The 72,089-nt window shown below is 42.0% G+C and overlaps 1 protein-coding gene across 1 annotated transcript; it reads left to right on the top strand.

Moving 5' to 3' along the window:
• Positions 1–20,385: 20,385 nt before the first annotated feature.
• Positions 20,386–53,646, top strand: TRIO (trio Rho guanine nucleotide exchange factor; the record flags this gene model as incomplete). Its single annotated transcript, XM_010153737.1, has 23 exons — positions 20,386–20,678; positions 22,405–22,575; positions 26,428–26,523; positions 28,621–28,769; positions 29,498–29,564; positions 31,026–31,129; positions 31,754–31,823; positions 33,889–33,978; positions 34,583–34,675; positions 35,311–35,361; positions 35,582–35,659; positions 36,512–36,703; positions 37,622–37,799; positions 38,654–39,423; positions 43,592–43,839; positions 44,584–44,722; positions 45,070–45,097; positions 46,045–46,207; positions 47,375–47,496; positions 49,826–49,904; positions 50,536–50,736; positions 51,153–51,291; positions 52,790–53,646. Coding segments are annotated over 23 exons (4,064 nt in total), but the record flags the coding sequence as incomplete, so codon positions are not given.
• Between the last annotated feature and the right edge of the window lie 18,443 nt (positions 53,647–72,089).

Here is a 72,089-nt window from a genome sequence, read left to right as displayed (position 1 = left end):
GGGCCTTACAAAGATTAGGTTGGAATGCTATTTATCCTTGTTCTAATATACGTTAGGTCGTTACTTATATTGCCATGCAAATATCTCGGATTACAAGAAATTAACTTCAGTTGTCATCTTAAACAAGAAAAGGGATGAATGTTTCCATTCTTAGTGCAAGGCTAGCAGTACCCACTGATGAGGTAGCACTTCATAAGGAGGATAATACAGTGGCAAATGCTGGTTGCAGGTGCTGCAGGAGCTGGTAGTTGTAAGAAGCTGAAGCCATAGCAAGCTGATTTCTTAGAATCATAGAATAGTTTGGATTGGAAGGGACCTTAAAGACCATCTAGTTCCAACCCCCCTGCCATGGGCAGGGACACCTTCCACTAGACCAGGTTGCTCAAAGCCTCATCCAGCCTGGCCTTGAACACTTCCAGGGATGGGGCATCCACAGCTTCTCTGGGCAACCTGTTCCAGTGCCTCACCACCCTCTCCGGGAAGAACTTCTTCCTGATGTCCAATCTAAACCTCCCCACTTTCAATTTAACCCCATTACCCCTTGTCCTGTCACTACAGGCTCTTGTAAAAAGTCCCCCCCAGCTTCCTTGTAGCCCCTTCAGGTACTGGAAGGCTGCAATAAGGTCTCCCCGGAGCCTTCTCTTCTCCAGGCTGAACCAGCCCAACTCTCTCAGCCTGTCCCCATAGCAGAGGTGCTCCAGCCCTCTGAGCATCTCTGTGGCCTCCTCTGGGCGTGCTCCAACCGGTCTATATCCTTCTGATGTTGAGGGCTCCACAGCTGGACACAGTACTCCAGGTGGGGTCTCTTGTCTATGGGTGGCAGAGAGTGATGAGCTGTTAATACGTTCAGACGTTTTTGGCAGTCAGACATTGTCCATCAGTGAGCCCCAAGATTAATGGCAGAAAGCTGGTCCCATTCCTTCACTGTAGTAAAAGACAGAGGCGTGTGATGCTTCATTTACATCATCATACAAAGTATGTGCTACCTTATCTACTGAGGATACACAGAGCTCTTCTAATTGGAGTTTTTTTAGTTTCTTTGTTTACTTACTGGGATGTAGTCTTTCTTACAAAATGCCATCCTACAAGTGAGAGGCCTCTTTTGCCTAGAATTTTAAAATCTTCATAGCCATTTAAAAAAAATTCACCTGGACACTTACTTTGTCAGATGTTTAAGTAACTGAGAAATGTCTTAAATTGCTAGAGGTCTGAAGGGCTTTTCATCAGGATTTTGCTTTCAGCAATGAGGTTGTACTTTTTTAAAGGGAATTGTATAAGATATATAGCCAAGAAGACTCATTTCGACATTACCCAGGTAAGTGAAAAAAACTGTTAAATATTTCTTAAAAAAAAAAAATATTTCAGGTGCTGTCAAAAGGCATGGGTCAATATATGAGCTTTTTTTTATTGCTAATTTGATCAAAGTTTGTTGTCCCATTGGGCTGGGGTCTACAAATACGGAAACAAAGGATGAGGGTGGAGGCAGCTCTGTGCCGCTGTGCAACATGCCGTGCAATCCAACCTCTTCTGCACTGATCTTGTGCTCCGCGCCCAACCTCGGTTTTGCCTGAAGGTGTTCTCCACCTGGATGTATTCCTGCCTGCAGGATTAAGATTACCTGACTGGTTTGTTATTACCGATGATGATTTCCTACGAAAAATGATGCGAGGAACTGTAGGAAGAGCTGTCTAGCAGGCAGGGAGAGCTAATGCAGGATAAGGCAATGGAATACAGAAAACCTGATGGAGCTGAAGGACAAAGACACCTTTGTGGTAGAGCTTGAAGTAAACTGTAGGAAGGCATTAATAGGCTGCTTGTTTGGGCTCAAATTTACATATATTGATACAGGTCACTGTTCCAGATGGAAATTGAGAATTTTGATACATCTGCAGATGTTTAAGCCTGATCTAAGAGGATAGTGGTACTAAATAATGGTCCCTGCATGTTAAGAGACGTTGGGTTTGTGAAGTAGAATCCACTTCCCTTATACTTATACTTCAGTAGAAGTTACGGGTCTGAGCTTTCTGCCTTGGACCGTAAGAAAGTTGTAGCTGTTGTTTCGGTATAGGCACTGAGTTGTTTTTCAATCCAATTCTTACCTAATACCCACAGTCACCCTGCAGCACGTTCATGTGGAGTCAGCCGTCTCCGCTCCAGTGTTGCTGTGGAGCAATTGCTTTTTACAACAGTTGTGTACATCAAAGGCAACTCTGTGTGTCTGTGATCCTTCCTTCTTAAGCATGTAACCTGTGAAGTAGCTTTCTGTAGTGGTTCACGTGGTCATTCTCTCTCCCCCACGCACCTTTTATTCATTTTATTCACTTGACAGATTTGTCTTCTGAGAAGATGGAGGGGGAAAGCAAAAAACTAAAAAACGGTGTTTGATTTGGGTAGGAACAGAAGAGCTTTCTGCAATAGCAAGCTGCAAATGATGTGGTTCCCAGAGCATTTAAAATAACTTTCTGCATGTATCATTGATTTTATAAGGTCAGTCAGTCTACATGCAATTAAAAAGCAAAACAAAAGCAACCCGAAAAAAACCACTTTTATGTATAAATTTTGCTATGTTTCAGTCAGAAAGCTTTCTTGCATATGGAAATCACTATTTCAAAGCTATATGGATAACTTCACTAACTTTTCCGAAGAGTTAACAATGAGAGAGCTTAACTGCAGTAAGAATCACTGGATATTCTTTAGTCTGCTCGATGTGCGTGGGAACTGTTGGGGAGCAGAGGAAAGGGATTGTTTCATTTATTTTTTTTCTTACTCGACCAGCAACTAGAATCATTTTCAGATGTTCTATAATTTAGTGAAGAATAAACTAGCCTTGTGGAAGTCTCACCGTAGGTGGCAAACTATAAAGATCACTTACCCTGAAGAAAGAGGGTATTTTTCTTCTGCTACTTCTCCCCCTCGCCCCCAACTTAGGAATTCAGTGTCATTTGAAAGTCATCTTGGGTCAGAAGAAAAATGTTAAGGAATCAGAATTAATGGTTTTGGCGCAGGAGGCTATGAAGGAGAAACTAATCCAGAATTTAGGGTGGCTTTCCATAGGAATGTGGAAAAAAAAAAGAAGCAAAACTTTAGTCTCAGGTGGAGGGTGAGCACAGCTCTTTAATAATATAGACAGGGTAACGTGTGTGTGCCCAGCTTGTGTTAAGTGTGAATGATAAACGGTCTTTGAATCAGAATCCATATGCTATCAGCTCTGCAGAAAATCCCTATTTATCCTTGCATTACATGCATTTGTTTTGTGCTATTATCTTTGGCAACTCTCTCGCTGCTTTATTTTTCTTCCTTCTCACTACATGCTTATGTATTTTACAGTACTATTTGTTCAGTCCAGGGCTTTTAGGGCTTTTTTTTATGACAATATGATGAAAGCATTTCATTTCTGTTTTTACAAAAATTTAATCCTTTCTTTGGTTTTATAGCTGTTTATCTATCTAGTGAATGTAGCTTTTTGTATGTCCTTTAAAATTAGATGATGAGGTGTTCGGGGGAAGCAAGCAAACCTCTTTTCTAGGTTTCTGGTGTTTAGCTAAAAAAAAGAAACAAACCATAAATGAATATTTATGGACAAATGCTTGTGTGACATGATAGGTGAAGAATGCTTAGATAAAAAGAATAAAATACGTGCGGTTTCAGTGTAGTGAACAGGAAGACAGCTTGATGAAATGGAAATTTATCTTGCAGACTATGAGCTTAGAGGTGAAAAGATCTGAAATGCAGTTTAAACCAGGGCAAGATCTTAAATGAATTTATCAAAAAGTGTTGATTTTCTAGCATTTGGAGCTTTTTATTTTCCACCTGCAAGGCTCAAGAGAAGTAAGGTAAGGGCAGAATCGGTTGTTTGGTACAGATTTTGTCAAGTAAAATGGAAGTTTCAGGGCAAGTGCTGTGTGGTTTAGCTGACCGGAAAATGTCTGTCTTTTTTTGTATTTATGGCTTTAGCTAAAGCACTAAAAACTAGCTGTGCACTTTAAAATAAAAAGAGGTGCTAAAGGTTGGTTTTGTGCATTCCAGTTACTAGAAAGCTTTGTAAAGGTACTAGAATGCATCTTTTCTGAAGGCTGAGAGGAAAAATAGCTGGTTTGCTGTATTTTTTAAGATCATCTTGAGCCTCAATTAGGGTAGTTACGGTAGAGTGTAATCTGCTGCATCTGGCTATTCCCACATGTGAATTTAAAGACTGGAACTGTGCTCAGTGAGTCAGAGGAGAGCATCCCTAGAAGAGAGGAGCTGCTCTGACTGCAGGGCAGGGGGCTAGACCATACAGAGAAGACAGCAGCGACTTCCTCGATCTGATGGCATTGCTGGCAGCGTTACCTGGGTGAACATCTCCAGGAGAAGCTGCAGCACATCCCTGGGCTGTGGGCGAGTAGGTTATCTGTAAGCTGTGGGTATCGGAACAGCTGACTCTTCACCATGCCAAACAGGATTAAACAAATTGACACTCTGGGATCGCTTCACTCAGTAAATCCTACCTGCTGCGGCAACGGGCAGCCGAGTGGCTGTAAATACTGGATCCTGGATTTAGGTACAAATATGTGCAATAGGGATATAACGGGCTGGGGGAGGAGGATTGGTTGGTTGTTAGAGGGATGTTTTCAAATCATAGGAGTGTAGTAGGATGCTTTCTTTTCTGCTCTCTCTACTCTCGTCTCACTCTGACCCCAGTCAAAAACTGCAGAGTGTGACAGGAAGGACCTGTAACGGAATCAATCTGCTCTGTAAGCTACTGTGATGCTGTACAGTAAGATCTTTCAGAAAAAGCATGTAAAATGCATGTGCTACCCTGTTTTTGGTTTTTTTGTTTTTTTTTTTTTTTTTTTTCAGTTCAGCTCTGGAAATGAGAAATGATAACTCTTGTTCTGTGAAATGTTATTAATGGTAGCAATTTGTTTTAAGAGCTTAGCAGAAATCTTCTCAGAATGTTGCTACTAAACCAAAAAATCCTAGATTGTTTAATATCATCTATCACTTCTGTTAAATCATTGTTGAGAAGTTATGTTTTTGGGCACAGACTTTGAAAAGAAAGGGCGGTTGGGAAATAAATTGGTCTGTGTGAAATGTGTTTAGAGACATGATTGATTCTGAAGTGTAATATGGAGGAAAGCCACACTGTTTCAGTCTCAGTTGGAGGAGCACAAGGGTAAGGGTAGGGATGTTCACGTTAAACTCCTTTGCTGTTGGGTCTTCTCCCCTTCCTCCTTTGTAGTTTTAACAGGAAACAATAATTGTCCTTGGCGTTTGGGCTGTTGCTGCAGAACAAGTTTGATTCCCATGTGTAACAGTCTGAAATGCCTGCAGGACAAAGCAGTGCTAACCTTCAGCATCTGGTGCTGATGCAGCTGTCGGGATGCTTCCTTCACAGATGCTAGGTTCAAGTCCTACATACCTGTTGCTGTCTGCTGCGTGCGTACACGTAAAATAAGCAGCAAAAGGCAAGTTAAAAGCTGTGTTATCTGATAGTATCCAAACTGCTGTTACAGATGGGGTGAGAGGAGGGAGAGGATGTTAGGAGGGTTGCAAACATGAAATCAAGGATGTAATGGAAAGTAATCTTACAGGGGACGTCTGAAGATAGGGTCGCATGTCCGTGGGATGGTATTAACTCTCAGTAGTTCCCTGAAAGATAACGGGGCATCCAAGTACCAGCCAGAGGGAGTTCATGTTAGCAGGCTGTCGGCTCTGAACCCAGCAGTAGAGCCGGGTTCTCAGAAAGCTGCTCCCTAGCCCCCACTGCTGCATAGTCACTTCCTAAAACATCGATTCCAGTAGTATCTTGGAGGAAGGTGGGGGCTAAGGACGTCAATGACAAATAATAATTGGTAGGCAGAGTGCTTTACAGCAAAGTATTTTACAGCAAGTGCTCGCCAAGAGCTGTGACTACCTAGTCAGCTGGAGGTCTGTTAATGGCACGGCACGAGTCTTTTCTCCTTTCTGTTGGTTTGCATCCTGCTGTCTTCATTGGAGCTCATTTGCTTCATTTTTGAACTTTTGTTGCCGCAGTGGTTGGTCAGGCTCAGATCTATCTGTTTTTTTGCTTTTCCAAAGAATTTTTAGAAAACATGTTTTATAAAGTGCTGGGTATAGTCACTCCCAATCAGCAAGATGCTTTCTATTATTGCCATAAATTAAGATCATAGACATGTATGAAGTCTTGTTTGGCAAGCATACATGGTTTCACAAACATTCTTCATTGTTCTCTTTCTGTGTCTTAAAAACAGATGTCCATGTGTACAGACTATATTGTAAGGAGGCTCAGTAGCCTTTCATAATAGGGGAACAAAGCTTACTTGCGTGTCCCAGTATAACTGTAGCCATGCCATCTCTTGAACTGGAAGGAGTAAAAATTGTGTCTGTAGTATTTCTGGCCACTGCAAACTGGCAATTTGGGATTTAGGCTGAATATTCAGAATGTACTCTGGTGCATGATTTTATTCACCAAAGGCTAACTGAGGTTTCAACTTGGCCTAAAGAATTTTTAAAGAATTAAAGACTTTGGTTTATTCTTCATTAAAATGTTGGTGTATGTGTGCAATTAATGATTATGTACTCCTGAGTAATTAAATGATCTGAGTTTGTTTGGGTTTTTTTCCCCACTTATTCATGAAGTCTGAAGGAAGAAAAATGCATTCAGATTTAGGGAGAACGAAAATAAGGCTTTGAGTAATGAATTGGCAAGGAACTATTGCAACTAATAAATAAGTATTGTATTTTGCCTTTATCTGACATGAGTTGGAAAAAGCAGCAGTGATGGTAGGAGGAAACCAATTCTCATGGTAATTCCACCCATTCCTGTAACTTAAAAATGTTCTGCATTTGGGACAAGTATGGATAAGTATCAAACTTGTTTATGGTTATCTGGCTGGAGAATGTTGAGTAGTTTCAGCCTGGAACTGAATATTGGAAATAACATATTTTTTCAGTTACCTTACGAGATGGAGACTGAAACACATACATCCTATTGTTTCTTGTAAGTGGATCATGTGAGTCGGTATTTCACTTGGGAAATCTGAGAGGCAAATCTCATGGATAAAATCCAGAGAATAAATCTACAAAACCAAAATTTATCCTGAAGTTATTAACCCTCAGGGGGCTGGGTTTTGGAGGAGGAAAGGTGGTTGTAGGAGTAGAGAGAGTTCTCATTTGACTTTGAAGAAATAAATTTATTGTAAGTGTAATAGATTGCTTAAAAGAATGTATATGAATCAGATGCTTTCTTTTTCCTCTTTCATAACATTTTATGGTATATCAAGCCTCAGAAATAATTCATCCATAAAACAGGATGCTTTCACTATAGAGTAATTGTTAGCAAATGGTGTCCAAGAGAGGATAAGAGGTCTCTGAGGACCAGGCTCAGAGGATGCAGTGGGAGAGTCCAGTATTACTAATGGGTTGGTGTAATTCTTGGCGTACATCCACCTCTACACTTTGAAAGTCTATTCTTTAGAATACAGATGGAAGCTGTTAAGTCTGTGGTGTGTGTGCTTTTCCCTCTCCATGAAGAGCATGCAACAAAAATCCTTCTGAAACTGAGCTCATGTATCAGCTTATACGGTTACATATGCAAAGGTACTACTTTCCTGACCTCACTGTTCTTGCACCATGGCTTTTTCGAATCCTTAGGGTGCAGGACTTGCGAGAGAGTCAGCCGAAGGTGCTGTTTCGTGGTTAGTAAAAACTGAACTACGTGTCGGGTACTGCCAGCTTATTTACCCTGTGATTGCACATGTGATCCAGCTGCTTCTCTTGCGTCAACGCTAGCAGTCACGCAGGCAGCCAGACCAGGGAGTTGATGCAGCATGAAATGCTGGACCCCTTCCTTCCCCACACACACCCCCAAAAAAAAAAATGTTTTCAGGTGTAGGGGCTTATGCAAAACAGATGCTGATGTCCTTTCATAACTACCATCCCTACTCATGAACCTGAAGATCTGAGGCTCAGTTTTTTTGCTCTCAGGCAGGTTACCTGCTTTGTGAAATAAGCCAAGACTGAGCAGCAGTGCGGATCAGATGTGTGTGTGGAGTTAGCCCCAGGCAGCCTTCTGCCTCTGATCCTTGGAAGTTTGCTCCCTCCATTGCAGTGCTCTCTGCTCTGACCTTGTATAAGTACTGCATGAAAACAGAGTAATTTAAAATGAGTCTGTTAGTCCCAGCTCCTTCTCAAACCAGCTACTTGGCTCCTAGTTTTAAAGATTTTTTGTAAGATATAAAAGGAAAATGTAGTTAGAGTTGTAATGCAAACTTTGTGTAATAAGTACTTGTAACTCCATCTGTGTAATAAGAGAAGTGCATTTATATATAAGCATTTCTTGATTTTGATTAGATGACTGTATCCTTGTGTAATGCTAGTGAAGCATCTTCACTACTTAACACTTTGTCTTTTTGAAGCTAAATCTAGAAGTTATTAAATGGGGAAATGAGTAGTCAATACCAAGAAGGCTTCCCAGAGAGGGAGACCAGAAAGGAATATTGATAAAACTTTGAAAAGAGAGATGGAGTTTGATTTGATTTTTTTTTTTTTTAAATACTAGGAAAAATGTGGCTGCCTCGTTACTTCCTAGCCACATCTCTAAGTATATCTGTAACTAAAGACCTGATGCATCCGGTTTTGTATCATGGTCAAAAGTCTGTATTGAATGGATGGGCTTAAACTGCGCAAAGCAGAACTGCTTCAACTCCTCTTTCAACTTAATTTCCCTCGTGCTGCACTACAGCTCTGTTTTAAACTAATTACTTCAGTGAGGCAGCAGCAGAAGAATGAGCTATCTCCTTACATAATGCAAGTTCCCTCTAGGTGCTCATGCAGTGCTAGAACAATGTATTCATAATCTGTCTTTGAGCGTGGCTACAAGCAGCTGTAACAGTCAGTTGAATTTGCTCATCTGGGCTTGTGCTGTCTCTCTCCTTTAGTAATGAGAAGAACAGAATTTGGGTGGTGTAAGTATATTCCATCCTGCTTTGAAAAGATGACATCAGTCATGTTAACAGTCCTTCCCCCTAAATGTTGGTTTTCCTCACAGAAAATAGTAAAGGATGTATATTAGACCACTTGTTTGTTTGTTTGCATTTGAACATAGGATTGGAGACCTCCAGTCTTCCTGAATGAGTAGTTAAAAAAAAATAAATAAACAGCACCCAACATAACACCTACGTGGGGTAGTTTGCCCTAAGAAGAAAGCTGCATAGAGCTAAGTTGCCTTGATGCGTTGTGTGAAATGCTGGGGACTTGATGAAAAGAAGCAATGTTTTTTCAATAGAAAAATTAATAGAAGCTAATTAAATTCCTTATCTTGTTTCCTCCAGATAACTTATACTGTGCCTAATTTTAGGCTTATAGTTTAGTCTATAACTTAAAAACGGTGATTTACTGTAACTGCAATTATTGCGTAGAAGTTGTTACTGATACAGATTCCCTCCCTGTGCACCCCCACCCCCCATTTCGTGTCTAATTAAAGCACATAATAATTCTATTGTATTGCTTTTTAAAAGAAGTTTGTTTGCTTTTTTTCTTTGCCTTTTGATTCCTACTTTCAAACCACTTTTGGACAGCTTTCCAGTGATCTTATCACATAATTTTCCTGTGGCCACTTAGCTACTATTAGGTGGGTAGGAGCTGGGGAATGGTTTGAGGAGTCAAGATTTGGAAGACCAGGTGGACAAAGTTCACAACATTACCTTCCTCCTGAGCCTTTATTGGGAATAATTGAAGGGGGAGCGGGGAAAAAAAAAATACAAGAAACCGACAACAGAAAAGTTGCATGGCAAAATATAGCTTTTTGTGTATGTAATGTGAGTTTGATCATGCCAAAGAAAATTCAGCAGTGCATATGTTATTCCTGAAGAGACTCTAATCAAGTTAACAAACATGGCAATGTTGGATTCTGGTTTTAGTATTCAGTGTATTTTAATTGTACATTGAGATAAAATGTCACATCTTCCATTAATTTATAGTTTACTTGTTTTAAAATACCTCTATACCAAGGATTTATCTTTCCCCTTTTAACTCAATCTTTATCAAGATTGAATTTGTGGAGGAGTATCTTTCCCTTTCCTAATCCCTCCCTTCACCCTGAAAAGGCATCTCTGCAGCAGTTTGGCATTACGGCTTTCGATAGCTATCTGCTAGTCAATCTTGACTGTGAGACTGTTTAAAAAAAAAAAAAAACCCAAACCCTTAGATTTCCATTGTGACTGACCTTTATTAAAATCATGTGTGCTCTGGCTGCGTTGCTCAGGTTACACCTCCATCTGAACAAAATGTTTAAAACCAGTTCAGTTTCTCATCGCCGTCATCTAAGTCTGCTGTTGATAATGTCGTTACTGAGGTGGGACTGAACTTGGAGGAAGTTGTCTGTCATCACCTACAGTCATCTTGTTATGTGGCGTGGGGGCTGGTGGCAGCGGCATGGCTGCAAGGGCCTGACTCTGCTCATTAGTACCTCAGGTAGTGTGTGCACTGAAAAGGTCAAGATTTTACATTGCAATGTTAGTACAATTAATTTCTATCACTAATATCAATTAATTGGATAAGGAGGAAACAACATCTTTAGATGTAGGAATTTTGGAAGATCTATTTTGTCACTGTCTTAGCCATTTCCTCTTTCCTCCCAATTCCTTTAATTACTTTCTCAATTTATTTTTTGAGGGCTACAACAGTGTAACATTTGGAAAGAGAAAATGACCAAAGTTATTGTAATAGCCCCAAAGCTAAACCATATGAGTATATTATTATTAAGCTTGAGGCAGAGTTCCTAACTTGAGATTGATGTGTTTGTACAGCTGTTGCTAAAGCTGGGGCTCCAAACAATCGCTGGTTGTTCTAATGAGTTTTTCGGCTTTGAATCAAGAGGATGGGGGAAAAGGGAAAAAAGACTTAAAATTGCTGTTGGATTAGTATGTGTATTTAGGTTAATGTCTAACTGCAGTAGGTGAAGAGGAAACAAGTGGGGGTTTTTAGTACAAGTAATCTAATAAATAGGGTTTTTTAAACAAATAAAATTGGATAAAGTCATTATTCCTTTTGTATCAGTTGTTCTTGTAAATATTAACACTGTGTACTGTCTCTTTAGGAACTTGACTAATACACTTGAAGATCTGCTCAGCAATTATTAGTATCCATCCTTCATGTATCAAAATATGTTTATTGACCTGTTATACACTCATTTTAATAGAGAATTATTGGAAGTTTTGTCATGTGTTGGAACTTTTTCAGGCATTTGGAAAAGAGAGAGAATAAAATATATCTACATTAATCTTCTCCTAGGTTCTTCTCCACTCATTTGTGAATAAATGGCAGAGGTTATACTTGCTCAATTTAAAAAAAAAAAAAAAAAAGGAAAAAACAATAATGCTGGCTCAGCATTTTATGCTGATTTTTATGAGGTTTTTTTTGTCTTCATAATTGTGAAGCTTGTTTTTATCACTTACATAAAGTGGTGGAAGCTAATTTCCTCCTTTGTGTGTGTATGTTCTCAATTTCTAATACGCAGCCTTTTTGTTGGAGTAGTCGAGGATATCTGCACAGGATAAATTCCTTCCATGGGGATGCTTTGCGTCGCCATGCTGTTGCGCAGGGAGGCATGGCATGTGTTGCTTTAAATAACGTCTGAGGTCGTGATTCCTCCCAGTGCAATTTCTGCAGACTCGCTCTTCTTCCTCTCTCTCCCCCCCACCCCAGCTTTCTCTGCTCTCAGTAGAGCCGAGGACTTGCTGAATGCAGCTTTTTCCCCTCTTTGGCTGGTCTGTTATCTATACTGACGTGGATGGGTTTGTTTCGTATCTGTTCATAATCTTCCTCTTCTGGACTGATGCACACAGCGTATCAGATAAGCTGCTCTGCTGCTTCAGAGCTGTATTTCTAGGACTGGAGTTTATTTTTATCTAATTCCGAGGGAAAAATTATTTTGCAGCAAAAATTAAAAGTAGCAGATGATGAAACCCTACAGCTCACAGTAACAGATGAGCAGAAATTAATTGTGCAGCTGCCCCAATTAAAATCTGAAACTGCTGATCGCAAATCCTGTCAGTAGCGGTTCCCGCTTGTCGCGTGCGACGTGCCGCTCTCCGCCAAGAGCAGAGCCACGTCTTTGCCACTCGCATCACGCAGCGTGGCCCTTCCCAAGTAGGTTGCACGCAGCGTGCGCCAGACAAATAGCTTGTCAGCAGTCCGCAAAACTCTGTCTAGTGTCTTAAGCGCCAGCGCTGCCTACGAGGCCCAGGCCCAAAGCTTCTGCCTTCACTCTTTTCCTTCTTTGGCTCAGGCTTCGCTTCTCCGCACCAGCTAGCTGCTTGGTTCGTGCAAGGCGGCAGTGCTGTAACTTGGAGCGGTTGGAAGGAAGCTAACGTTGCCAGCTCCCACTGCTTCAGGAGCTGTATGGTGCCCGCAACCAGCTTCTTGAGCTGAGACTAAGGAGCAGCAGCAGCAGTGGGGAGCATGCTAGAGGCAAGGGCTGTGTGCACCTCTCCTACGACATAACCTAGCCTGGAAGCAATGGCCCTGGGTCAGGAACACAGTCCTTCCTGGCATTCACTGCTCCTGCTGCATCCCTTCCTCTGGAGGGAGGAGCAGATGGACTGAGCCTTCATCTGGTCTTCTGCTTCGGTCATCCTGAAGTAGTTGGATATTGCTGATGCTAGGCACCTGGCAAAAATAGCATGTGAAGACTTTTTAAAACACACATGGCTTCGTAGTAAAGCTCCAAAACACCCATACGTTGAAAATGGGTGATGTAGTTGAGACTTTGTCAAACATCTCAGTCAGAAATTGATCCTAAAAGCTACTGGGAAACAGGAAAATTACATTGGCTCTGCGGGAAAACTTGCTTTCTAATATAGAAAAGCAGTATTTCTCTTTCTCTGTTTGCATGGAAGAACTTACACAACTATTTAATGAAAGAAGAGTGTCACCTTAATTTTATTAATGGTATGTGTCAACCCCTACGAGGGAGTTAACAGTATGTAACTTAAATCTGGCAGTGAAGACGTTGCCTTTGTAGGTTGGCAGAACAAAGAGTGTTACATGCTCCTTCAGGTGGTGTAAAATGATGTCATGTATCAGGAGGCACAGGTGAAGTGCAAGAGAGAAGTAACTATCTGGTGGCCCCAGCTGGCCCAAAGGAACGCACTGGAGATTGTGTATGAAAGGGAGAAAAGTTTGCCTGAAAACTGCAATATGGGCTTCTTTCTGTTCATATACTCTGATAGAAAAGCATGCAAACCCCTGTGCAGTTAAATGGTTAGTAGAAATACACCCACCCCCCCACCCCCTTTCCAGGGGGTGGTGATAATGTTAAAATGATGGGGGCACTCGCTTTGATCTGTAGAGAGGTAAGAGGGTGTCTTGGTTCACTCACACAGGGTGAGAACTTGACTGAGGGACAATGCTGAATGACATAAATCTGTCCGTGGCGTGTCCTGGCAGGCCATGTGGATGTATAGCTGTCCTCAACCCTGAGCAAACAGGTGGTCAGAAGAGTGGAGCTGACACCAAGACGTTGCCTGTTAAAATATAAGCTGCATACAGGGAGGCTGAGATTTAATCTATTAAAAGCTTGTGGTTTTCACAAACTGTGAAACTAAACTTCAGCAGTGCAAGTAATTTTTAATACTTCCTACTTGTGACACAAATATATTTCTCTCCAGAAATAGGAGAGAATAACAGCTTAATGCAAAGATCGAAATGCCCCACAATGTCTAATCTCCCCTTCTGTAGTGCTGCCTTGCGCTTGTGCTAATATGCAAGATTTAAGTTTGGGGGTTTGTATCCCTGTGGTTTGAATTCCAGGGAGCACAAACAGAACTACTTCTGTTAACCTGGGAAAGTTTTTTCTGGCACAGTACCATGCCTTCTTCCTGCTTTAAAAAAAAAAAAAAAGGGGGGGGGGAGTGGGGGATGGGAAGGGGACGCGACACACAAGTGTGGATGCAAAACTGTCCAGCAGTTCTAAGAGGAGGATTTCTTTCCATCTAAATCTTGTTGGTGTTTAACTCCTAGATAGAGAGCTGTAATCACATCAACTGCTGTGTAAGCTATACCGCACATGAAATTATTTAAAAGTTTAAATGTCAAACCTTGGTTTTACATTTACAGGGTAGGGGAAGGCAGGAGAGGATATTAAAAATAAATAATTATTAAATAGTAATAACATGTGCTAAACCCTTCAGGCATATGCCACTAATTTTTTAACTTAAATGGACAGGATATTCTTTTTGTCTTTAATCAGAGATTTTCCTCATGCCTTTCTCTAGTGCTGCTGCAAATACGTCTTTTGGATGACTTTTTCTCAATTTCAGAAAGCTCTTTGGAAGTTATTAAGATGACAGTGTCTGTCTTGGGGGAGATTTTTTTTTCTTCTAATTGCAAACATGCTTGTGGGGCAGCTTAGTATCTGATTAAAAGAAGCTGAAGAGTATCTAGCCTCAAGCTTAGAATTCCAGTCTATCTGATATTAACACGATCAGCTTTTGATGACTTGGAAGACTTAATCATTGAATACATTTAAATCCAAGTGCTCCGGACTAACGTCTGTATCAGTCATAATTAATACAGATAACTCATTAATTGGGAAAGATATACTAAGAAGTTGAACTTTTTGTCTTTTTGCACACTAAAAATACTACAAATTTTATATCATCATAGTGTGTGACTTGAAATAAAAGGCAGGAGGGGTTTGCTGACCAGAGATGAAGAGTGAGTGTGTTCCACTCCGAACAGTGATTGAAGGATTTGATTTTATGTATGGAGTGCTAGCTTTCTGCATTTTGTGAATTTGTTTTTAAGAAACCAGTTTCAGGAGAATTATTGCACTATCCCTGTATCATAAGCGAAACTCATGCTTCCCAAAGGTCACGGTGAAAATTCCCCATTTGTAAGCCTGATAACACCCAAGCTGTATCGTCTTTAAATGGTAACTGCTTTTATGGTGGCTTGTTAAAGTTGACACACGTTTAATGCCTTCTGAAGTATATTCCAGTATTAGTTTACAAAAAACACGCAGCGAGGGTAGTCTGAAGAGGATACCCAGCAGGAGCAAAGTAAAATTCCTGACACTTACGGAAGTATCTGTAAGGTCTTGTACATAGCAGATTGATAACCTCCTACTTCAAAAGCCATTCCCAGGCAGAAATTGTGCCTGTGTACGTCCATGAATAAAATAAACATTTTTTGCGCCCTATTTTCAAGCTTTCCACATCTCAGCTAGTGACAAATGATGGCTGTGTCTACCAGCAGGGTTTTATGGGCTTTTGTCATTAGGTGCTTGTAAACACTTTGTGCTTCCTCTGATGGTACGTTGACTTGTCTCAGATTTGGGCATATTTGTAGGTAGATGCAGGCTTGGGAGATGGCTGAACTTGAGCTGTTCCCAGTTTGCATATTAAACTTGCAAGCGTATCCGTGTAGATGGTACTCTCAGGGCTTTGAACCAACAAACAGCTCTTGACCCCAAATATTTGTAATGTACGTGCCTGAAATCTTACTGATCGGCTGGTAAATTGCTCTGTGTGATGGGTTCTCTGGGCTTCTTGGTCCTAAACTCCACGGTGGATGGCAGGTCTCCAGTGGCAGTGTGACACACCAGTCAGGGTTACTAGGTTTGCTTTGCTCCATTTTTTACTCCTTGCCCTATCCCTGTTTCATAGTCCAGAGATGGTGAAATGTTCTTATTTTGGGGTTTGGAACATTTTGGGTTTAGAGGTGCAGAACAGGTATCAAACAGACTGAGTTTGGTTCCCTAGGTAAAGGATTCAGGTTTTTATAGCCCCTTGCACTCCTTGTAAATAACTAAAACTGTAAAGAAGGCAATATGGAAATAGGTAATATGAAGCAGAGTCTTTCCAGTCATCAGCTAGCTTAACATGGCTGATTTATTTTTTTAGGGGAAAAAAAGGTTTATTAATCACAGATGTGCATGTTTCTGGTGTTAAGAAAGCTGGGACTAGAATGAGAATTCCCATTTCCCTTTCAATTTCAAAAAATTGCCTGTTTGTTGGCGGTAACTGTATCTTCTAGTTCAAGGGGGTCAGAACCCATGCTGCCTGCCCTTTTTCTTTAGCTTCAAGAATATATTTATGGACTCTCCGTGAACTCTCTGACCTCACCGCCAGAGCAACATATGTGGGTTTTACTTTGGGAGAAATGGCAGTTAAATGCCTTCTTTTCTTATTGTGACTACAAATTATAAAACAAACTCCATCCATTAGGTTTTTAAAAATACTTTATTGAATTACAAAGCTGTCTCTACTTCAGCAGATAGGGATTTTATTAAATTCAATGGTTTCTTGTTGGGTTGGTGTTGCTGTGTGTGATCATCATATGTGTGTTGGGTTTTTTTCTCTCCAAGATGGCCATCTGTTGCATTTATCTTTTTCTAAATGGGAATCTGAAACTCGCTAGAAAGTTTACTGTACTAGAAACACAGTTGGGGTTAGCATACCTCAAATTTATTCCATCTGTTTTGATTTTAAAAGTCCATGTTGTTCTTGGTTTAATGTTGAATACTCCCTTTTCCTCTTAGTACGTTTTAGTGATAAAATATTCTTGAGCAACCCTAGAAAAACAATTTGCTATGTAGTCACAAAGGAAACAAAGCCAATTCAGTGTAAACATTCCCAAGCATGGTAATCAATCAAACCAAGTCTGTAGCCCTAATTATGTAGGTGGAAGGGGTATGTAGTGATGGGGCAGGGGGAAATAAGACATACCCTTGTGGCTGTTCTCATACTGAAGGTGAAAGGTCTTTCTGTGCTCTTGAAAATGCCAGTAATGGATACTGATATTCCCTAATACTCGGATCTGGCAATGCCTCTACATAAGTATGTGAACTTGAGCACCTGGGTCTTTTCATGACTGTGCTCTAGTATTGTAACTGGTCTCCTGATGAAGCGGATGGGAGTAAGACTGGAAGAATCTGGATTCCTGTCAGCTGGGATGGGATGGGAAAATGGAAGGTAAAGGGTCTCACTGGGAAAATACTGGCATGGAATATTTGTAGTGAGTATTAACATGGACCCATGAGGCTGTAGGGATGTTTTCTGCAAATTTAAGGAGGGGTGAAAAATCATGTCTGATCTTTGAAGAGGCTGGTGGGTTGATACTCCATTCAGGTTAACACTGGTGATGTTAAACCTTTTTTTTTAACAGCTTTTTAAGTAAAACTTAATATTTAAGCTGATGCTTTTCTGGCAATGCAACATTTTTATTCATTTTAAGCTTTTCCTTCTCCCATAGAACTTTCATGCTTTAAAGGGTAAAGTGGAACAGTGCTATCATTTTGGTGTACTGCTTACACTTCGTCCACTTTTATGATTCCCTGAAGCCCTAATAATACTTCAATAAGTACTTCATATTAAATCATGCAGAAGAGGAGATGAGAAACAGTTACATGCTGCTCGCCAAATGAAAAGTAATACTGTGTGGGAGGATATGGCTAAACTATGTGCTGCGAAACAAGCCTGGCTAACATTGTTTTGTCCCTCAGATCCTCTCCACTTGAGTGGAGTGTATGTATTTCTTCCTGCTCTCTTCCTTCCTCCTGCCCACAAACTCTTGGACGATTCGGGTAAGAGTAGGAGTGGTACAGCAAATGTGCAGTCAGACAAAAATGTCTGCCACAGTGTCAGGGGCTCTGCATTGTACTGCTTGTTTTTTTCCAAGAAATTCAGTAGTTAAGTGTTGATTGTCAAAAGGATGGGTGAGAATTTGAGGAGGTGGAACACAGGTTTTATAAAAAAGAAAAATAAGTTTAACTGCAGGGATGTTACATGCTTAGGGATAGGCATGTTCATGTAAAAGTAAATCTTACGCAATCAGTTACTGCACCACGACGTTGCCTTTTTCTTAGAAAGGAGTAGTTGTAAGGGGAAAGAAATGCAACAGATACAAAAATGCGAAACAGTACATGGTGAACTTCTGTGAAGGCTTCATTGGTTTGGGTATTTTTTTTTAATAAACAAGTGAATGTGCTCTATTATATGTGTATGGAAGGAACTTGCATGAACCATTATTTGGAGGAAAAATATATAAAAATGAAAGAAAAACTTGGCAGAGTGATTATAACAACTTCAAGCATGGGAGTCTTGAAAACAAAGCATTTAGTTTGTGCCTTAAGAAACTCATTTGCAAGAATACCATCTCCGTTTTCTCCTCTTCTGTGTTCTACTAGCAGTGTGGCAGAAGGTTGTTTATTGAAATACCCATCACTTGATGTTTGCTATTGGTTTCTGAAACAAGGCATCTGATAAAAATTAAAAGAGAAATAAAGGTTAAAAGAAAGGATACAATAAAGGTAAAGTTGGGTTTGGTGAAAGAGCGATAAAACTAACTTCCTACAGAGGTTTAACAGGAGATTGTTTGGATTCCTGTGGAGAGCTTGCAGATGGTTGCAAGTTTTGTTTGGAATTTTTTTAATAAGCAGACGACCTTTTTTTAAATAAAGTAAAAAAAAAAAATCTGTCATGATGTAGATGCTGATGGCTAGTAGACTTGCTTTTCTTACGTATGTTCTGAGGACCCTTAAGCAGCAATCCAGGGGCCTTGAGGGATACTCAGATTGCAAGTTGAAAACCACTATTACACATAATTAATTTCTTCCTTATGTTTCCTGCTTCAACAAGAAAATGATGTGGTAATTCTAAAGCACTGCTATCCCAGGATTTAGCAAAAAAAAAACCGCTAGTGTAACTCTGCGTCTGCTTTTTGGTAGTACCCATTACTTAAAGCCTTGAAACCAGGTTAATGGCATCATAGGAAGGCTCCTTGTGCATATGCAGCTGAGCTAGAGCTGTGGCTAGAAGATAATTCCGTAGATGAATCCCGATTCTGGATGACTTACTTTAAAGTGTTAGCAACTAGCATTTTGGACTCCAAGTATGTTTTATGAATTTATTTTTTTTACTTTCTCTTTTATGGAAACGGGATGAAAGTGGAGGTTCATTGCAATTATTATGTGTGTGTTCTTAGCGTATGACCTACAGGAGTTCGTGGCATTAGAGCTGATGTATCTTAATGGTCACGTGTTACTTGGGTTTTGTTAGAACAGAGGAAAATCTTCAAAATACATCACTTTTTTGCATTCCAAGGAAAGGATGCCCTTTTTGGAACGGCTTGAACAGTGAAGGAAAAAATAAAAATACCTAACTTACTACATTCAAATTTTATGTCTCCCCATCTCAGTTCAAAACCATAATTTGCACCTAATACTCTATGGAAGCATCGGAGGCTCCATACTTGTGTGCAGATCCAAGGCATTTGGGTGTTTACAGTGAAGTGTATTGCTACATCAGTGTGACTGTATTATGCTACAAAATTTAAACTACCTCTAGCCAGACTGGCATTATGCCTCTTATGGAAAAGCTGCCAGAAGAGGTGACCTGAACATCTGTGTCAAGCTTCAAGAAGGAGCACAAGTGCTGCATTTAATTCCCAGCAGTAGAAAAATTCAACAAAACATCATTTATGTCATCCTTATATAAACTCTCTATCTACAAAAGTACACACACAGGGGAAAAACACCCATATTTGACAACCTAGGGAAGTCTTGTTAATACCCTAGTGGTACATAATATTCATAGGAGCAGTGTTACGAAAATACGTCCCCAAACAAAGTATGTTTTTAGGAAAAGAGAGTTTCTGGGTGGAAAAGCATTGTGCTGCATGTGGAAAAAAGAAACGTAGCTTAACAGTAGCTATCCAGTGGGTGTTTATCGTAAGTATACAGTCCAGTTCAAGTGACAGGGGCATTGGTGGGAAAACAGCGTTGACCTTGTGTACATATAACTATGGTTTGACTATAGAGCTTCAGGATTGTCATGCTGAGAAATACTGCTGATCCTGAGATTTGAGCAAAAGGGCTTTTAAACATTGATATCCTGTGCCTTTTTAAAAAAAAAACAAGCAAAGCAACAGCCAAAACTTTGAGAAGGTTTAGGCAAAAGACAGACATTTAGCTGTTTTCTGGATTCTTCTTCCCCTTGTCCCAAGGGTAGGCAATTATTCTTACTCTTCATGTCCATGCTCAAAGCAGTATACGTTACAAGATAAAACAAGCATATCCTTCCATAAAGTTAGATGACATATGGAAAGCATAATCTACTCTCAAATAAGTATCAGCAGTGGTAGGTATAAATTATAGTTGAGACAGAAACAACTTAATTAAGCTTGATTGCTGTAAGCGTATAAATGGTGCTGAGGTGTGGGTAGCCATGTGTAGCATGAACACTGATAGTTGTGGTGCTGTCAAAGGCCAGGTTACTTCAGAATCATCTGGTCAATGCGTCCATAAATCCAGTCTGATATCCATTATTACATCTGTCATTTGCCTGGTATCTCACTTACCAGTGTTTCAGCTTTAAAATGCTCCCCTCATTCTTTTTCCAGACTCCCTTTCGGTCTCCAGCAATGATGCCAGTCCTCCTGCTTCAGTAACATCACTTCAGCCCCACATGATCGGTGCCCAAAGCTCCCCAGGTCCCAAGCGCCCTGGCAACACGTTGAGAAAGTGGCTTACCAGTCCCGTGAGACGTCTCAGCAGTGGAAAAGCAGACGGGCATGTCAAAAAACTGGCCCACAAGCATAAGAAGAGTAGAGAGGTTCGTAAAAGTGCCGATGCGGGCTCTCAGAAGGACTCTGATGATAGTGCAGCAACCCCACAAGATGAAACTGTTGAGGAGGTAAGCGTTCAGAGCAGCTTCCTGAGACTCGTTTTTGTTTTTCAAAGAACTAAATGTCGGGTGAAGGTTGTCTCTTCAGTTGACTGTCCAGCAGTTGAGCCGAAGTTCCATGTGCCTGTTGTTGGTGACCACTCTATTCTGCTTAAGTACTGTGCCAGGCGCAGTTTGTGCCCTTCTGCATTGAGAGTGTTAGTAAAGCTTTGTGGAGAAGGATCTCTAGTTGAAAGAGAGAAAAGGGACAGTAAAAAGTTGTTCTTTGGCATTGCTCTCTTATCTTGCTCAGGAAAGCAGCTTCGTGAGTAAAGGTGCTTCATGTTCTGGGAATAATTGGGTCATTTTGTATTGCCTTTCTTTTTCTTGTTGATGGATCAGGGAAAATATAGGGAGATCTGCTTGACCGCTTAAAGCTGTATTTACGCCTTGAGCAAGAGTTAGAACACAGAAAAATTACTGACCTGTCAAATAAGAAGATAGTTGCCATCAGTCACATAATAAAACATAGCAGTTTTCATTGGAGGGAAAGAAACAGAATTCTTCCAGATTTTTTCCACCAAGGACGTCTACTGAAGGTTTCCCTTCCTCCCACAAACATGTGCCCATCCTTCTAAACCTGGAACTCACGTATGAGCAAAGCTTGCCTCCACTAAGGTGCAGACAGAGAGAAATTCATTCTGTTACAAACCTGTGGTTCAGGCTGAAACTAATGGCATCTTACTGGTTCCAAGGGCACAGCCACTTGCATGCTGTACAGTTTTTTACCAGGCTTGAACCCAACTAGCGGTTTTAGTAGTGATCATACATAAAAGTGGTCTTAGATGCCCAATTAATTACTCAGTACTTTTTTTTTTTCCTTGCTTCCAACATATTTTGCTGCAAGCTTGGAGCATCAGTGAAGTTATGTAGTAAATGTTGGAAAGAAAAGACTAAGGACTTGGCAGCATGATGGGTTGGGAGATGTGGTTTAGGAAGGAATATTGGCCTCTATCCTTGAATGTCAGGCTATAGAAAGAGACCCTCTGTGATGCAGTTGTAGCGTTGTTTTGGAAGTACCTGTTATTCTGCAGTTCTGTGAGTGAGGGGAAAACCTAAGGCCTGTGCCTTTAATTCAGGAAAAACCAGTAACCATCTATACTGCTTTCCTTTAGACACAGTTAAACTATCCTGTGAGGTCAGTTACATTAAACTTTGGCTAACTGAAATCATAATTCCTTGTGTAACTGGAAGGGTTGTCTTTCAACACAGCTGTAAAAATTATACAAGCAGTCTGCTTTCACTGCTTTAAGGGGGAGGGGGCAGAAAGGATAATTGACAAAATACTTCATGTTGTAATAGGGTTTTTTATGTCCTTTAACAGTCTTGCTATGAAGGTTGTTACTTCAGATACAAAGTTCTTGAGTTTATAAGTTAGAGGAACGTGGCTCTTCACAGAACTGAACTTGGAAAGCAAGCATGGCTTGGGTAACACTTTCCTATAGTTAATTCCAAGCTGAATGTCTTGTTCTCGGTATCTCAATCCATCTGCTTTTACCAAACACTGAAAACTCTCTGAAAACTGGCATCTGCTTTTTCCTTCCTCTTTTGAGGAGTTGCACTGTGTTCGTAGGATCACCTTGACTTGTTGGAGGAGGGGTCAGTCTACAGAACAGACTTTAGGACAGGCTTGTGGCAACAAGCTTTGTGCTGTTGAGGACGTAAAAGAGCTTGAATGTCTTGATTTTATTTACAGAGAGGTCGGAATGAGGGGCTGAGCAGTGGCACTCTCTCCAAGTCATCCTCTTCAGGCATGCAGAGCTGCGGAGAGGAGGAAGGCGAAGAGGGAGCGGATGCTGTACCACTTCCTCCTCCAATGGCAATTCAGCAACACAGTCTTCTCCAGCCCGACTCGCAGGATGACAAGGTAGGAGGAGGAAGCTGGGAAGGCTTCACATGTTGAGATAACTTCTTGTTGGCACAGACCTTTCTTCTGTTTCCATGTGTCTCTGTACTGTGTGTAGTACACCTTTATGGTAGACAGAAGTAATCGCTGTGCCGCTTTAGGTGATATTAATGAGTGAATTAAATGCTTCTCTATTCTAAAAGCACAAGTGCAGAAATTTTTCTACTAGTGCTTTAAATGTGGAAATGGGCTGCTTTGTGTGTTTGCAGGCCTATTTACGTCTGTTTGACTGATGCCATGTTTAGTGATTAGAATGTAATTGTTTCATAATCATACATCTGGGTACTGAGGTTAAAATACTATCTCCAAATAAAGTTTATCTGTAGGCATTAACAGTTTCACATAAACTTTTGAGATCATAGGTTGTTCACCAAGCCCTTCTATTTTAGATAGCCTCAGTTCCGGACGGGGGGGTGGGGAAATTTCTACATACATGCCCTAGCAGAAGGAGCTGTTTACATCAACTCTAAGGTGGTTGGGTTTTTTTCTTGTGTTTTTCCCACTTTTTTTGGGGTGGGGGCATGTGCCTAAGAAAAAGGTGTACTGAGAAGTTAATATCCAAATAAAAGTGGTAATCAGCTGGTTCTTACAAAAAATGGCACGTTAAAATTGAGGGTAAAATTAAATTCTGGATGTAAGCAGTAAATGCATGAAGACGATCTTACTTGCATATAATCTGTTTTTCTTGAATGTTATGTTTGTACATTGAGAGGGCTTATTTCAATTTTGAACCTGGATCAAATGTTTAGGGGACAAGTATCAAGCCTGGAAATAGAGGTTTTTATAGTGGAAACAGTCTGGACTTGGGCAGCAAATATGCATGTTACTGCTTTCTTCCCATTTTGCTGCTTTAAATTTTTAACCTTTGTAATTTTGTGGCTGACAGTTTGTAGGATCAAAATGTCTGGCTCTGATGCTCTATGTGTATTTAATTCCTACATGTTTCCTGAATTGAAAAAGTGTGATGTATGAGTTGGGGAGTTAATATATTGGGAAATATTCCTGAAACAAAACAAGCAGAAATGGGCCACCTTTAGGCCTGAGAGAATATTTTATTGTTAGAAAATACTTGTTTTGAGGCCTAGAAATAAAGACAACTTCAGTTTACCTTCCCTGCTGATAAGCTGCCATATTTGCATGTCCCTTCAGCGATAGAAAAAAATCAATATGCAAGTCTTGTAAAGAGTTCTCCAGATAAAAATGGATTTTGCTGGTATAGTTCTCTTGTCACAGCAAGAAGAGTTATGTGAAGGGATATGTTTGTCAGTGGGTGACCGCTTGCTTTAGTATTCCTGGTGCAAAGTGGGACCCTTACCACAGCAGAGTAAGAGGCTTTAAATAGCTTTCAATCACCAGTAAATTTTACTTCTGCTTCTCAAGAGGTTAACATGCACCCGTTAAAAACATCTTGGGGACAGTTTTTAATGTATCTTTAATTGCATTCTGGAGAAGACTTCTGAGAAGTCAAAATTTGGTAAAGTTGATATTGTACCCTAATTTTTCAAAACATGTAAATACTGATTCTCCTGTGGTGCACTGGTTTTCATAGAATCACAGAATGGTTAGGGTTGGAAGTGACCTTAAAGATCATCTAGTTCCAACCCCCAGTATCTGTCCTACTGCATGGCGGGAGGCAGAAAGTCCTCTCACGTTGCAGCCTGGGAGGTTGCGTGTGCCTCCCTGAGGTCCACACATCAAGGCATACCACCAGTTTCCAGTACCTAAAGCACATGCTTTATTGGAACGCAGAAGTGAGAAGCCAGAGCAAAGTTTTACCCAGCAGAAGTCAGTTGGCTCCGTTGATGGAGTTACTGATTAATAAAAGGCTTGCAAACAAATTCCCAGTTGTCTGCCTTTTGGGTGGAGTCCTCCTTCACATTCCTGCCACACTCAGTGGTTTCTTGGGCTCCTCTGGATCCCAAGGAATGTCTCCTCCTTTCCGTGACCTCAGAAGCTTGGCTTTCATCTTTGTCTCACTGTGAGCATTTCTTCCTCTCCAGGGCTCCTCCATACTGGAAGGTCTCTGGGTTTCTCCCTCCCTCTCCAGCCTGTTGGGGGCTCCAGCAGCATCTCACACCTGTGCATGCTCAGTCGCTCCCTCCACCTTTCCTTGTTGTCTGTGCGAGGGGTGTATTCTGCTCTCGGAGTACACCATCGGGAATGTCAGCAGGCAGACTTCATTTATGTAGCTCCTTCTTTTTCAGATAACGTGGTACAACCATGTGAACTGGCAACCAGCCAGCTCTGAAGTTTTACCAGCAGTCACATCCCATATACTCCCACAGACCAGTAAGGGAGGGAAGGGACCTTCACCAGAGTCTGATTCCAACACTGCCAGTGTTGTGTAAGGCTAAACTGAGCTCCACATCCAAAGTGAAAACCCACATACAAGCACAGCTTTGGAAAACCTGGTCAGCAGTCAAATGACAGGAGCATACAGCTGCCTGAAAGATACGTTAGCTGTCGGATTGCGCATGCAAACACCATGTGCTAGGCCACGCTGATTTGTCCAGTATCACTAAATAACACGACCCTTTTCTCCCCCGAGAGCTCATCTGCACCATATGCGTTGTTCTGTTCAGCAGAATCGTTGCACACTTCACGGATTTATATTTGATGGCAGTTTACAAGTTGTTTTGCATTTAATTTTTGGATAAGCAGTATTAAAGTTTCAAGATCAGTTATGTCAATATGCAACTAATTATTTTTGCCTTTTTTTTTTCTCTTTTTGTAAACTCTGGTGCAGCATTATGTTGACTTGTGTTCTGTCTCTGCTTTGGCTCAGTTCCCTTATCTTTCCATTTAAAGTTGTCTGTATTTCCTTTGCTTACCCAATCCCCGTTTTCCTTTCCGTATAAGGCAAATACAAGGCAAACTACCTAAAATCTGTATATTCTTCTATTTTTTTACTGACTCAGGGGAAGCCTTGTTACACCCATTCTTGATTTGAGCAGAACCTCTTGTGTTAAGTCATTATACGTGCCATTTCTTTGTCCAGTTTGTTGGAAACATTTGCAGGGCAGCTTGCCCTGTGCTACATGACGTTCACTGTGCTGTTCGTAATATGAACTGAGATTCATATTACACCTTGTTTCCACTTTCCAGTTATTTAATGATACATGTAATATGCAAACAAAACTGTTTGCAAATTACTGAGGCTGAATTTAATGGCCCCCTCCCAGAATCCTTTACTGTGACCACCTTTTACCTTCAGTTGTATCTATAAACTGGCATTTTATAGCTTATGAGGCCAGAGATCATCTGTGCTCTACACATACCACTGGGGAAAATGGATGGCACAAGGAATGGTGAGCTCAATTTCCCCTCTGAATCTGGGCAGTAAACCCCAGCTCCTTTAGAAAAGTAAATGCCCTGAGTTACTGTTGTATTTTTTACATAGCTTAGTGATGCTTCCTCCTTTATTTCAAATCTTCTTGGTTCTCGTTACTGTTCTGCAGTTGTTGCTTTGTTTAACCAGCAATAAAATAAGTTAACAAACGGTTTGTCCACTGAGTTGATTCAGGTGATTTTTATAGCTGTTTATCAGGCATTATCATAGTCGGCAAGATGAAGGATATTTCCTTGGCTTCTGTTGCATGTAGGTATAGGAATTTTTATGCCAGGATTTAACTGCTGTGGGCATTACTTAAATTTTCCAATTCCAGTTTCCTAAGTTGGAAGGGATGATCGTAGTGTTATATTACACTGACAGTTATTGTTGGGTACCTTTGTTTGACAGAGAAGGACGTCTCTTGGTCCTTGAGCAAGTGCCAGGCTAACTCTGAGACTCTCTTCCTTTGTGTCATTGCACAGGCATCTTCTCGTTTACTGGTACGGCCGACCAGCTCCGAGACCCCCAGTGCTGCAGAACTAGTCAGTGCAATTGAAGAGCTCGTCAAAAGCAAAATGGTGAGGCTGACTGGCAGATGCACGTGTTCAAAGTAGTTGTGTCGTCAAGTCCCGACTTGCTATTCACAGAAAAGCTGCATGCGTTCGACTTGTAAAACTTGATGCTTGTTTCAAAAGGCACTTTCTGGGTTGGTGCATGGGGTTTTTTTGTAAAAGCACTTAATGAGTAAGTAAATGGCTATGTAGAGGAGCAGAAAGCAATAAATCAGAGGAAAACGTGATGGCAGAAAATGTACTTCCTATTAGTAAAAAAGAAAAGTCCTATTAGTAAATTGAATGCAAAGACCCAGGGTCTTAGCCTGATAGACTTTTATGAGAAGAATCCCTGAGAATTTATAGCAAGTCTTGCAGTGTTCAGCAGTAAAGCAGATAACCCTCATGCAGAAACATTTATGCAATCTAGCTGCTCTTTATGTAACATAATGAATAAAGAAGTAAAAGAGTAAAGGGATCAGTTGGCATGTTAGTGCCTCCTTTCTTGCTTTTTAGTGTTTGCTAACAAATTAGGTAGGAGGAATTTGTGTCAGCTCTTCTAAGTTTCTATGTTTTAAAGTTTCTGTTTTTCTGAAGGTACCCATTGACAAAAAATAGTGTTTATGGATAATTCCAGGAAGGCTGTCCTTCATATTCAAAATCCATCTTCTCCCAATCCTAGAAAAAAAATGCTCTAGCTGACCCTGGAAATTGGACTACATGGTCTCAGGAGGTCCATCAGCAGTTCTGTGATTTGTCCTCCAAAACCTCCAAATGTCCTCCAAACCTTTAAGTCTGTCTTTTGCAACATAGACACTGTTGGGCTTAGTAGGAGTGCCTCTGAAAACGAGAGAATGGCGGCATGACAATCCTGTGTTACCAGAGATTGGCATTTCCCAGGCTCTTTTTAATTCAAGCAGCTTTGAATTTCAGAATGAGAAATTTTGATTTCTATTTTACATTTCCTCATTCAGAAAGACTTATACTTCACTTACTGCATGAAATACTAACTGCACTCTCTTAGAGTATTAACTTTGCTTTTTACTTCTCTTGCACTGGAACGGTCAGTAAGAAGTAATCTAGGGGAAAATTCAACACAGACTTCGTAAAAATTAGATGGTCCATGTGTCTCTTAGGCAGCCTGTCAGTGGATATAGCTTAATGATCCATGCATATTGTCCCGGGTGGAGATGTTCTCATTTCACAGTTCTAGCCAAGGGTCAGCTTCCCCTGGTTTTTGGGCCAGTTGTGTCATTGTTGGGTTTTTACGTTTTTGTAGAGAAAGAAAAAAAGATTACAGCTGAACCCCACCCTGGTGAAGTAAACGTGTCTTGCATTAAAGGCTGTATCACATGCAAGGAAAATGTGATACATAACTGTAGCTTGATCCAAGATCATGGGCTTGCATTAAAGAAGTCCAATAAATACTTCGTAGAAGCTTGTTCATATTACTTTTCCCATGCCTTCTCCATCCTTTATACAAACAGTCGGCTGTGGAGTCCGTGCAAGGGAGGTAGTGTATCTGGCAGAAAAGACAGGGGCTCTTTCCTAGGATCTGAACTGTCATGAAGCTCAAAGGCAACACTGACAGTGTAGAAGTAATTATTTTCTTCAATGAGTCAATATTTTGGCTAGTTAATAATAAACAAAATGTCTATCAAAGAATGCCACTTCTGTTGTGTTAAAAAATTTAACATCCAGAGAAACTCCTTTCAAGATGTCCTATTTATTATTGAAAGGAACTTGCATATGCCAGAACTAAAGTAAAGCCAAACATACTTTAATCCCTGGCAATAAGCACACATCTGTGTAACTTCCACCCCAGAAGTACTTACATCCGGAGCAGGATAGTCTGACTTCTAGCCCTCGCTGCTCAAACCAACTGAAATCCTTTCTTTTCCTGTGAAGGAAAGCCTGATATATGTCAAATGTCCTTCTCTAAGGTTAGGTTATCTGGAAAGCAAAGCTGTTGGCTGGTTTCCTGGAAGCATGAGACCTTCTTTGCCAAGATACATTACAATAATTGATCTCCCATAGGTTCCCATATACAGCTGCTTGTAAATGTGTCTTCTGAATAAGGGGGAAATAAATCATTGTTGCTGTGTGTCTTGAACACCTTCTCAGGCCCTGGAGGATCGTCCAAGTTCCTTGTTGGTGGATCAAGGTGACAGCAGCAGTCCATCCTTCAATCCTTCGGATAACTCCCTTCTCTCCTCCTCATCACCCATAGATGAGATGGAAGAAAGGAAATCCAGCTCCTTAAAAAGACGACAGTAAGACCACGTTTTTGCTCTGTTTTTTACACTGCTTTGAAGAGAGAAGTGAAATGTTTAAAAAAATGTCCGTTTTGAATGGGCAGCAGAAGCTGTTAGTCTGAAAGGGGGAGGACTTGTGTTAGGTGTCCAGCATGTAGTCACATTATGCCAAGAAATTTTTTTTAGTTGCAGTTCAATTTCCTGTGATTTTTAATTTTAGCCATACCTGTGGTTGACTTCTGTCACAAGTCAGTCTTGGTTATTCAGGAAGATGCTGATCTTTAAATGTTCAGATGGCTATTAGGCTTCCTAAAAATTGTCATTCTCTTTTTTTCTGTTCCTCTGCACTCCTAATTTCTTTATGTAGTAGTAAACTGTTACCATGGTAGAACAAAACCATGACTGATTTCAAAATTATTTACATCTGTGAGTAGAAATAACAGTTCATATACTTAAAAGTCTCCAGACCAGACACATAATAGCATTTTATTTTAAACAGTAATTAACTGTTTAATTTTAATGACACGTGTAAGAAAACATCTGACTTTAGATAAACAGAAGCAAGCCTGCGTCGGTTCCAAAATCAAAGTAGCATCTTGCTTAGAGAGAATGTAGAGTCTATTTCGGCGCTGCTTATCAAACATATGTGACTGCAGATGTGTAAGAAGTTCTATGACATTAATACTCCGTAAGAATCTGTTTCAATTTTTTAATGCAATGTGTTCACCGTTATCTTTCCATTGTAGCTATGTCTTACAGGAGTTAGTGGAGACGGAACGAGATTATGTACGAGATCTGGGCTACGTAGTTGAGGTATGATGTTTTTCATTCTCTTGATTTGTCCTTTTTTTTTTTTTTTTCTCTTTTAATGTGGTACTGACCAGCTCTGTAGCTGGAACCTGACCATTTCTTTCAAAACAAAATAAAGGAACAAACTGAAAAAGTGAGTGTTTCCATTCTGAGTTTTCCCTTCTGCCGGGTTTTAACATAGCAGAAATACTGCATCAAATCTTGTTCCCTTCTTTCTTCCTGTTACTGTGTGCACCTTGTTCATCTGAGGAGTGCAGTTCTGTGTCATTTTTTAACATCACTAGCTCTGGCCTACTGACATCTTAGGCTAGAAGGTTTTATTTAGCCCAAATAAATTAAAGAAATAAAAAGAAATTTAGCTCAGCATATAGAGCAACAATCCTGGATTTAAAAGACTTGCTTCCTCTCCTACTGCTATGCTTCTCTTAGACTTCCTAATTTCCCCCATCACCTCATGTGATGTTAAAATGAGGTAACATCACACATCTCCCTTCAGTCTTCAGCTGCCAACAAAAATGCATTTGGAGAAGTAAAGAGAATGAGCACGATAGTGAATTTCAGCCTAACGAGGTTCAGTCCTTAAAGTCTCTTTTAAAGGGAAGGGGGGAAAGAAAGATCAGCATTGTGATAATTTTTTTACAGTATTTAAAGGGTGCGTTAGATTGCTATGAACAGATGTATTTTTTTCTGAAAATGCTAAACAACAAAACATAAACTTTGCAAACTAAAATCAGACCTGGCTAATTAGGAATAGAAGTACTAGGAAAAAATTGAAGTAATATAGTTGCATGAATATTACAAAATTTAAAAGCACTCCCAGCTCTAACGGCAGGATAGAATCACGCCATGAGACGACTATTGTACACTAAAAAAGAGAAAGCAGGACCGTGGGAAAATGCAAAAGGAACTTTATTGCAGCCAGAATGCTAATAGAGTTGGGTGTTCAGCTTGCTCATACCACAAGTAGTAGTCTGTGCTGTGCAGTCCTGTGTGCTGTGCAGCTGCTTTCTTCCGCAGCGCACCTTGGCATAGGGTTAGCGGGGGTGTCTGAAATAAGAAACGCTGAGCAAAGGAGCGCAGAAGCCCGTTCAGCGGCGCTGACATGTACTCGGTAACAGCCCTACCTGCAGCAGCATTGCAGCTGCTTCAGACGAGTAGGGCTGAAGAAGTGTCCTGTGGATTTTGAGCCTGTTCACACAGGCTAAATTGTCTGGAGTGTATTTGTCTTCCTAGCACCGGGCAGTGATGTGTAGGCAACCTCAAGCCACTCTGTGTTGTTTTGTGTCAATGCCCTACGTTATGCTATGTTACAGAAGCAGTTGTCTTTTTGGTTTGCTTTTGTATCCCAAGCCAAGCTGTTGTCATGGGCAGTTGGGAAAGCTTCTGGGAAAAATGGGGATTCCAAGACAACTCACTTTTTTTTAAGTTAAAATGTTCACAGTGAATTTCCCTGGTCTGTTGCAGGGTTATATGGCACTTATGAAGGAAGATGGTGTACCTGACGACATGAAAGGCAAAGACAAGATTGTATTTGGAAACATTCACCAGATTTATGATTGGCACAGAGAGTACGTATTAACTAGAAAACCATCGCTGAACAATTCTACCTAAAAAATACTAGACTGACCTTAAGAATTATTTTTTTTCTGAAATATTTAGATACAAAGTAAATACAGTTGGTCTTACGCTTTCAGTTGTAGATACTGTAGATCCAGCTTACAGATGTTGGTGTGAAGATTTGTTTTAAACAGGGATGCTTATATATAGCAAGTGCTTCAACTAAGAATCTATAGTATAGATAGTATTAGTTACAGGAAGTCTGTATATTGTTTGAGGCTTTGTTTTCAAAACTGATTTCTCTAAGAATACAGTCTAAAGAATTTGTTAGGGGTTGGCAAGGCAATATGAGCACCTCAGGCATTCAGACTAGAAGAAAAAAGGTTTCAGTCAATATATGGAATTAAAGAATTTTATTAATGAACGCCGATACTTTTTCATGGTGTCATGGATTTACTGTGTCCTTTTGTAAATCTATATTAAAATATTACACTGTTAATGTTGTAATTTTGGACATAGATTTTATGCAAAGTTGCTGACAAGGGACACAAAGTGGACCTTGCAGTAAGACTTGCAATTACCTGTTGTTATAGTGTGTGCTGTCACCAAAAAGTACTTACTCTGTTTATTTTCAGCTTCTTTTTAGGAGAGCTGGAGAAGTGCCTTGAAGATCCAGAAAAGCTGGGGTCCCTGTTTGTTAAGCATGTAAGCACAAACATCTTCGTTGGCAAATCCCTATTGCTGCTACTAACTGTGTTTGATTATTAATGATTTATCCATGATACGACTTGGTTAAGCAAGTGCTGTAAAATATTCTTCACTGTAAGAGGTGGAGAGGTAGCTCATAAAAGCTTATAAGTAGGCCGAGTAAATGCTGTAGTTTTTGTCCTCAGTATATTAGGGACAAATATGAGTGAGAGCCCCATTTCTCAATTCAGTTGCAGTTCTGAGCAAGGGAATTGTAATTTCACATGACACCTGCCTTCTAATCCCTAGTATCCGTGCACTACCATGGAACATAGGAAACAAAATAAGGAAAGGGGTTCATTCTTCTTTCCAGTTTCAGTGCATTGTTGTTCTGTATCCTTCCCCCTTCTGAGAATCACAGGACTGGTTGAGATTCCTCCCTTCTCACTTGTGTTAGGAACTGAGAGTGCCAGAAGCTCACGATGTTTAATTTTAGTCCAACAAGCTTTATACAAGTCCCTGTTTTTTCCATTTTCATTTATTTATTAAAAGGAATGACCATGTTAGACATATGGATATTATAACACTTTGGAAGGAAATCAGATGAGCTAGTTATCTAGAAACTAGATATCAAAATTCTGGACACATCAGACATGCCACTAATCAGTCATTTTGGTGTCTCTTTTTGTAGATATATAGTTTGTGTAGAAATACAATCTGTTTGATATGAGGTCTTAAGGTACTCCAAAACACACGGGACAGCAGAATGAAAGCCTGCCTGCTAGACAGGATCGTTTGCACAAGTGAGCAAAGACTGAAGATAGGCTGGATTAAAGCTGATTTAATGGGTTTCGGATTTTCCCTGCAGTCTGTTTGAAGTCAGTGTCAGGGTAGCAAAAGAGCACAAGAACCAAACATTATTGGGATGGTAACACTGGAAGCCAGGCCTGATTTGTAGACTAATGATGAGGAATGAGCTGTTTCATTTCTGAGGGACTGTTTAAAAAAGGAAAAAAAGCACGAGGAGAGGGGAGAATTCTGGCAGTGTTAAAATGGGAAACCTGGAGGAAGTAACTCCCTGTTTCTGATTGCTGTTTTACTTTCTTCTGGTATACTTGTAACTGATTTGTCTTTGAAAAGGCACCCTTACCACTCCAGATGGAAAGGCAAGCTGTGATGCTATTACAGCATCCTCTAGCACAACCCTGACTGTCCACTGGAACATGACGATTCAGTTCCTGTTCTTAATATGTTCTGTGTCCTTTTAAATCTCCAACCTATTTCTTACTTTTTTGCTTTCCATTTGTCTTCACTGGTCAGTACTCAGTATCTGATCAGCAAAGCCTCTAACAGCCAACGAAAAGGAGCAAAATGATAAGAAAGATTTTTGAGTAGGTAGTAGACACATATGGTATGCCTGTGTTTCTTAGCCATCAAGATCAGTCATCAAGAATGAATCTTAAAGGCTGAAGTTATGCACTCTCTGTCTTTCTTTGTTGCCTTGGTGTTAAAACCATGTGCACAAAATACAGAATCAGAGTTTAAAAATACTAGTGCCACCATTTCCAGGCTACATCACCTATGTCCCCACTCAAACTCCAATAGGACAGCTAATACTAAATAGAAGACTTAAGAGGTTTCTTCAAATTCCTCTGTACACCTAAAAAGGAGGAGGTCATTATTCTAATATATTAGAATAATAATTAGATTATTAAATTTAAAAATATGGTATTTCAGAGGCTCCATCCATTGCTCTTGCTACAAGAAAAAGATGGCAACTTTCATACTTCATTTGATTGTGGACCTGCTGAGCTATCTCCTCTAAACACCTGTTGTTCAGGAGTATTTATAACTCTGGAAATGTTTTTACTTGTGCTGCCTTTATAAAATCATCATGATATTCTCAAGTCAAATGCATTTTCAGATCTGTAATTTCTGCATATATAGCCGCTTCTTTTCCTCGAAGGGACCTTTTTAAGCTCATACTTCTGAACAGCTGTACTTCTTAAAATAATACTCCATTTCAGTCTGGCATGTTTTTTTCTTGATGATGATGTATGATTCTGTATCTTTCTTCTTCTAGGAGAGAAGGTTGCACATGTACATAGTTTACTGCCAAAACAAACCAAAGTCTGAGCACATTGTCTCAGAATATATTGATACGTTCTTTGAGGTGAGTTCCTGAGGGAGGATATATGCAAGGTGAAGGGTGCGTACATCATAAGCATTATCAGATCTGTTGACCCAAACAAAACAAAAGGCACACATCGTTGTTACTGTTTAAATTATAATTTCTTGCCATTCCTGTTCTGATTTTTCAAGTGTGATACAGGCTTCTAGAGATGTATTAATCTCTAGGGGAAGAAAACTGAAGTTTAGGTATAAGATATATAAATTAATTAGTAGTCTCTCATTCTTACCAGCCCTAGTCCAGGCAGTTAACAGTGTATATTATATGAAGTGGCAGCTTTGGATGAGAGAAGATCACTGTTAAATATAGACTATATACAACCTGTGATTGAAAAATTACGTTTCACTATACAGTCTCTTCAGAAAAAAACTATACAGAAGATGCTTGGAGAGGGCAATGCTTTGAAAACAAAGGTGATACTTAAAAGGAGAAGGTCTCCACCTTTTGCAAACTGAAGATTAGGTTCTGCTTTGGCTTTTGCCAATTTCTGCTCTGATATCCATCCTGCTGTGTTTCTAACTCAGCAAAACAAAACGCAGTTGTTTCTAACTGAACAAGCAAAAATTGTTTGTTTTGCAACCCTCAGGATCTAAAGCAACGTCTGGGCCACAGACTTCAGCTCACAGACTTGCTAATAAAACCTGTGCAGAGAATTATGAAATATCAGCTGTTACTAAAGGTAAAGTGACGTTGAGATCAATTATTTAATATATGTATAAACAGATACTTTTTCTATTTTAAATATTGCTGATGTTTTTCCACCCTCATCCCAAACAGAACCCAAATTTGTAAGCAATGTCATATGTTTATTTTCTGAGCGTATTCAGATAGTTATAAAAATGGCAGTAAATAGCTTGGGCAGAATTTGGCTTTTTCTTTTAACAGTTAAAGACCAAATGAACTCAAGTCAGAGACATGGAAATGTTTAGAATTTGTACCAATGTCATAGGAAAGGGAGAGGGATCTCCCAACTGTTTTCAGAAGTAAATGTGATATGAGTTGTTGGAACTCGCCCCAACTTTTCCATCTACATCTGTTTTAACATCACCTCAAAATTTACCAAAGAGCAGCTCTATGAATAGAGAGGTCGTGGCCTTAGTACACGTTCTTTCATCAGCTAAATGAAAATAGTGAATCTTAAAAAATAAGAGGTGGAATGCACCACAGCAAGAAGCTCTAGAAAGAAAATTTTTCTATGAGCCCTCTACAGTCTGTTATTCTCTGACAAAGGATAGCAAACTCAGATTTTCTAAGATTTCTCTGTGCTAATTAATGGGAAAAGAACTAATATTATTGTTTTTTTCTTTTTTTCAGGACTTCCTCAAATATTCTAAAAAAGCTAATCTTGACACAACAGAGCTAGAGGTACTTGAGACGTTTTCTCTTAGTGATTTGAATGCTCTTTACCCTGCACTTCTCTTGTTTTGACAGTCACGTTCCTTTTCTGATCTTCTTGAGAACGTGGTTATAAGTGTTGACATTTCGCATTTCTGTTCTAAAGCAACCATAGCAAATTAAACAAAAATTTTATGCTGCTAACTCATTTGGAAAAATAAAGCTTTGACTTTTTATTTGTCTTGAACAGAGAGCTGTAGAGGTCATGTGTATAGTACCAAAACGGTGTAATGACATGATGAATGTTGGCCGCCTGCAAGGATTTGATGTAAGTTGGCTGGGGTTTTGCTTAAGAGTTTTTGTTCAGGTTCTCTAGAAATTAACCGTTACTGTTGCGGGGAGAAATGAGGTAAGGGGCTCCCTCGCTAGCGGGTTAGCTGGAGGAAAAAGCATCGAATGAAAAATCAAGTCTTAGCCCTGTCAAGGACTTTTTCCTGGGAAACTTTGCCAGTTGTGTCAGTCATGCTAGGTAAGTCCTACTGCAAAGTCTAGGAAGCACTGGTGGTGGTACAGTTCCCTTGTTGACTAATGACTTGCAAAATAGTGAAGTAATCAGTTATCGGCAGGTGAGCAGACCTGACTCTAGTACTGAGCAGACCTTACTTTAGTACTGTAGACCAAGGAGGAGTTGCTAAGGTCAGTAAGGTACCTGAGGCAACTGTAGCCCTTCTTGTTTTGCTAAGTCTAGAAGAGATGGAAACTGGTTGTTGAAGAAGTATGCATCAGCCAGACCCTAGTCACATGTTCTACTTGCAAAGCCCTTCCTACTCTGTGATGTAGGTATGAACTTGAATTCTTCCCCTTTTCTACACCCTGGAAGACATTGGAGGAATACATGAGTTACTGTGAGAGCTATTGAGACTAGAGGTGAAAGCCCTAGCGTTACAAACCTCACTGCCATATGAATTGCAATGGGTGGAGTGGATTTTTTCAGGGTTTTTTTTCCTTGATGGTGTGTGTTTTTTTGAGAAAGGGTGCAAGAATGTCTTGTGTCTAGGATGATCTCAGAAATTGTGAAATACACAAAGCTGTTTTGGCATGAGCATCTGCTCTAAAAGGTTGGCTGGGGGAAGAAATGAAGAACTGCACTAAATCTGTTTCTGCTTGCCTCTGTGTTTAGGGTAAAATTGTAGCCCAGGGTAAGCTCCTGCTCCAGGACACATTCTTGGTTACAGACCAGGACACGGGACTTCTGCCACGCTGCAAGGAGAGACGGGTCTTCCTGTTTGAGCAGATTGTCATTTTCAGTGAGCTGCTAGATAAAAAGAAAGGTTTCTCCATGCCCGGATTCTTGTTTAAAAACAGTATCAAGGTAACTCTTGTGTGTGAGTCTTTGCGTCCCCTGCACAAACTCTGCTAAGGTAACAGTTTCTGATTCAGTCTGGAGTCACTAGTGACATCTAGATGTGCAATCATAAAGCACAGTGAGGTGTCAGTCATTTCCTGAAACTACTTCCTACCAAATTGCTGCTCACTGATGATAAATGGAAATCTTGGGATCCCAGCGCTGTGATGCTTCCCATGTGCACACCAAAACAGGTGTTCTTGTACGAAGCATTCGCCAAGAGTTCTGTCTTCTGCTCTGCGCTGTGTGTACACCACATTGCAAAGTGATTGCAGATAAAGATAATAACACCTTACGTATCCCCCCTTTTGACCTTCAGCTGAGTTCATTCCAAATGTGGCGGTAACATTTGTATGTAGTGCCACCTTCTTTGACATGTGAGCTCTTCCTCAAACAACAAGCATTTACTTGCGCTTAAAGCTTTTCCCAGAAACAAAACCTGATGATATTAGGGCTGACCAGCGCTCCTCGTGAAGCATTTTGGGTGGACACTGCTTCCCTGAATTTACCTCAGTGCTCTGCCCGCCAGCTGAATGTCCTGTTTAGACACTAGCTGGACAGCTGGTTTCGAGGCATTGCAGTGTCTGCAGCAGAAGCCTTCGGTGTGAGCCAGTAGTAGAGCTCCATGGCATTTTAAATAACACAGAGGGAGAGTGAAGGATGATGGGAGAACATTGGGCCATCCTGACCAGCTTGTTCAGGCACAGTGTGTCAGTAAGCTGCACACTAATCCTTCACTTACTGTAATCCTTCATTTCGTGGTATTGTTTTACTGAAGGGAAGAACGGTCATCCTTTGAAGATCTGACTCTGAGCTCCTAAGTCAGAGATTTTGGAGGTATGTTGCTCATAAAATACATGAAGTAAATTCTCTTTTTTCATGAAGGTGAGTTGCCTTTCCCTGGAGGAAAATGTGGACAGCGATCCATGTAAATTTGCACTAACGTCAAGAACGGGCGATGTCACGGAGACCTTTATTTTACATTCTGCCAGTCCAGGAGTCCGCCAGTTGTGGATCCATGAAATTAACCAAATTTTGGAAAACCAGCGCAACTTCTTAAATGGTAAATTATTTCCCCTGACTGAAAGTTCATAATTGAACAACTTTTCTCTCATCTGTTGTTTCTTGGCTTTGAAATGTTTTGTAGGCTTCCGTTTTCATGAGCTAATACAGAACAGTTGGGGGATATGTGCCACATTTCTGCTTCAGAACAGATGCTAGCATTTATTATAAGAGCGGTAGTCGGAATTTACATGGTGTTCTTTTGGTGAAATTTTCCAAATGTTTTGTAGGAGTGAATCAAGATTGGCACCATCCGTTGAGGTGGAGAGCTTGCGTACCCCTTTTAAGCAAATGCAAGTCTTCAGAGGCTAAACCTAAGTGGAATTTTAAGCATCTATTCAAAGTATATTTCGCTTGTGTTATTTTGGTAGCCATTGTTTCCACATCTTACTGTGGCAACAACATTCAGATTCTGCAGGAAAAAAGTAGAAAGACAGTAGTGTCTTCTGTGACAGTAGAAGATTCTTGTATTTTTGTATCCATCGGTTGTTGCACCAGTCTAGATTTTTTTTTTTTTTTTAAAAGAGTTTTAATGGATGGAACCAGTGAGTGGAGAATTTGGGGTCCACTTGATTCTTCTCAACTTGGCTGCTGACTGACAGTGTGATCCTACAGGAAAATATTTCTCTCTGGTTTCAGGTTTTCCATCTTTTAATAGAGGTGCACACAGCAGGTCATGAAGGTGTGATATGGAACAGTGACTTGAGGTCTACGGCATGACCAGCATTGCTAAGGGAATTTATCTTATTTGAACAGCACTCCCCTTTAGCCAGTAAACGTGACTGTTTAAAACTGTTCCTGTTCCTTTTCCTGCCCTTCTTCCCCTGACTGCCTCCTCTCCCGCCCCTATTGCAGCCTTGACGTCCCCAATCGAGTACCAGAGGAACCACAGCAGTGGTGGAGGCGGCAGCGGGAGCAGCAGCGGTAACAGCAGCGGCCCCAGCAGCTGTAGTGGCATCCCCAGCTCCAGCCGTAGCCGGCCATCCCGGATCCCCCAGCCTGTCAGACACCATTCCCCAGTCCTGGTCTCCTCTGCAGCCTCGGCCCAAGCAGAGGCAGACAAGATGTCAGGTATGTCCATTCACAATCTCTCCCTGCCACACTACAACACCTCCTTAGAAACTGGCCTGAGCCAGCCAGACAGGCACCCTCCCAATGCAGAACCAGACGGTCCTCAGAGAGAAGCTGAGCAGATTCCCAAGATGAAAGTTATTGAAAGTCCCAGGAAGACAGCGGGAAACATTTCTGGCCCAGCTGATGGAGCCCAGAAAGACGCACGTGGAGGCTCAGAGGACAGTCGATCAAGAAACAGCGTAGGATCACTGACGCTTGGGAAGCCAAGGCCAGGAGCCATCTCACCAATGAACTCTCCTCTCTCCACGACTTTCCCTTCTCCTTTTGGCAAAGAAACCTTTCCACCCAGCAGCCCCCTGCAGAAGGGCTCCTTTTGGAGCTCCATCCCAGCATCCCCTGCCAGCCGCCCTGGCTCCTTCACTTTCCCTGGGGACAATGACTCCCTCCAGCGGCAGGTCCACCGCCACTCTTCACACAGCAAGGACACAGACCGCATGAGCACATGCTCCTCGACCAGCGAGCAGTCAGTTCACTCCACCCAGAGTAATGGGGTAAGAGCGGAGCACCTCTGTCCTGCGAGCTCTTCTAAAACCTTCCCATGCTCCCTTTCTGCGCGTTACCATCACTCTCCGTACTAACTTCTGGCTCTCCGGTGCTGTACTGCTCTGAAATAATCAACTGTTCGAGTATCTTCTGCGCATTAAAAAAAACAAAATTGTCTACCTCTGTGTGTGTGTGTACATACCAACATGGCTATGTATACAGACACAAAGGCAACTGCTAACATTAGATGCAACTTCTGCCTCTGCTGAAAACATAGATCACTAGGCTGATACTAACTTGCTCTCCTTGCTTCTTTCGTCTCTGATTTGAAGGCAGATAATTAACATGCTGAAGCGTGGCAGCCAGAGCACCTTGGGGTATGCATTGCGGCCAGCACTTAAATCTGACTTCGAGATTTTGGCAGATTGCCTTGGGGCTTTTTTCCCTTTCGTGCACAAATCCGCCACCGTTGTCCCGTTGAGTTTTAACGTCGTGGAGGCATCTACAGTACGTTCCCTGGGCTGCTTAATTTTTGGGTTTCATTAATGTTTTCCCCCCCCTCTCCTTTCAGCCTTAGTTGATGTACAGCATCCTCTTTTTAATTCCTGTGTCTGATCAAGGAAGCTTCCTGCAATCCACTCAAAACAGGCCAACAAAACCTACTAAAATAATCCTCCTTCTACTACAGCCAAAACATAGCAGCTCCACTTGTCTTTTCTGCTTTGTAAGAAGAACTGGCTTAGGGCACCTGGAGATTCAACCTTTTAAATACACACGTGGTGCGTTTGCGCGGAAAGCTTGGGGTATCGACAGAATCCACATTCTCTGTAACCACGTCCACCAAGAAACGCACCGCAGCGGTCGCAGGGGCACCTGTGGCTATAAAGCAAACCTTTCAAGGCGCTGGCCGTGGATGTGGTAGGCAGCCTACCGTGCCTTTCTTCCTAAACTGGCATTTGACTTTTCTCTCACCCAGGGTTGTGTTCGCCAATGTTCTGGTTTTCCCCTCTCACCAATTGTGTGCAATACCAGTTTTGCAAATCCTCTAACTTGCCAGACCTTTTTGTTTTTTAAATGCATGCATTTCTTCATAGAACTGTTTAACACACAGAGCTTTCCTGACTTCTTCTTACTTACTTTTATAGTAGCTTCAGAAGAAAAAAATTACGCTTTGCATGTACTGTGTTTTTATCCCAATCTTCCTTTGGCTTTTCATTTGGTTTAGCTCTGTCTTGTGTTTTCCTCAGCCTAGCAAAATGTGATGTTAATACAGTGTCTGGGATAATTTGAGTGTTTCTCAAGTACTGCACAGTATGTGAATCAAGATGGTCTTACTTTTTATAGGCTGAGAAGACTTGTGTAGTATTAATTGGTGATGTTCCATTAAAAAAAGAAGGAGGGAGAGGTAGGATGGCACTAAGTTTTAAGAACATTAGAATTTTGATACTGCCTCAGCAAAGACACCATTGCTTGTTTTTAATCTTACTGCAAAGCGTAGTATCTGAACGCATGCTTTCTGCTTCACAGCTGTGTTTCTTTCAGTTTGGTAACTGAGGTGGGTCATAATTCTTCATTTATAACCTCATTTCTAGACAGTACTTTAGCAGGATTTCATACCACGTTCAACAGGCTAGAGAAAATGGGTTGTGAAAGTTTGTTTCTATTGAACCATTTGTGTGTATATTTATTTACATGCACATATGGTTAAGGTTGGTTACTTACGGAAAAGTTACTTCCAAGAAGAAGAAAAAGGAATTGGTTTTGCTAGTATTTCAGGAATACGGGAGGAATGTTCTGTATTTTGATTGTAAATTCTCCTCTAATCTCATAATTGAGGTCAGTGATGACCAGCAGAACTTGCAGTAGAAAAACATTAACTGTACAAGAATAATTACTTCCTTGCAAGACAAAAGAAAAAGCTTTCTATGCAGAGAATAAATTCTGATATAAATACATTCAAGAGAACGTTTGTCACTTGATAGTTACAAGACACTTGTTTATTTAACAGATTTATCTGTCCTTGTTGAAAATAAGAAATATTCAGAGTTTAATATGATCCTTCAAGACTTAATTATTAAAAATGATGTTATGTTACAGGAAGGACAGTCCTGCAAGTTACACAAATTCCATTGCATGCTCAGAAACAGTTGTGTTCAGGAATAGTGTTTGTGGCTTAGGCTGGTTTTGCAACTTCAGCCTTTCATCTCCCCCTCTAAGTCTAACAGAAGGAGTAAACAAAAGCATCTTTCTCTGAATAGAGTTGGTTTTCATCTGGCAAGTTGTAATCTTAAATTAAACAATGACTGAAAATGAGACTCTTTTTTGGTTCTGCTATTCCCAGTTTGCTTGAATCATGGAAAGGGCTTGCTAATACAAAAGGCTGTGCGGGCAGTCCTCTTAAGCCAGACAAAATGAGATCTCCTACTGGAAATCCCATCTGGACTGAACATAAATATCCTTTAGTAGAGGTACAATCCAGGATGAGATCTTTCTCTGTGTGGCAGCATTTGCTTCATCATCCTACTAGGGGAAAAAAAGACAGAATGGACTAGAATCACCCAGTTGAATAAAGTAGCTCAGCTAGAATAAAATGTACAGACTCACTGGAAACCCAAGCATCTATGTGCTGAATATGCTGTGAATGAGTAATCTGAGACTGTTCCTTTCCAAATGGCCTGGTTTCTCAGCCAAAGCACTCATGGGGGGTAGCACAGGCACCGAGAGATGGACTGACTTGTTCAAGGCCGTTAGCAGGTTGGAAGAGAACGTGGGTTTCAGGGTTCCTGAGGTACCATGCTGTCCATTAACCCCCGCTGCATCTTCTCAGCACTGGGGGGAGAAATATTTGACAGCTTTGAGAAAAAAGATGATCCTGTGTTAGTCCTGTGTGCCAAGCTTTCCGTTCACTGCAGGTACATACATGGTGCTGACGTGTGGTTATGCTATATAAGTGATAGTCTCCAGCTACAGCTGGGTATCGATGTCCTCCTTCAACTCAGCTACTACTACACAATAGTGGGCCCTCACGGGTAGTGACCTGAAACAGTTTGACATAAGAACAGGAGCAAAAGACAGGCACATGCACATACACACCTCATGCTACATCATTAATAGGCCAGTCTCTGGTTTTCACTTGTTTCAAGAAGGAAATCACTTATTTCAGGGAATAGGTTGCATAGTCTCTGATAATAGGTTTCACACTTCCATTTATTAAACTGATAAGAGAAATGCATGCAAATTGACAAAATTAGTCTTATTTTTAACGAATAATAATTTCCAGTGGATTCATGGCCAGGATAAGGCTTTTTGTTCTGAAAAATAGCGTGACTTTCAATGTACACCTGGTCAGCGATAATTAGCTTTCTGCAAATGCTTGGTGGGGAAATGAACAACATCCATGAACACTATTGAAAGCGTATGATAAATAGCTAACAACACTTAGCTATCGTAGTCACTAATCAGTCAGAAGTGAGATTTCCAGCTTTATTCTGATAGTTCAGGGGGCCTGTTTTGCCCAAGAAATTAATAATTTCTTATTTTAGTAATTTACTTCATCCTGTGTGTTCTAAAGGAATAAACCTGGTCATACAGATTCAACCAGGGACAAGCCTTGTGGGTTTGAGACACACACTCAAAGGCCTGTTTTGTTCTTTTGTACCATGTCATGTTTTGTGTGCAGAAGGCTGGTGTCCGAGATCTGACAAATAGCGCTAGGAAAGACTGTATATTTTTTACATTGTTAGAATTTCCAGTGTTGGTGAGGTAATGATTACGATTTTGGAACTGCACCTCTAAGGCCATGAAAAACTGTCCTATGTGCTGTACTGAAGTTTTGTTGCCCGATAAAGATGTGAGGATCGTTGTCTGGGCTTGTAAGGAAGACCAGTTGAGCTGTGTCTAAGCTGACTCTTAAAGGAAGTAATCTTGAGTAAAAGTAACGGGAATAAATTTCTGCAGCAGCTGTATGTGAAGGTATTCAGAGATCAAACTAATTTGCACAAGAAATAGATACAGGCAGCTTTAAAAGAGAAGTCGTAGCTCTTTTCTTTCACTACAGCTGAAGTTATGTGGATTATGCAGGTACCGCAGCAGGCCAAGAACAGCCTGTCATCTTCATGAACTTTAAACTTGATTCTTCTTTCCTCCCCTCTTTCTGCTTCCAACTGACGCTTGCAGAGTGAAAGTAGCAGCAGTAGCAATATCTCCACCATGCTGGTGACACACGATTACACGGCAGTGAAGGAGGATGAGATAAATGTCTACCAAGGAGAGGTCGTGCAGATTCTAGCCAGCAACCAACAGAACATGTTTTTGGTGTTCAGAGCCGCCACTGATCAGTGCCCTGCAGCCGAGGGCTGGATTCCCGGCTATGTCTTGGGGCATACCAGTGCAGTCATCATTGACAACCCTGATGGAACCATCAAGTGAGTGCCTGGGTGTGTATAGAAGGGGAGGAGAAAGAAAAACTTCCAGTTTAGACAGGCTGTGAAACTTTTAAACTGAAAATTGATGTGATCTTTGAGAAATAAATGAACATCAAGAAGAGTCAGTACTTGAGAGGTCCCTTAGCAAACTTCAAAACAGAAGCTAGGAAGAAAGAGCCCAGAAGCACATATCCCTTATTAAAAAAGCTGTAGTAGTGCACTGTTCTGGGAAAAGGTGATGAAAGAATACCTGATCTAAGAGCGTGGATAGTTACTGGTTTATTTAATAGAATGAGTTATCAGGCTAGACAGTCAGGGAATGTTTGTTCCACGTGAAACGAGATTTCAGGGTTCCCAGATCTCTACTTTGAGCCACAAACCTTTTGAAAATAATTGGCTGTGCTGAGAAGCTCTCAAGTCTGCAATGGGAGAAATTGTGTCAAAGTTCTTAGCACTAAAGCTTTATGTAAAGCTTCTATAGGCTGTGTTTGATCCGGATTTCATACTGATCATTGCTCAGTTTGATTGACTGTATTTTCATATAGAAAGTTTACCATTCGAGCAATGAGTTCAAGAAATACTGAACTACCAACAACTCTTCACTGGCTTGCTTACAGTTTTAACCAAGGGTAGCACCTCTTAGGGAACACTTAATGTATTTCATTTCAGCATACTTTAATACAATGAAATAATATTTCAACATACTTTTCCAATACTGATCCAAGTTTAATGTTCTGCATTCAGGAAGTCAACGTCTTGGCACACAGCACTCCGTTTAAGGAAGAAATCTGAGAAAAAAGATAAAGACGGCAAAAGGGAAGGCAAGCTAGAAAATGGTTACCGCAAATCCCGAGAAGGACTTGCCAACAAGGTTTCTGTAAAGGTGAGTGTTAGAAAGATGTAGTAGTTTCCAAAAGAAGTTGTGTTTGGGACTTCATTACAAGTCGCTTTTGAGGATTTCACATGAAGGAAGTAGAGGCAACAGTGGTTTTAATGGACAGTGCTTGCCAAATCTGAAAAGAGGAGGATGTAATCTTGGAGCCTGAAAGCATGATATGGTATAAGGAAGCTTCAGAAAGGTAGAGTGGTACAGAAATTCTGGTGTTTAGATGTTTCTTGGATCTTTGTGGGTACAGCCAACTTCAGCCCATCACTGTGCTTCGTTTTGTCCCATTCTTTAAGTTGTTATAAGGTTATCGGAACATTAATTCTTTAATTTCTCCTTTCCAGCTTCTCAACCCCAATTACATTTATGATGGTAAGTTGCTTTAATTTTTTTTAAGTCACAGTAAATATAATTTGATTGAAATATTATTTCCTTTCTTTAAAATTGCTTTATATGAATAATCTCAGGAACTGTTCTATCAAAGTATACGTAAGCACTTTCTTGGATAAGGGAGACAGTTAATGAAATACATCATATTTATTTTTTAAGATGCAAGGAATACATTTTTGTTCACAACTCCAAACCAACATGTAACACAGGGACCATATGATGTATTCTGTATGGAAGTTGGGCCTTGCTGAATTTGTAAAATCACTAGACCAGGAGGTGGAGCGGCTTCATTTTTAACTTTGCACACTAGGGAACATCCAGGGCATCTCCAGTGCAGAGGCTGATCAGGACAAAGACAGTGGCCCTCTGGGGTCAGAGCCAAACGGAGTTTTTATCTTAATACACAGAACCAAACTTTCTGAGTTTCACCTGTGCGAAAGGGAAACCCTTAAGTGCCTCAGCGGATGGATGGGATGTTTTGTGTTCTCTTTTGCAAACTTAGGTGGATATAAGGGTAGCCTCGCTGAGCTTGTTGTGAAATCACAGAATCACAGAATGGTTTGGGTTGGAAGGGACCTTAAAGATCATCTAGTTCCAACCCTCCTGAATACTTTCCACTGTAAAAAATACTTTCCACTGTAGGGTTTCCTCAGCTTGCCATAAACAGGGTGTCTGGTTCACCATGGTAGGCTTCAGGGTTATCCGTGCCAAAGCAGTAGTGTTGTATCCAGGTTCATGCGGAGAAAAATTCACTAGCTCTGCAGAGCCCCAGCCAAGTGGCCTAACCATGGATGTGCTCCGAGGGCAGAGGAATAGATACACCTTGGAAATTTAAAATACCCTACTGCTTTGTCTAATAGAAAGAACAGAGTGCAAGGAATAGAAAGGCAACTTCAGTTGACCTAATGCCATTAATTTTCTTTTTCCAGTTCCCCCAGAGTTTATAATACCATTGAGTGAGGTAACATGTGAGACAGGAGAGACCATCGTGCTTAGGTGTAAAGTCTGTGGTCGCCCCAAGGCTTCAGTTACTTGGAAAGGTCCCGATCATAACACGCTGAGCAATGACGGTCATCACAGCATTTCGTACAGGTACAGTAACTTGTGTGATGTTCGTCAGGAACTGCCAAAACTTACATTTTCTGCTTGCAGCCTTGGTGCAGGATAGCTTTTGGCTTTGAGCCGTGAGGATAGGGTTACCCTCAGGCAACCCTCTGAGATATTTCCTCAGACGGAAATATTTCACAGCTGAGATTTCCTGGAAATGTTGTGTAACTTCTGTGTATGGCTTGGGTACCCAAATGTCATATTCAATTGATTTTTTTTTTTTTTTAAAACAAAAGGAAAATCAGATGGTATTTCTGATGAGCTATTGCAGAAGCCATTGTGGTTCTGTCACGCTCGCCTAGCGCTTCTACCAGCGCAGTATGTGGTGACATGCCGGTGCTGTGACATCCATCCTGCCAATCCTCTATTTCCATTAGTAGCATACCATCGTTTTTGAGGCAAAAGACTGCTTTCAGATCACACTACAGTATTTTGCAAAGAAAAGCCTCTGACATGGCAGTGTCAGTGTCTTCATTGTTGAAGCACAGAAATGAATATTTTTTGTCTGGTGTTAGCTGTGCTGTGAATAGAGCTTAACATACTAACCGGTCACTCAAATACCTGATTAATAAGAGAAAGTTCTGTATTTTGCAGTGTGAAACTGCACGTTAGAAAAGCATTCTTTTACATACAGAAAATGTTGTTTAATTTGTAACTTCAGTGTGAAGGTATGTCTTATTTATGAATTATGCTCTCAGTTCAGAATTAAGGGGGGTTTTTTGTGAAAACTCTCTCATTAATAAATAGAAGACTATGTCATCTTCTTGGAGGTTTTGTGGTACAGCCCAACTTACCAGAAGATTTGATGGCCTGGTACACTGTTCTTTTTTACCTCCTGCTACTCCTAAAATTTACTTCCCACCCACCCTGAAATTGGGGAAAAAATTTAATTTTTCCAACACAGTGGAGCCTGGGACATGCTGAGACAGAGTGTCAATGAACATATTTTTCAATAGCTGATGGACACAAAGTGCTCAAATTCTGGTAAACTCTATGGAAATGGCAGGGACAGGGTTAGTAATGTTTGTCTGGAGAGAGATAGAGGCTGAAGAATAAGAAATATTATTGGTATCGATCTAACTTTGTCTGATTTCCATAGCTTAAGGTCTGTAAAATGAATATAAAATTAACAGATGCCACTGTGTTTCCCAGTGACTTAGGAGAGGCTTCACTGAAAATCATTGGCGTCACTGCAGAAGACGATGGTATCTATACGTGTATAGCTGCAAACGATATGGGTTCAGTTTCATCTTCTGCCAGTCTACGTGTTTTAGGTAGGCCTGTCTCTTTGCTTTTTTTTATCTAATTACATTCAAAGTGTCCGGTACCCACAGTACAGGAAAAAGAAAATATCAGCTCTGGGGCATCCCTCTGTTGAAGGAGTATGGTAACAAACCTTTTCACCTGTGACTTTTCAGGAATTGGTGCACTTTTAGGATGTAACTAATTAGAGGTTCATACAGACAGGATGTCTACACAGTACTGTCATTGTGCATACACCTTGTCTGTCAATGCTAGTTCAAACATACTATGATAAAATCATGTTTTTTCCATCTGCACTCTTAGTTTAGTCTCAGTGAGTGTTGCTGTGCTGGCATGTGTCATTTCTGCAGTGTGCAGGTGATGAGTAGCATTGCTCTGTGTTTAATATGCTCATTTGCTGGAATTGTAAAGCCACTGTGTTTAGGAGAGCACATGGCTGGTTTTTGTCTTTGCATCATGGATCTACACTTAAATTATGTTATTTCAGTACCTGAAGCGAGGCGACCTCAATGTTTCTGAGAACCAAAAGGAAACCTGCAAAGATGAACAATGCCTGTGTTCTGGAGGCAGACAGCAAGAGGAAAAATGGAAACCTTTTTATTCGACGTGTTTGATGGCATAGTGCTAAGTTTTAGTGTGTGTTTCTGCATTCAGTTATTCTTCAGTGTTCAGGATCCTCCATTTTTAAAAATTGGGAAAACACAGGGAGACAGCAGGTTAGCAGACATTTTTACATGCAGTTTGTAACAACTGATGCTATCTGGGTCCTTTACTATAGTCAGAGGCCCATATATTAATCCATTGGTGAGAGTGAATGAATAGCTTTTAGGTGGAATGGCTCTGTCTCAAATTGACTCGTATAAAAGAAAATGTCAGTGTCGAAACCAGAGTGTGAGAGATGTGACCCTTCCAAAACCTCATCTGAAATGTTTGGGGGTTTATACTCGGTGCCACCACTTTGAGCTCTGCCTTTCGGCAGACACAGTAAGTGCCATACTGCTAACATATTGAGTTGGGGATTATTCCTGGCACTTCCTGCTCACTGACCTGAGACAGCAGGTAGTTACGCTCTAGGATGGGTGTGTTGCAGTATAAAAAAGAGGTAGAAAATAAAATCTTGGTCTTTACGCTTTCCTGAAAAAGAGAGTTTCGTGGATTTTATTTCAGGTAGTTGCTACAGTGTCAGATGACTACTGTTTGGGGTTTTTTTTATCCCAGTGGCAGGTGTATTGTTGGTAATAAGACATAATGTAAGATAGCTATTACTTTTGCTGTTTCCTTCAGCTTGCCAAAGTTACTTATTCCTGCACAGACAGTTTCCACTGCACCTGAATTTGTTCCACTATAGAACTTGTTCTGCTGCGTTGGCCAGGCTGTTTTGGTGTGTGATCAAGTTTATCTTGTTGCCATCCTATGTCATATGGGGATTAACAAGAGAGAGCGATTCCACTGATAGTATCTCAGCCAGGGAAACTTTCTTGTCAGGGGAGTAAAAACCTCTTGATGCGCAAGAATCAGTGTGAAACTGTGCTTAAGGAACTAGGGTCTTGAGTGTCCTTCCTACACCAGTACAGAAGCCCAAAACTGTGATTTGACCAGAATCAGTCACAGAAGTCTTGTAGGCTAAACTAACGTCTTCCAGCCACAGTCCTTGGTCTTACTGACCTTGTCCAAAAGTAAGTGTTCACTTTTCAATCAAAACGAAACCAGAATTTGGTGTGTAATTTACTGTGCAGCTAGACTCCGAAAGACAGGCAGCCTTTCTACTCAGCTCTATCAATACTTCTACAAAGACGTTCTGGCACCATTTTTTCTGGGTCCATCCTACCCTTCATTTCCCCAGTCCATAAGAGTAAAATGAAAACTCTAAGGCTGTAGCACAAAGTAACGTTTCAACATCAAACTATGAAGTCTCTTTCAGTCCTTTGGACTTGAAGGACTTGCCATTTGATTGTATTCAGTTCTTGTGCATTATCTTGTGCAGAGAGTAAAGAATACTCTGACCTCTGTTGCTGTAGTAGTCTTTACAAACCATCAGTGAAGCAGTTGTTACAGAAGTCATTTTCTTTCTGAACTGCAAGAGGATGGACAGTGTGAGGCCATGAGTTGCTTTTCAATATGGACACAGTCAGCTTCAAAAAAAAGATGAGAGAGGCCAGTCTGACTGGGGCAAATTCTTCCTGAAATCTCTTCCCAGGCTGAATATGAAGTCCTAATATTTCTCTTTCTGCAAACATCGGAAACAATATGTTGGTTATACTGACAATCATTTAGTTCTGAGGAGGATCTGAGTATATTAAATTTGGGGCATACTGTCCTGTTTGTTTGTTTGTTTTGTAGGTCCTGGAAGTGATGGGATCATGGTAATCTGGAAAGACAACTTTGATTCCCTCTACAGTGAAGTGGCTGAGCTTGGCAGGTACGTTCTGTATGCTGAGGCCCAAAGCTGTCTGTGTTAAAGTATTACCTTGTCTTTAAAAAAAATTAAATTTTCTTTGAAAAATACTTACCATATGAGCCTAAAAGGCCAGAAATAACATTGGATTAAATAGAAATGATGAAGTGAAAATTTCACGAGCACTAGATGGCACTACATAAACAGAATGTATTTAGGCTGAAGTGGTGTCATAGAATAAGGGATTTATTTTTTTTTAGCATGCCTTACAGTGACTGACGCTGCTTCTGTAATGAAGCTCTCCTAAACCTCTTTCTTAATGCATGAAAATTACAGACAGAAAAAGTCTGAAAATGGGCAAAATAAGTCACATAGAATATACATTTGTCCAAGTTAGTGTTGACCCCTGAACGGTGGATACTATGACTTGAGTTCCCCTCCGCAAATGCGGTAACATGGATCTCTTTCAGGACATAGATAATTATACCGACACGTTTTGTAGAAGATGCATGCACTGAAAACTCCTGTTTACTGCTCTGCAGAGGTGGCATATCAGGGATCTAAAATTAGATCTGTCTCAGGGTATCTTTGAAGGTAAAAGTATGTCATCAGCGAATCTCTCAGTTAATTCTTCCCTTTCAACATTGTATTCCAGGGGCAGATTTTCTGTCGTTAAGAAGTGTGACCAGAAGGGAACCAAGCGAGCAGTAGCCACTAAGTTTGTGAATAAGAAGTTGATGAAGCGAGACCAGGTTACCCATGAACTTGGAGTCATGCAGAATCTCCAGCATCCCCAGCTCATTGGCCTTCTCGACACCTTTGAGACCTCCACCAACTACATACTAGTGTTAGAAATGTGTGTGGACTCAATCTCTACAGCTGAATTTCTGGGGCATTTATAGTGGTTTATAAATAAGGAACTTTAAGATTTTGTAGAAATTGGAAAACTTTTAAGTAAAATATTGCAGTTGTCTAATGCTGTTAGCAAAATGTTGAGTTTAATACTCCGAAGGAAACAAGTTGAGATTTTAAACTGATATGTGGATGATTATCTTAGTCTGAAGGTCCAGGCATTATTTTATAGCAAGTGGTTGCACAAGTGAATTAGGAGTATTATGATCTGGTAGCTTGATGTCAGATCTCTTCTTCATAACCTGTTCCTCCCTCTTCTAGGTTATTCTACGTTTATTCCTGTAGTCTGTGCCTGTTAGGCTTTTCTTTCAGTTGTGATACATGAACTAATCCAAAATATAACCCTTGTAATTCCAATAGGGCTGACCAGGGTCGCCTTCTAGACTACGTTGTGCGATGGGGAAACCTCACGGAAGGGAAGATCAGACTCTACCTGGGAGAGATTCTGGAAGCTGTGCAGTATCTTCACAACTGCAGAATAGCACATTTGGACCTAAAGGTGAGGAGTGAATGGGATTCCAGGCATAAAAACCTCGCTCTTCTGGGAAATTTGCGCTGGGAACATAGACCTGTGAATTGCTTTGAGACTGTATGAAGGGTATGGGTTGGGGCGCCATCCCCACATCCTTTAGATCATTTGTAGCCAGCAAAGCAGAAACTGAATTCCCTGTGCTTTCTCCTTAAAGCTTGCTGGCCCTGTGTGGTCCTCTGTGCCGGAAGCAATTGCTGACAGGAACAGTTTTGTTTGGTTTTCATTTATTTATTTACTTTCTGAGAAACTTGTGGCAGAAACCCATGTCTTCCTCAAGAACCATAGTTTGTTGGGAAGGAGACTGCTTCTCCTGTGCGCCTGCAAATCCATTTCTCATCTCTGCACTTTGAGGGCTGTGGTATCTGTCTGAATGGTACCTCTTTGGGCCCCTGTTCTACACCTTGAATTATACTTAAGCCACAAGGATTTCATGCCTTCTAGTAGGAAAAGCTATATAAGAAAACCTTAGTGTGAATATTAATTAAAAACTTGCACTTTTTTCCCCCACCTGTTTTTGAATAATAAGGAATTTTAGCACTGGCAAGTCATCTTGGTAGGCAGGGTCACTTTAGCCAAAAGGGGTCATGGTGAGGGAAAAAGCAAAAAGAGCCTTCATCTTCCTTCCACATACTTCTGTTTTCCAAGCAGAACCAGTGTGGTCTGCGTATCCTGGAGACCCAAAATTTAATATTTTTTAGTTCTTGTATGGAGCTCACCAGTACTTTTTCCAGTCGGGGGGTACATACAGATGAACTGATTAAAAACTAGTTGTAGGTCAGTCACTCTGATGTTGCTAAGATCATCGCTACAGCAGCAGTAGCTTCAGAAATAAGACCATGAAAATGATCCCGCCTTCAGCTCGCCAGCAGCGGGGCCGTTCTCCCGAAGCCATGTGCTTCCAACAGGATCTTCTGCTGCCACAGTCTCATAGCAGTGCTTGACTTACATCTGTACCAGCTGCGTTACACTAAAGAAGCACCAAGTAAAGCAGCATGAAAATTCTCGTGAGGTCTTCCAGTCTTTAAACGAGAGGGTTTTGTCTTGCTGTCATAAAGGAAAGAGCGCAGTTGCTTTATTCAGCCTCTGTTTGTAATTGCTCTCCGTTAAGATCCCAAACACAGGTTCCGGTAAAACTTTGCAGAGTCGCTGTTGTGGACATCTGCAGTATTATCTGGCAGAACTGTATTTCCTGCAAAAATTAGAGCGCTGGCAGCTAAAACGCACCCGTCGCGTGCTGTGGTTGGCAAGAAACTGCCTGCGGGTCTGCGGGAAGCCTTGGTAGGCCTGCCGAGGAGCTCCGCAGAGCTGGCCTTCAGCAGTAATCCTCGTAGTTTGCGGCTGTTGGCTACGTCCTGGAGCTGACGGCACTGGCTGGGAAGCGGTAATGTTGGAGCATTAAATGCTCATTAGACTGACTTGGAAAAAAAAAAAAAGAGATTTTAACTTTTTCTTTTATGTTTTCTAGCCTGAAAATATTTTGGTGGACCAGAGTTCCGCTAAGCCGACAATAAAACTGGCTGACTTTGGAGACGCAGTCCAGCTCAATACCACGTATTATATCCACCAGTTACTTGGAAACCCAGAGTTTGCAGCTCCTGAAATTATTCTTGGAAATCCTGTTTCCCTCACTTCAGATGTTTGGAGCATTGGAGTGTTCACGTATGTCCTTCTTAGTGGCGTCTCTCCTTTCCTGGATGAAAGCGTAGAGGAAACTTGCCTGAATATTTGCCGCTTAGACTTTAGTTTCCCAGATGACTACTTCAAAGGAGTTAGCCAGAAGGCCAAAGATTTTGTATGCTTCCTGCTTCAGGATGACCCCGCTAAGCGTCCCTCGGCTGCACTGGCCCTCCAGGAGCAATGGCTGCAGCTGGGGAACAGCAAAAGCGCTGACAGCATTGACATATCCAGACTGACTTCGTTCATTGAGCGGCGAAAACACCAGAATGATGTTCGACCCATCCGTAGCATTAAAAACTTCTTACAGAGCAGGCTCTTGCCCAGAGTTTGACCTTGCTTGAAGTTCTCTCTCATTCTCTTTCACCTGCCAATCAGACTGGAGACGGACTCCTCCTGCCAACCAATCAGACTGGAGACGGACTCCTCCTGCCAATCAGCTGTTGACTTGAATTTTGAGGCGAGCAAACCCCGAGCCAACCAGCTGCTAGCGAATGTTCGTGTGCAAACGCATTCCCGGGGAACCCGCGCGGTGGGGGGGACTGGCGATGCGGACTTCACTGGGGTGGAGGACGATAGCACTGTACTCTGCAAAAAAGCAGTTCACAAGCGATACACTAACAGTATTTTATTCAGGTTTCTGCAAAAAAAAAAAAATAGTTTTTTTAATAAACAAGAGTTGAATTTTGCAAGCGAACTCAACTACCGTTTTCAAGATTTATTCAAGGAAGAAAATGCCTATGTTCAAAGCACTGGTGTTAAACAAAAGTGAAATCATGCCTGGAGAAGACTCACCAAAACGGCTGCCCGCTGATACGGCCTCCATTTATAACATCCGGTTTTCACTTGGTCCTAGAGCTTTCCAGTTGCCTCGCCTGTATGTATCTCACGTAGCAGTGCACTGAGATCGGACTCTGCTTTTAAGTGCATCCAACCTCAAAAGTTTTTGCATACAAATAGAATGAATTGTTTTGCTCTGATAAAATGTAGGCCTTACTTGTATATAGACTGTTACCTGCCTTCGGTCCGTATTTTGGGGTTTTTTTTCCCTCCCTCCCCTCCCCTTACCCTTTTTTTCCCCCCTCCTTCCTAAATGGTGGTATACCACTGTGCGGGTCTTCAGTTTGGGTCAGTACTCGCTGTCCCCTTAGGAAAGGACTTGGGGTTGGTGCCCAGCTTACCGGCCCGGTTGTCAAGCAGTATACAGCAGGATGAAATACTGTAAATGCACTCATTTGGGATTTCGTTTTCTTTCATATCATGTGCAATGTTGTGGCTTTAACATTTTATGCAACTATTTATGAGGACCTCTGTTGTAACTGTAATAAATACATAGAAAAAGCACATACTTAGTACGGCGAGCTTTATGGTTTTGTTTGCGTGTTTGGGGTTGCTGGGTGGGCAGGGGCGGGCGTGTTGTACCACACGGTCACTGTTAGTTTAAGGTGAGGGTTAGCATAGAATTTAGTCAAGACTAGTCAGTTTTAAGGATTGTTTTAAAAAAAACAAAAAAAAAAAAGGGTGTTTGTATCCCAAATCTCAGACTGGTTAAAGAAGTAGGGTGATGCTTTTTAAAATGTATTATTATATACAAAATGCCAAAGTCTGACTTTCCCAAAATCAGTCGCAACACTTAACTACTTTTTAGAATTTTCAAATCTGTGTTTACTTCTTTCTGTGAAATGAACAAATGAATTTTGTGCTCTTTGGCGGAGAATGCATTCAGAAAGTAGTGGTCAGAGGGAGGAGATTCTGACACGTAACGTAATCGTCTTAGTAGCTGTTTTTAAGGTTGAAGTAATAGTAACGTGAGCTATTTAAGAAGCCGGAGGTGGTTTTCTGTGCGCTACTGCGTTCACGTGGGTGTGTGGTCATCTATGTTGGTGTGAAATGCCGTGTTTAAAGGAACCAAGCCGACGTCCCACAGTAGTTAGATCCATGGGTCTTAAGCCATAACCTAGCTTGGGTTAGTTTTGAGCTTTGCGGCTTCCACTGTATTCTATTTATTCCTTTTTGTTTGTTTGTTTGGGTGTTTGTTTTGGTTTGTTTTTTTTTTTGTAAAGCTGTACAGAAACTTTTTAAAAGAAAACAACTGACTTCAAAAACTGGACATGTATTCGTACCAACCTCATATCGTTATGTTTGTGTATTATTTTCCTTTATGGTTTCAGTTAAAGTTTTGCTTTATTTTGCATGTATATTTCTTTGTACAGTGACCTTATATGTTTACACAGTATGACGTGATGTAAATATTTCATTTTGCCATCAGTTATTTTGAAAAAAAAATTAAACATATTTGACATATTTGTCTGCTCTCTTGCTTTAAGGAGTTTGAAAGTTTAGGTTTGGTTATATTTTAATTGGGCTCTGTATTGAAAAAGACAACAAAGTACATTATTTTATTGCCGTAAAATTAACTTTAAATTGCAATGATGTATGTTTCTTTCATGCCTTATAAAATAATACTTGCCTTTGCTCTAAGTGTTGAGTGCTGCGTGCTGTCATGATTGCTTTTATATAAAACATGCGCAACTCTAACTGTGGAAATTCGTTATAGTCCTGATTAGATAGTAAATTCTGACCAACAGCGTTTTCTACCGGATGTTCCCACTTAGAGACCAAAGGATCATATTTCAGTTTAATATTAACCTGGGGAACAGATTTCCCACGTCTCTTGGACGTTCCAGGTTCATTATGAAGGAAAGTTCCTTTCAGCCGTGAAGACTGGGGGTTTGCCGCTGAACCCACTTCGCATCCTAGGGGGGATGCAGCAGGGAAGTTACTCATTGCTGGCATTTATATCTCTCCCTTTTCTGCTATCAGTAATCCATTTGCAATTCAAAATGAAGTGAAAGGTCAGGGAACAACACGGAGTGTTTATGCTTGTCACTGCATTGTATAGGTGATGTTTTTCCACTCTTTTTTCCACTACTACCTGTCAAGTGAGGAAACAGTCCCTTTATTCCTCACAATTTACTACTCAGAGAGATAATTGAGAGACATTTTACACTGAGAGAGACAGAGAATATTCAGGAAGCACTTACTGCTAAGGGTGAGCCACTGGAAGCTGTTTCCGTGACAGGGAAATTAGATGGCAGCATGCTGCATGGAAGTGTGTATCCTTGAGTCCTCTGAAATACTTTTTCTTGACCTAAGATCCGCTAAACTGGGGAGAAGTTACCCAGATGCTATACAGAGAAATAATGCACTTGTAGGTGTGTTAAGTAGCAGAGAGCCGTTCTTCCGCTCACGTGTAAGCAGGAGCGCGCCGTTTCCGGCCCTCTCTGAGTGCCGTCGCTTGGGATAGCGAACGTCTTCAACGGTGCGCTTCTGCACTAAAACCTGCTATTCGGAGCAAGAGCTTCCAGCTGAAGAAAGCCTGAATGATGGGCTCTCCTCAGCTCGGATAAATGCCTTGAAGAGATAATGCACGTGTAAGGGCCTCTCGTTTTGCTGAATTGTGTAGTCGGACGCAGCTCTTGTTGGCCGTTCTGCGCACAACAAACAGGCACCACGGGCTGACGGGCGGAGGAAACCAGAACCAGGGGTGAGAGCAGCCGGTGTGAGGTTTCTGATGTGGGAATGTTGTCGGGCACAGGGAGTGGCAGTCGGTATCATAGCTGAAAGCGGGGGGGAAAACAGAAGGATGTGTCTAAATGCGATTGGGGTGTGTTATCAAAACAAAACTTCTTGCTGACGGTTTAGGGAGAAGAGGTTGCCAGACCTTAAAGTCGGCGCACGTGTCAGTATTTTTCCAGCGGGGTTTGGGAGCACAGGAGTTCTCCAGTGGCATTTGATGAACACAGCTTAACTTGAAAACCACTGTGCAGCTGCTAAGCAGAAAGCCAGGGTAGAGAGTATTTCCGTGGTCAGGGAAGCAGCCTAGATCGTCTCCGTAACGGGCAGAGGCCTAACGCACACCCGCCTGTGCTCCTGAGGAGCAGGATGGGGAGAGTGGTTTTCCCTTCTCTGAGTATGAAAGTCACTTATCTGTAAGTCATCCTCGTTCTCAGATGGGACTATTAATGTGTTGATTAATGGAAGAAAAAAATCATTGGGTTTTTTCTTTCTCCAAATCCAAAAGCACGTTCAGGCCAGGACACAACAGGGATCCTCCAGAATGAAACAGCAAAAGCGTCTGGCTTCCCGAAAAGATTTCAGCACCTGTGCAAACCGGATTGGTAGTAGAAAATGCCTCGAAAAAATCCATTGGGATGTTCTTTGCATGATTTTAACCTACAGGAAACGTTAAAACCCCACTGCTGAGGGAGTCAGTGTAGGACTCCATTGGAAAGAGGGGCTGGTGCGTGGGAAAGGAATGTAACCAAGGGAAAACCAATGGCTGACCCGAGGTTAAGCCCCATGGTTCCCAAAATCTAAAGGGAAATGAGGACAGGAATATACTTCACCAGCGGCTGTGGGGAGTGAAATCTCTGAGTAGCTGGAGTTGGGTGAAGTGTTTGGGCAGCCCATCTGGCACGAGCAGCAGTGGATCTGTGTGCTGGGGATTAGCGCAGGGAGCCGTTCTCTGCTGGGCTGGGGCACACAGGGTGAGCTGAGCCTTATGTGCCCTTTCCATGTGTGTGCAGACTCGGTGTTGGGATGTTGCTCATTTCTCTGCTTTAGGGATTCGGCTGCGTGTGGATGTAGGTAAAACCAGGGAAGGCCGGGTTTCTGTCTTTGTTTAAACCACCTCCAGGTACGGTTTTTGTCAGAACCACTGCTTCATCCCTCAGGCAAACAGCTTCTGCATTTTTTTTTCTGAAATTAAATCCTGATGGACGTTATATTAGAGAGCAAAAGATAGGTTTTGCATCTGTGGAGGCTGTACTTTTTCGCATTCACATCTGCCCGAGCGGTCAAGTCAAAAGGCTCTTTCTGTGCGCGCCATCGCGCAAGAGCATGATGGTGGCTCATGGCTGCAGAGGAGCTGGTGCCAGTTCCCTCCCCTTCCCATCAAGCAGAGACACGTGCCCAGCACCTACGGCTTCATGTGCCGGGTGGTCAGCTCGGCATTTCCTACGTAAGCGCGCTCAGCGGTGCTCTGTGCCGTGCCTTAATGCCGAGCGTCGGTACAGGAACAAGATCTCCCATTTTCCTGACCCGCCGCAAGGACTGAGTCTGATGTGTCGGAACAGGAGAATCCGCTTCTCTCCTAAAGTCTTTGTCCACAAAACAGGAACGCTTCTCATCTCCCCTTAGCCCTACCCAAAAACCTTCAGGGGATTGGGGGCGTAGGGCCAGTTGGAGTTACTGCGGAGAGCAGCCTGATGACCTGTTCCCCTAGTAATGCCAGGAGCGCCAGCACCAAGGCCGCTCGTAACAAACCCCTCGGCCTTCTTGGAGAAGACGCGGTCAGGAGCCCTAGTGCCGGAGAAAGGCACCGCGTTCCCGCTTTTCCCCACCCGGCTGTAGGCTAAAGCAATGAAACGTGCTAGAGACGCGTCTGAGGTTTAACAACAGGAGCTCAGAGCTGTCTTTGGGAAAGGTGATACTCGTGATGTTTCCGTTGTCTAATTGTTGAGAGCAGTAGTCTGAAAGCTGCTTTTCTAATGAGTTTCCTTCTCAACACATACATTCGCCTCCTGGCTGCTGGAGGGATTTCTCATCCTTCTTGTTTGAGGAAATGCGTAGGTGAGGGACTTCAGACTGTATCAGCTGCAGCGGGTGAAGCGTCAGATTCCATCGTTATGCCTGTGGTGACGGATTGGTTCTCATGGCTCCAAATTTCTGGGTTTTGGAAGGAAAATATCTTCCATCCAAAGGGGATTAATATGTTGAACTACAGAAAGGATGAAGCTTTAGCACCAAAGCAACACTTCAATCTCTGCAAACTGAATTTCCAGATCACCTAAAGACATTCTGTCCATTCCCACCAGCCCGGTGTATTCTCTGTCATACCAAATGCCCTTCCTGACAAAACGATGGCTTTGCATCCCATGGAAGAAAAGTCCAGTGAGGATTAATGCCTAATTATTGGTTCAGAATGGCAATAAACCATACCCATACCTTTGCGTAGCAACGGGTTGTGCGTTTGAACTCCATACTGCGCAAAGAATCCTCTGACACCTTCCTTTGGTGTCTCTGAAGCTTTGTGTTGGAAGAGGCAACGAGCAGTTCATCTCCCCAACTTTTGTGTCCTACCTCTGCCTTTACAGTCCTCTACCTTTTCATTTGGCCATCTGTTTGCCACACTGAAGAGTACCGGTCTGTTTATTGCTGATGGGGAGGATATTTATCATCTTAATTGCTTTTCTCTGAACCTTCCCTGGTTCCAAGTTGTATGTTTTCTGACAGGAGGGGGCAAAGCTCACACAATATTAATGACACAGTTGCATCATGAATTACACAGCCACAAAATGCACTTTGTTCTCTATTCCCTCCCTAAAAGTTCTGAGTGTTCACCTTGCTTTGACTCCTTTGAGCTGTAACTTCTTAGAACATTAAATCCTGAGATCGCATTCCCAAGTTGAGCGGCAATGGTCAGTTTGGAGCGTGTGATTGTACACGTAAAGCTTGGATCCTCCTTTCGGCACATCCTCCATGAACATCAGTTTTCTCTCATTGAATTTTCTCAGCCGCTTTATTTCCCAGACGAAGCTGAAGTATTACAACCACTGCAGGGAGAGGTTGTTCTGATGGAACTGAGATCTATTAAATGAAGCTGACTCCTGCTAGCCTTCATTTTACTCCTCATACTCAGCCTAGCTCCCCTGACTTATTCAAGAATTCCTTTTGCAGGAGTTTTCTTGCCAGCTCCTGCAGCCATTGAATTCATTTCCTCTCATCCCAAGCAAGGAAATTGTAGCCTGCCTTGGATTCGATTTAAGCTGAAACTCTTCCCTTTCAAATTAAACTTCAGACAGTGATTTTATTGAGGCTAGCACCCTCCCTTCAACAAAAGGATTTCCTGGGTCTCAAGTGGGAGGCTTGTTTCCTCACTGAATTCACGCTTCAGGAGTATCTCCAAAGGTTACTCGCGGAAGTAATCCAACTCACCTGGTGGTGGTCAGCCCCAGGAATTCACCTTGCACACCCTGACTCAGTCTCTGTGAGGGCTTGCTATCCCAAGGGTCGCTCCCAAATATGGAGGAAGAGCTGGCAGCAGCGGGAAGTTTGCCCTGTTGTACCATTGGGAATCTGCCTACTGACATCCGGTCGAACAGCAATTCACACCCCGCATCTTGCCTGTTTTTACACATCTTGCCTGTGTGTTGCTGAAGACCGTGTGATCCCTTGAGATGGGTGGTTCCTCAGGCGCTCAGATTTTCCCTTCAGTGATGCCAAGATCCACTGAGTATTTGCAGAATGATGTCACTTAATTTGCCATCTCTCAAGACTGATGGTGAGAGAGTTCTTCCTTCTTTGGTGATGGAGCGCTCTCCGGGGGTTCAGGACTCTTTGCTTGCCAAGAAAACTCAAAGCTGGGAATCTGCTACTCCCAGTTACAGGAGTTAATCCATCCATTGGTTTGTTCTGGCGTTGCTGCTGTTGGGAGCTGTAGAGGCTAGCGGACAGCCCTGGCTGGTTCACGCTGACGGTTAAAGGATGTCATAACACATCATGAAGTATTAAGGGGAGGCTGTTAGGATGGGGTGTCCTGAGGGTAGCTCCATCACCACCAGAAGTGCCTGAATGTCAAAATCACTCGCTGCTCTTGGAGTTTGATGGAGGCCTATACTCGTTTCTTCCAAGGATCCTTCACAAAGCAGGGTGTAGATCTGCCAAGGAGTGCTGCTTTTACTCTGGTTATTGGATGTTTCCACAACTCTGGTTGTGGATGACAGCTGGGGATCTCGCCTCACCTTTCAGACCTGCTTGCAGAGAACATAAAGCATGAGGTTGTACTCCATCCCACAGCTTGGGTGTTGAATGGTACTCAAGTCTTTATTTGCCTTATTGGATTAAGTTCTATGTGGACCTGATTTTTGACGTAATGTTTAACCATTCATTTTATTTCCAAGACCTGTAGCCGCTTAATAGTCTGTTACTTTTTAAAATGGAAATATGATATTCTCTATTGGGTGGATATAGTACAAATATTGGATACATAATAAAGTGTAAGGTTGCGATAGGTGTGCTTCGGGGGGAGTCATCTCCTTGCTGTGTAAGAGGCTATTTTCTCTCATCCCGCTCCACAGGGAATTTTTAGGTATGAAAATCCTCGCTGAATTCCTGTTACAGCTGTGGCCATGATATGGGGGGTTGCTTCATGATGGACGCACAACTTCAGCTTTGTCCTGCAGAAAACCAGACCTTTCAGGGCCATCTTCGCACGTAGCGGTTGCCAGAACTAGCTGACCTAATGGCGTGGCCCGGGGGACCAGTCTCACTGATTAGCTGGCGGTTTCGCGGCCCGCAGCAAGGCCGTCAAGGTAGGTCCGCTGCCTTTGCTGACAGCGTTCTCCACTGCAGCTCGGGTAGTAGCAGGGAGAAACGTCCTTGTGGTCTGCACAGTCATTGCTGGGGAGTTGGATTTGCACAAAGGCATCACACCATTCCCCAGTTTCCATGGGTGATGCTTCTGTTGCTGCTCAGTAAAACTCCATAGACAGGCATTCGGTTACTCCGTGAATGTTGCCTGGATTTGTCACACAACGTGGGGCACGTATGCGAGCACACACAGGAGAAAAAAGGTCATTCACTTGCGTGCTTTAAAACACGTTCTCCGTATGTTGCTGTTTCTCCAACTACCTTACTTCTGCCGAATCATCAGATGGGAGGAAATGAGGTCTGTACCACTATATCACGATGGGGCGCAGGGTAACGCGCTGTAAGAAGGGGCGGCAGATGCAGTGGAGTGCATGCATGCTGTAAATACTGCAAAAAGAGGTATGTATGTGGAAAAGCATACGGATTTCTTCAAGGAATGTTGACTGCACCTACAATCCTTGGTGGTTCGTTTTTCTGAATCCAGGGGTTGTCAACTAATGGCGTGCATGGAACGCTATTTGCCCTGCCTTTGCTGTCTCTGTCATTAGAAACACAGCACTGACGCTGAGAGACATAGGTGATGGTTTGTATGCACAAAGAAAGGGAGCCTGGTTTCCTAGGGCTTTGCCTCAGATTTGAATTGTGTGGTAGTTCATGGGGAAAAAAAAAAAAAATAAAGCTGTTTCCACATCTGAGTTACTCAGGATGCTCATGACCTAACAGCATGAGCTCGTTCTGCCTGATGTGCTGGAGAAGGGTGCTACGACCAGCTCGAGACAGCAATTCAGAAAGTACTCGGGGAGGCCAAGGCGGGTGGAGACTGAGGAGAAGTAAGACTACAGAGAGAAGCAAGTGAAAGGTGGCAGGCGAACACGGAAAGGAGGCAACCACACATGCCTTCCAAGGATGCCAGCGATGAGTTCGCCTCCTTGGGAGCAGGCACGGACAATGCTGGACTTCAGCTGTGCATCTGATCCCTGCCAGCGCCTTGGGATGAAGGGTGCATCTACAAAAACCATGGCATGGCTGCCTGTGCTTCTTGTTCTTTTTGGTATGGAACTTTACAACAAATACCTAATTTGCTCAGTGACTCTTTCTCCACACTAATACCATGCTATTTGCTACCTCTTGTACTGGCTGTAAGTTCTCTCCTACTAGGTGACAACTGGCTTTGGAGAGCACGCTCCATCCAGTAGTTCAGCCACCAGAAATGCATTGCAGCCAACTTCCAACATCTTTGGGGCAGAATGGAAGAAATGCTGAAGAGGATGGTAATCCCTGGAGGTGGGAAAGAAGAGGATTTACTCGGAAGCATGTTCAAGTATCCAGAATAGTAACCAAGATTTTTTTACTCTAAAAAGTATTTCCAGTTATTTTTGATAAGCTAATTGGTCTTGTAGAGGCAAGACAAGAATACACTGAGAATAGATGGGTATCCCTTCTAAATAAATCACTGTGCAAGTTAAAAGCATTCCCCTAGAAGTATCTGCTGCTTGTCTTGGAAGCTACTATCCCAACGAGACTGCAGAGATAAAGTTCAGAGAGAGGAAAATATCTTTATTTGGTATTTAATAAAGATATTGTAAGTATCCTTGAATAAGTGTGTTCTGGGATAGTCAGTACACGGCCAATAGGATTATGATTATTTTCATCCTCTGAAAGATTTATGGATGGGTAGGCATTTGTTTGTGAAAGCAAACATCTGCTTCTGCTTGCATGCTGTGACTTCCAGTTGTGCGTGGTTGGGTAAGTAGTGCAAGTACTTGATTTAAGTTGAATCTTCCTCTTGAGTCTGTAATATTTGGGTTGACAAATAATCAGGAAACGTATTTTTCTCTTAGTCAACTGCAGGAGTTGAGAGGAGTAACCTTTTACAAGGCCTAAACACCATCTGTCGGATTTTAAAAAAATGAGGAAATGGTAATGCTCTTTTTCATCAGTTCGCATGTGAACTGTTTCTATACTTAAGTGATCCACAGAAACTCTTTGTATGCTCTACAAATCTACTCCCAGATAACATGAGTATTTTTTCAAGCGATCTTGCTTTCCCCGTTTATGACTTCTATCACACACCAGACTCTGTATTAGCAAGCAATCATTGTGATAACCTATTTATAGTTGAAGTGACTTTTTTTAAAAAAAAAAAGGGTACTGAAACCACATGTGCATGCTGTGGAATCTAATAGTGTTAAAGCTGCAGCCAAAGTTGTAAAGGTTTTTTTTTTTTTCAGGGCATTGATCCTATGTAATGCAAGGTTCAGTTTCCGTGGTTAAGTTTGCTTGATGTCAAACACTGATATTTTTTGCCCAAGTGAGGTTGGGAAGTGTCAACCTCTACCATGTTCCTTGAGCTTCCCCCTCTGTCGTATTTCAGAGATGCAAGGGAAAAGCTTTGCACTTGGGTAAAGGTGTGTTAGATGAAGAATACGTCTCTCTGTAAAATCTTGGTGGTACTCTATAACAAAGTAGCATGAGGGTGGGTTGTCTCATGTGTCAACAGCTGTTGTATTTCTGGTTTATGCTGTGGTGCTGTCATGGGGCATCTGCCACCCTGCCTTACTGCAGCTATTGCTTGTCATCAAGGCTTGTGTTTGTTTGGGGTTTTTTTTTAACAATTCAGAGTTTCTCCAGCCACTGGAAGTGTGAAAAATAGTGTTATTTCACTGTAGAGAAGTGTTTCGCTGAAAGGTGTTACCTGTAGCAGGGATTTGCTGCTCTGTCTTTCCGCTGGAGGATGCAATCCCCAGAGCCCTGTTTGTACCTCTCCGGAGGCTCTGCTGGAACCGGTGACCCATGATGTCTACTCCTATTTCTCCAGGTTCTTCCATCCTGTGCATACTTACAGCTTTCCTACACCACTCTGTGAATGGGAAGGCAAAAGGGCTCTTTGTTCATTACGGAACATTCGAAAAGGCCTTTCCTAGCTGCCCTTGGCAGGGAAGGTGTAGAAACGCTTGTGTCGGGAGAGAAAAAAAGAGTCATAAATGGTAAATCATGAGCTGTGTGGGAATTGGTGCTCTTCTGCTGCTTGCCTGTCCTGGGCTGTGGTGGTGGACATCAGATGGGCGGGAGAGATGTACGCGCCGCAAGGTCGTGTCCAACGTACCCTGTCCTAGAAACCAAGTGCTCAGGCGTTGAGAGCAGTTTTGTTGGGAAGAATCTATACATGTGGAGATCCAGCACTTAAACAAGCAATGTATAAAGGTTCGTAGGTACTGATGTTGTGGCCTTACAGTTTTTCAAAGAACACTGGCATGTCCTGGCCTCCTTTTGAGGTGACTGAGCAGGCACTGGCACCTAAATCTGTCATTGTGACGGGCATATCCCAGCTTCCCGTTTCTAGCAAGAGAGCCGACTCAGCGCTGGGGAGCTCCTGCTTTTGCTGTCCGTGACGGCTGTGTCTGGCTTAGCTGGTCTGTCAGAGCAGTTAGGCGGTGGAGGGAGGGCGGTCACAGAGGACTCCGCTCAGGTTGCCCTGTGAAATCCTGTCCTTGGCTCTGATGAGGACAGTACGAGGTATGGCAACTGGCCAGCATCCATGCGCCGTTCCCGCAGCCACGCTTTGGCTGTTTTTTGTGGTGCTTTCATTCCATATACAAAACAAACCTAATGTTACATTTAGAGAGGTGATTAAAAGCTTTCAGAAACTACAGGTCCACATATGGACAGCCACAGTTTGCAAAACTTACTACCATTTGTAGTCTTAACTTTGGCATTTTAGGCTTCCTACTAGTTTGACTATAAAAACATCTGAGCTTCTGTAGAGTTGCTCATTTGCAGCTGACATATTGCCACTTAAAAGTAGAGGCTCATTTCTGGCTGAGCTCCATGTTGGAATTTACAACAGCTCTATTTGTTTATTGTGCACAAATAATTTTACTACTGGGTGTAGCTCTTTATGAAGTCTGTCTCCTGGAAATATTGCCAGTGGAAGGAAGTATAACTGTATGATATTTACCTTACCATGATGCTGCTGTAGTCATACGGTTTGACTCATACTAGTACAGTTTGTGTTAGAGTAATACTCAAAGGTCAGTGGAGGAAGGACTGTTCCTGCATTCGCTTGGAAAAGCACAAATGTAGCAAAGCACCAAGAACAGTCTGCTTGGGTTTTTTCACTTGTAATACACAACTGATGGCAGAACAGAGCCATGCATCTGACAATTATGTTAGACCTAATTAAAACAACTTATGCTTATATGACCTGTAGAGAAATGCTCCAGCACCTTCTGGACCAGCTCACAGTAGGTGAAGAAAGAGTCAGTATTCCCTCAGCTGACTCAACTTTTGGAAATGTCCTGAAGGTGGGGTGTTCCTGGGACGTGAGACACTTGTTAGCAGAAGAGACCCCAAGAGCAAGGCTCTTCAGTGCCTCAGAGTGGAAGATCTATATTTAACAGCAGCAATGGCTGTACATTTTGTTCCTCATCGGTTTCCTGCTGTGCCTCTGGCTTGTCAGATTCCTTCCCTCACAAAAATGGAAGTTTAGGTGGCCTCCCTTTCATTTCTCCTCCTGGACAATTTGTCACGTATTTATGCTCTCAGTGCTAAAACAAGTTTATTAACATATGTAGGAACCATTTGAGCTTTTCAAACAAAACCTGTAATGTAAGGATCCAATTATCTGATTGTGTAGTTAATGATCCTTTTAAATGTAAAACTTCCCATAAAAAGCTGGTGGCGGCTTCGAGTATCTTTGAACTCTCATCCCGAAGTGCCACAGAAAGCAGCGTTATCCTGAGGTAACGTAAATCCAGATTGTTCAGAGGATGTGATTAAATCTAGAAGTAATTTTGAGGAAATAAAAGGCAGACTCAAAGACACAGTCTTCCTTCCCCCAAACTTAGGAGGAAGACTTCTGCTTCGTTCTCCCAGAACTCAAAATCCACGCCTTCCTTGTGTAAAAACAGATGCAAGAAGCTGAAATGAAGCACCAGCTCCTGACTCCTGTAACTCTAGTCCAAGACTGGAGTTGTGCTTGGAGTCCAAGCTGCCAGAGGTGGATCAGACCTCCTGAGCCATTCTGCTCAGGCTGGTTTATGCTCACCCACAGGCGACATCTGGGATCTCTGCATGCCTGACGCGCTGGAGGGAACAACAGCTCTTGCAGGGCTGCGGGATCTCCAGAAATCCTATAAACATCCTAATTTCACTGAGGCAGAATTTCTGTGGTGGGAGGTGGGTGCAGGGAAATGTGTGTGTATGTATATATTTGAGAAGAAGCCATATGGGATCAGCCAGGAAATTTCATTTTCACATTTGCAACGCAGGTTATTTTTTAAAGAAAATGTATGTCATTTACTTGCCAGAAAAGTAGAAATCCTCATACTTGCAGTCTAAATAGTAGGACGTCAAAAGGTGTAACATCATCCATAAAAACTTACAGAAAAAGAAATCATTGAATCCTTTGTGAGGAAGGTGCTGGCATCCCTTGCCAGCAGGAGAACTCTGTCTTTATTGTCACTGACTGTGAAGGGAGATGAGCGTGCTGCTTCTCATCACCATGGTATTTTCAGCATCTCTCAGTTTTAATGACCAAGCTTTGCTTTACAGAAGGGGAGAAAGCTGCTTATTTCCTTGCTTTTTCTTTCTTAACAGGTGGTAAAAGGATTAGCTGAAGATGCATAAGATTTTGGCAACTGCAAAAATAGACTTCAATCCTCTGAATTCCTGTCCTGTATCCTCATTAAAAGAAATTAATGTCATTCTTCCTTCTGTGTTGTGAAATGTATAGACAAGTATAGCGTATGTTAGCTTAGCGGTAGGTTGTTTTGACCTGCTACATGAAGAAGCACGTATATTAATTTCAGCTGTCAGTGTGGATGGTGATTCCGTTAGGAGATGGGGGAAAGAAAATGGCAACTAGGACCAGGATGTTTATCTTTGCAATTCAGAATAAGCAAACTGACAAGACGCACAAAGCGTCTTTCAGAAAGGAACATCTTCTGTTACTGTTTCTATGAATCTGAAAGTCACGGAGATCAATAAGCTGCATTGTGATAGGGAGGCGGGTACATGCTCATGCCCTTGTCTCTCCGTGACTTTTCCACCAGCACTGATGCTCCTCTGTGTACAGGCTACTGCTCTCCCTTAGTGGCCTCAGTTTTCACATCTGGTTCTTTTTTCTGCTCGTTGCTAAGTCTCCCTCTAAAGAAAGTTTGTTCTTTTCGCCAATGGCATTTGATGTTTTGGGTTGGGGTGACTCCTTCCTCCGAAAAGAATGAGCTCCTTTCTTCTCCTCAGCGCTCATGTTTTGCCGTTTCAGAGCAAAACAAGCCGTTGCTGATGCCTGCCGCAGTTCTTGGCGGAGGTGGCAGGAGGGGCCTCGCTCCTCCAACTTTGCAAGGGAAGCCCAGGGAAAAGGGGGGCTCTGAGCTTTGGATCTGTCGTCACGGTGAGTCACTCGCAGCGCCCAGGTCTGAAAATGCTTGCTTTGATTTGCCGCTACCCACTTTTGACAGCAAAACATAAACATTTAGTCGCTGTCACAAAGCCAGGCACTGACACTCGACAGAACAAAGGCAAGTGCCTACGAATAGGCCGTGTGTCATTTCTCCTGTCAGTGAAGTCTTCCCAGCCTGAAGGAGAATTCTTAGTCTTTGCATCTTGATTTCTAAAGAAAAAGAAGCCATAATACGGACTCTTCTTTCAAGTATGAAATGCCTGACCTACAAAAAATTCTCCAAAAGCCAGGCCCCCCACAGATTTTGTAACAGGGATTCCTTCTCCCGTAGACGCCGATCCTCCTGTGCCCAAGCCCAGGCACTAGGAAGCAACTCTGCACTAACTACTTGCATGATGCTGCCAAACCCCTAATCTGTCCAGAAAGTAGTTTGCATTGATGCTGGTACCCGTATTAGTCTTCAGAAGGAAAAGGATAACCTGTTGACCCACTCAGTAACCTGTTGTGCACCTGCAAGGGACAGCACCCATCCTGTCCCAAACCTCTCTCACTGCAGCCGAAAGTTGCCAGCGATAATGGGAAGTATTCCTAAAAGGGTGATTTTTCTTCCAGGTAACAGACAAGAGCGTAGGATAACTTGCTGCAGCTGAAAAAAAGTGACTACTTGCAATCGGACCTTGGGGATATTTGTCTCTGTAACCTTAGTCTGCTTCCAATAGAAAGGGAGAAAACAGAAAGAAAGGAAGGAGTTGGCTCTAGAGCTTAGTAACAGAGGTGAAACTCCCTTCAGCTTTGGGACAAACCCCGGAAGCCATCACATCTCTCAAGCATTTGTGCTTAAGGCTTTCAGAGAGCTGTACGATGCTGTGCCGCGTCACATTTGGGTTTCCCAACTGCTGTTGAAGACCAAGAGCTTTCCTATCGCTGCCGAGCAGAGAAACAGGCGCGTTGAGCTGCGGTGAAGTCAAGCGCAGACCTCGTTTTCTACGTCTCGCAGAACCACGAGGGAATGTCATGGGTGGGAGAGGCTGTCTGATAACGCCCGCCACAGAAATGTGGGGGTGGACAAAGGAAATTCAGCTTGTGAATGTGATAAAGAGTGCAAATAGGCAGGCATGCAAACACCAGCTACTTAGTAAAACACAGCTATTCTTAGTTTGTGGACTCTATCAGCCCAGGTGACTGCTGTCCGTAGGACACCAAACTCCTCATCTTTCATCTTTCTCTCCTCCCCAGGACCTTGCATAAACCTCCCTGTTCTTTCTAACAAAAAAGAAAAAAAAAAAAAGACATGGGATGTGTGTGTGGAATTTACAGAATCACAGAATGGTTTGGGTTGGAAGGGACCTTAAAGACCATCTAGTTCCAACCCCCCTGCCATGGGCAGGGACACCTTCCACTAGACCAGGTTGCTCAAAGCCTCATCCAGCCTGGCCTTGAACACTTCCAGGGATGGGGCATCCACAGCTTCTCTGGGCATCCTGTTCCAGTGCCTCACCACCCTCTCTGGGAAGAATTTATCTTCTGTTTTTCATAATTTAGCCCAGTTCCAAAGCTCAGGTGAAGCTTCCCTGCAAAGAAAGGGTGCAGAAGGTCCTGGTCTATCCCCTTCTCCCTTTTGGAGCCCTTTTTGACCAGTTGCCTGATGTTGCTGGAGCGAAGATGACATCACTTTCCAAAAAACTCCACGTTCCTAGGTCCCTGCCACACAGAGTGTTTAGATGTCCCAGCATGTTTGCCATGCCCTAAAAATGCTCACAGGGATATGGAAGAAATGCAGAGCTCAGGCAAATATTCATGCTCCAGCAGAGCAGGAAAATGAGGTAATCCATTATTTTCCTGCTTGGATAAAGCCTAAAGAGTTATTAAAGAGTTACCCAGGTGATACAGCTATGCTTGGCCTGGGAAATCCGGTACATGGATTAAAGCATGTGGAAACTGCAAGAGAAAAGGATGAGGAGGCAGCGCTAAGCTTCCAGAACTGTTTCTGGCTGGAGCAAACCAACCTGCCAGACAAAAATGGATTAGGAGTACAATAGAGGAATTTTAGATGATGAAAGGGAATTGAATACAGTGAAAACAGTTAATTTTCACTGCATAATTTGAACTAAACAGCTTGCCATTTTACTTTATTAAAAACAAAACAGCGCTGAGCAGGTAAAGCAAAAGAGGGCACATGCAGTGGTTCTTTCTTCTCTCCTACTAATTTTCTTTCCAAATCTCCCCTTGGAGATGCACTGGTCCGATAGCCAGCTCACAGTTTTTCCCTTCCCAGAACTATCTTATTCTGCTAGTGGAAATTAAACACACAAAAACCCCCAACCATGCATACCTACGTACAAATGTGTGCATATACGTGTGTATGTATACATATATATATATACACTGTCTTCAAGTGTTTGCTTGCTGCCTTTGGGGGTTCACTGGCATGGAGCATGAATAGCATGAGAGCACCCAAAGGCAGCAAGCTAACACTTGAAGAAAGCAAATTCTTGTTCCTCTCCTTCTTCCACAGTAAAAGGTGAAATAAGAAGTGATTGCAGGCTTGCAGTCATGGGGCCCAAGCCTTGGGCTGGAGCAGGGAGGACAGATTTCACCTTCAGCTCCTGAGGTGCCAACAAGCAGGAAGAATATTAGTTGTCCCCCCAGCCTCACCTTCAGAGTTTCTTTTTTTTTTTTAGCAATGCTCCTGATCCAAGGCTGATAATGAAAAAATAGCATTTTACAGCTAATTAAACAAAAATACTGTAATAAAAGATGTAGAAAGGGAAATCAACATTCCCGTGAAAGGGAAAGTGTGAGTCAGTAACCGTACGAGTTCCAGCAATATTTTTTTTAAATCCATCTGTAACGTGGAGCAACAGTCAACAGAAGAGGAATCTGGCAGGGCAAATGGTTGCCTCTGCCCCTGAAACAAGAACTTGTGGGTATTTTCAGAGCAGGAGAATGCATTTAGTGAACTCGTAAGCTACAGTATTGCAATGTATCTTCCAACAGTGTAATTCAGTAGACTTAGAATGCAGAGAAACCACTGGTCTCCTTTAATTCAAAACTATGAGTGAGGAGGGGAAAGAAAGGAAAGAATCTCTCGAGGGACCCTTTGCTTACTCTTACTTAAAATCCTGTATCTGTGAAGTGATTTAATCATGATCTGTGTAAACTTTGCTTTTACGTAGCACAGTCCATACCTTAACAGAGAAGGGATGCTCGTGTGGACCACCTGTTTCCTCTTCGTGGTCAGAGTGTTTCTACAGAAAGCACGTTGATGGCATCATAAGTCATGTGAAACGCTTATCAAACATGGCCTTGGAGCTGGAAAGACGAGCCTGTGACTCTCTGAGGACAACCACCAAGATAGAGACTGCATCTGGGGGGTCCATCGCAGCTTGAAAACCACCCTGCTATCTGCAGGTCTCAGACAGCTTGGAAGAGGCAGAGGGAGGTAGCTATGTGACCTTTATAAAGAGCTGAGTTATGCTCGATTTTTTTTTTCTTTTCTTGTGGCTTGGATATGGAGAAGCATACACGGCCTGTGTGACTTGAAAACTTGAGCGGAAATGAAACAGGAAGCCAGATCCTTTCACAGCTTGTTGATCTGCGAAGACGAGCAGAGCCTGTGGAGACTCATTTTCTACCCTCCACAAAAGAGAAATCCAGCTGGGGGCATATTCTGGAGAGGAGATGCAGAGGCGACATGACAGAAAGGCAAGTAGGAACAGAGACCAGCTCACTGAGCAAGAGAAACGAAGCAAAATTAACCACTCAAAGAGAAGTGTTGGTAAGTTCGCGGAGCCACGCTCTAAATACTGGCATCTCACCAAGCTGGTGATCAGCCATAGAAATCTCGTGTGCTGCAGATCACAGCTGCAGGGGCAGTACTTTCACCTATGCTTTGGTCTGTACCTGACCTTGGCAGTAGTGATAAATTATGATAAACAGGGAGATGGTTCCTGACTTAACAATGGACTTTAAAAACTGAAGGGTGACGCTCTCGCCAGTCCTGCACCTAGGTTTCCTACTTTTACTGGGTTGGATGCTGTTGCCTTTGTCTCAGCAGACCCTCTTCGTACTCCTTTTGAATTGTTTATGTCCTTTGGGCTGTGGTTATAATCCTGCTGCTCACCTGCAGATGGGAGCACGAATGCAGCGGTTGCTTCTGCTGCTGCTCTGTGGGTTTAAACAGAGACAGTTGAAATGTTTTCACACTTGCTTAGCACACGGCTTTCAGCCTAAGTTTTGCTGTAATTGCTACGCG

The sequence above is a fragment of the Eurypyga helias genome, unplaced genomic scaffold, assembly GCF_000690775.1.
Source record: "Eurypyga helias isolate BGI_N326 unplaced genomic scaffold, ASM69077v1 scaffold28336, whole genome shotgun sequence".
Taxonomy (NCBI): Eukaryota; Metazoa; Chordata; class Aves; order Eurypygiformes; family Eurypygidae; genus Eurypyga; species Eurypyga helias.
Note: the sequence above shows the minus strand (reverse complement) of the source record. Positions and strands in the feature narration are given on the sequence as shown.